The sequence below is a fragment of the Schistocerca piceifrons genome, chromosome 5, assembly GCF_021461385.2.
Source record: "Schistocerca piceifrons isolate TAMUIC-IGC-003096 chromosome 5, iqSchPice1.1, whole genome shotgun sequence".
Classification (NCBI taxonomy): domain Eukaryota; kingdom Metazoa; phylum Arthropoda; class Insecta; order Orthoptera; family Acrididae; genus Schistocerca; species Schistocerca piceifrons.
The window spans coordinates 255751799-255823887 of record NC_060142.1 but is presented as its reverse complement, the minus strand read 5'-3'; the positions used below and the strand labels follow the sequence as shown (position 1 = coordinate 255823887).

At 41.8% G+C, this 72089-nt stretch overlaps 2 protein-coding genes across 2 annotated transcripts; both read right to left on the bottom strand.

The window, feature by feature from the left end:
* Nucleotides 1-1252: 1252 nt before the first annotated feature.
* Nucleotides 1253-11010, bottom strand: LOC124797834 (ejaculatory bulb-specific protein 3-like). Its single transcript, XM_047260877.1, has 3 exons — nucleotides 10924-11010; nucleotides 7013-7148; nucleotides 1253-1491 (listed from the first exon to the last, which is right to left on the bottom strand). Exons 1-3 carry the CDS (start codon nucleotides 10981-10983, stop codon nucleotides 1295-1297), a joined length of 393 nt encoding a protein of 130 aa, XP_047116833.1. The 5' UTR covers nucleotides 10984-11010; the 3' UTR covers nucleotides 1253-1294.
* Nucleotides 11011-35714: 24704 nt separating this feature from the next.
* On the bottom strand, nucleotides 35715-66643 carry LOC124798925 (allergen Tha p 1-like). Its single transcript, XM_047262458.1, has 3 exons — nucleotides 66635-66643; nucleotides 43931-44066; nucleotides 35715-35911 (listed from the first exon to the last, which is right to left on the bottom strand). The coding sequence occupies exons 1-3, from the start codon at nucleotides 66641-66643 to the stop codon at nucleotides 35715-35717; spliced, it is 342 nt and encodes a 113-aa protein (XP_047118414.1).
* Between the last annotated feature and the right edge of the window lie 5446 nt (nucleotides 66644-72089).

Sequence of the window (72089 nt, the reverse complement as noted above, 5' to 3'; positions counted from 1 at the left end):
ATCCCATACACAGCGGCAAAAATTTCTATATAACAACGTGGTGAGTGGATCAAATACTAGCTAAATACTGACTGGAAATGGCAACACTGCAGAATACAACACTCGCATATATAATTAAATGCAAAATAATGCTAGCTCCGAAACATTCCAAAGCGACACGTTTCTCTTGTTGTGATCTAGTTCTTCTTCTGTGAATCCCTTCATGCTTCATAGACAGTTGGCTTGTGCTTGTAAGACGTTGCCAAAGTTTCAGGTATTAAGGCTAAAAAAACCACAAGCCGTTTCTACGAGCGGTAATACCGTACTGCTGGCACTACTGCAATCTACTGCGTGGAACTACCACATGTATTTACTTCAGAATACCCATACAATATTTACCACCGTGACAAATAAATTGCGATAATCCACATTCTGTCTCCCTAAGCTATATGAGGCAGTAGTTACAAGTAGCTAAGCTGTTTCTCTGCTGCTAATACCTTGGAAATCTACGTTGGACACTGATGGTGCTAGGATGTTGGGTTTCAAAGAGAACGATAGGAATATAAGAATTTATATTTACTGTTGGCAAATCACTATAAAAAAGGAAAAAAACTGCAAAATTTTTACAATACCAAAGTTTTTCGCTATATTATTGTCAGTAATTATGCAGATAACGTCTACAAAAAACTTCACTTACGCTAAGCAAGATTCCTTTGAAGACAAAAGTCACTGTTCTTGTTGTTCTGCCGAAGGCCTGATTCATGTCATGAGATAAAGTTGTAACGAATCCTTTAGGTACACATGAACTGTAGGATGATATCATGTCTGGAGACATGGACATCAAGAAACTGGGGCAGTGTGTCAATGAGAAATTGCCGCTCGTTGTTGTGCCAGTTAAGTGAGACTCCCTGTTGTTTGCTTAGGAAATCACTAGTGTCTTCTTCAATTTGTTGAAAAATCTACGGCTGTGGCACTCCATGACCATCTATCCAGTTTCTGTGTATGTCCTCAAAAAGAATGTATGGTACACCTTGTCATAAATAATTAAACAAAACCCTTTCACTTATGGCTAGTCTCTTTCATGCTGAAAGATTGACTTCTGGTTCTTGGGACCCAAAAGTGCAATTGGCGCTGATATTAAAATGAAATGTTGCTTCATCACTGAGGTGAAAGCAGATCGTTTCTGTGTTCACAGAACAAACGAGTTTAGCAGCTGCATGTATTTCCGTGTTTGTGGGTAGATCGAAATGATTTTTTACATTATAGGGTAAATTATAGATTTATTGAATATAAGAGTTACAAGGGATGATGGTGATTAGAGGTGGATGCCGTGCTCAGCCCAGGACTTGGCGTACTTCTTCCTGTATTCTCCAGATGGGTCGTACTTGTCCAGCAACTTCTTCATGAGGTCTGGGTGGCGGCGCGAGACCTCTCCGAAGAAACCTCCGATCTTCTTGAGCTGTGTCTCAGTGCACTTGGCGCAGTCTGTACGCACTATTTCGGGCAGCACCTCTGCAAAAGAAAATACTGTTAAAATCATCGAATTTTGTTGTGCTCCGGGATGGAGGCCGGTTTTGAATTTGTAGATTGGGGTGAGCAGTGCGTAAATTGTTGACATAGTCGCTAGGGTCCTCAGGCGTCAAAACACAACTACTCCTTAATTTTTCTGGAAATACTACTGCGTCGTCTCAACCGTTCTGCCACATAATCACATTCCCAGAATCAAAACTTGTCGTTTGACGTCAGGCCTGCAGTATCAAGGCTGTTTAGAATGTGTAGATTGGGGTGAGCAGTGCGTAATTGTTGACATAGTCGTTAGTGTCCTCAGGCGTCAAACACAACTAAAATGGTTTGTTCAAATAACTCTGAGCACTATGGGACTTAACTTCTGAGGTCATCTGTCCCCAAGAACTCAGAACTACTTAAACCTAAATAACCTAAGGACATCACACACATCCATGCCCGAGGCAGGATTCGAACCTGCGACCGTAGCGGTGGCGCGGTTCCAGACTGTAGCGCTCACAAACGCTCGGCCAAAACACAACTACTCCTTGATTTTTCTGGAAATACTGTCGCGACATCTCAACAGTTCTGCCACAATCACATTCCCAGATTCAAAACTTGTCGTTTGACATCAGGTCTGCAGTATCAAGGCTGTAGCCAACGACAAAAGATGAATGACGGGTCTCAGGCGTTTTAAAACATAGCCATTTGGCTAATTGACTATACTGCAGAAGAAACTACCCCATTAAAGAAAAACTTAGGTACCAACCACGCTACTACGACTTCATATGGGGAAACATTAAGTCACGAACGTAATGGAACATTGGTTTACATGTTAACTTTGTTACGAGGACGTATAAATATTTGACAACAACAGGATTACATACAGAATAATAAGATGTACTAGGTAATAACATATACAGAAAATTTATCATAAACTATATCACGGCAAATATGTGCAGTTCTGCAGCATATGTAACTCCTACAAATTCTGTACGTAGGGATATCGACGACAGTAATAGCTTTTCCAGTTTAGGCTTACAGATAACTACCTCACAATCATACAGCTTGTGGATAAAGATAAAAGAACACTTGTTGTAAAGACATGCAGAGAAGACGATTTTTCACCAGAAATCATCCTTGTTCCAAAAAAGTATTGGTACAAGTTCACAAGCGTTAACATTTCGAAGCAGTTTACATTTTTTCGTATACAGAGACGTTTGCGAATAGACTCGAAAGAAAGGAATCTTATAATTATTGACCAAATAAGACACTCTACAGAGAAACCTATCACTAAAATTTAGGTTCGAGATTTAGCATGTTTTCATTCGATTTGAAATTTTCATAGCTTTTTCCTCTCCCTCACTCCTCAAAGTCGTCAGAAACTCAAGAAGTGGCGTCAACTGTTTACACACGTATCAGTCAGCAACCTTGAGTAGATACGCTTAGGACATGACACTTACTCTTCACGACGGAATGCTAGTTACGAAAACCTTTCCAAACAGGTGGCTGAATAACCTTATACCTTAGTGGCAAAAGGAAGGGTCCTTCTTCGACAATTCTCAACGTCCTGGGAGTTTAAAAATGTGTATAGGGACAGGAGATGAGATTCTCGCGAAACTGAAGCTGTGAGGGCGAGGCATGGGTCACGCTTCGATAGCTTGGTCGGTATAACACTTTAGACGTTCTTGGATAGCTCATTAGGTAGATCAATTGCCTTCGAAAGGCAAAGGTCGGAGTCTGGAGTCCCGGTATCGCAGTTTCATTCTGCCAAGGAGTTTCAGTATCAAAACTGTTCGGTAAGCACATAGAAATCAGAGGCAGTGGGATTTGGTACTAATCTTTTCGTTCGTGTACTGCTGAGGTTTTTAATGAAATATGGGAAGACATTACATCTGTCTCATCCTGAAACTCTTGCACCATAAACATATAAACACCAAGAATAATAAGCCGCCGCTTACGAATGCCAAATTCTATGGTGAGTGTGGCAGTAGATTATTAGATATAGAAGCCTATTGGGTGGGAACTAGTGCATCAATTTTATGTTGAAAAGTAATAACAAGATTTCCAATAAAATGATTTTAGTAAAATAGTTCTAAACATTGAATACATGTGTAAAATCGGATAATTCACGCACATAGACAATGTAATTCAATACGAAACAAGCTATTACGCTAATAGATTTGAGGAAATATTAGGGCTTCAAGTGCCTTTAGAATAAGTTGACTAAAGTCAAAACACAAGCATCGATTGGCTGAAGAAGGGCCAGGAAATGTGGGTCTGACATTAACTAGGCAGTCATCCCACCCTCGTACATCTGTCCTTAGCGAACTGTCATAAGGCGAGTCGTACAGGATAGACGGAATGCCATCTTCCACTGTTGACCTTACAAGATTTGAGGCTAGGAAAGGAACAGATCAATTAGCGGAGAATGATAGTGGTAATTAGGCATTTACTTGTGATTAACTGAGTACGAAAAGTTAGGGCGACGTAATATCTCTTGCTGGAAGCACTGCGAGAGTAAGTTCGCGGTGTAGCCTACGCCATGGAGAAGTCCACTGATATAAGCCACTCTAACGAAGGGCAGATTGTTATGGTTCAACGCCGCGGAAAGAGCATCTATCAAACGCCGAATGTGGTCGGCTTTTCACGTAATTATGCCGTGAACCGGTACGGAAACTGTTTGAAGGTTGTGAAACTACGGGTACACCACAAGCTGATGGACGTCCACGTTTCATCACATAAAGTGGAGCTCGGAGATTTCCCGTTCTCCGGGCACAGGTGTTTCGGAGCACACCAGTGAGCGTCCACCTCCGCAGGACAATGTAATTCAATACGAAACAAGTTATTACGCTAATAGAAATGTGTTTTCACTGTGAAACAGCGACTTCGCCAACTGTGACTGCAATTGACACGCCGTTATCGGTATTGGGCCGTGGATCAAGTGGAAGCGTGTTGCCTGGTATGCTGAGTCACATTTCTTGTTACTCCAGGTCGGTGGTCATGCCCGGATATAGCGTCCTGAAACCGAACGTGCATCTCACCGAGGTTACCGCCTATCGCGCTATGGATGACTTTTACTTGGGCTTCCATAGGATCTGTGGTAACAATCGAAGGCACCATCACAGCTGTGGACCACAATAACATTATTGCAGACCGCCTGTAGCCTATTATGTTTGATGTCTTTCCCGATGGTGAAGGCATCTTCCAGCAGTATAACTGCCCGCGTCACAAGACCAGAATCATCCTACAGCAGTTTTAGGAGCACGACACTGGTATTTTGGTCACCAAATATATATGAAAAGACACAAATGGAACGCATCTGTGACGCTTCAGGGCGCCAACTTCACCCCTACATATCTCCGGCCCGTGATTTACAGAAAACTCGTGGCCAGTGCGTAGATATTTGGTGTCATAAACCTTCACAGACCCAACAAGGACTTTTAAAATTCTTGCCGCGCACACTTACTTATTACGTACTATAAGTGCACCAAAAGGCTACTAATCAGTTGGTCACAAAATTTTGGCTCAGTAGGGTGTGAAATTAAACGCAATTTTGAACGGTAATAACAATGAACAACTGGACGATACCTAGGCCTCTCACTAGCTCAATGGATTGCTACATCACTACAGTCATTAGACGAGCCTGAAGATGTAATAGGATGGAAGGTGAGTTAACACCATGAGTAGTGTTTTAGTGTCATGTGTTATGCTTTGGTGAACCAATTAATATTCTTTCTTTCATTTAGAGACGGTGTGTGTAGTATTTTGAACTGATTTTTGTTCCCAGACAGCTTTGTTGATGGTACACAGGGTGGTGAGGAATAAACTGAAAAGCTTGTAAGGGTGTTGCAGATTAGGTTATGCTAATAAATAATTGTTCAGCTGATAACACGATAAGTTGCGCTGTTCCGGAGTTAATTACCATTGTAGTTAGCTAATCAGGCGTAGATGATGGGGCAGGCTTTGCCTCGAGTTAGATCCTTGCTACCGTCCCATGTTCAACTTTTGTATCGCTGTCTTGTTCGGTTTTAGGAAACCAAACGAGGAACACGTTTGGAGACGCCTTCTCTGGCTCGCGCAACGCCCTGATTGACTAATTTAAATGCTAACTCAGTCAGGAACGGCGCAATGTTTGGAATTTCATTCTTAAAAGTTGTTTCTCAGCACAAGCTACCCTGGAACACTTTTACTAGCTTTTCAGACTGTTTCTGACCGCCCTCTATAATTGAGGACTACAGAGCAATTCAACACATGTCGTAGGGAAGAATTAACGCTTGTGATTGATAAACAATGTACCATTTTAATCGACCAAATTGTTATGTTTTTACTAGTCCACTGGTGATAAAGGGGTATAGTGTGACCACAGTGATTTCTGCAGTGGGTATATCTGTGTGCATCCTGTGGAGTGCAATAGAACATTATTATATGAAAGAGAATCCACAGTCACCCAAGATATGAGGTGATGTATAAAATTGTAACACCTATGTCAACTTTTCGTTGTGCTTTTGCTATAAAGCATTTGCTGCAATTAGTTCAGTTTCTTGTACAAGTTATTTCTTGGCCTCTCTCCTGTCTGTACAGAAAGCAGAAGGTGATATTGATAATCCTTGTACAACTTAGGTTAATATGCTCCAAAGCTGTATTACTTTTGTTCCGTATTAATAATATTCTATGTCCTAACATTGTTTTAAATGATTTTCCTGGAATTTAACGAGTAACACCAAATGAATTTGGATGTTGCTAATACGGCGTTGCTATTGATCGGCATAATGGAACCAGTGTTTACTGAACATTCGTTTTAAGGAGTTCGATCTTTTTAAAAGAAGCATTCTTAACCAACGCAAATACTGGTGTTAATATACGTTTATTTCTTTCCATGGCCACAAATCACTCTGTTGGTGACGGACCAACAGTCATTGATTGTGCCGGTTTTTATCGCCACTCCCGCTAACAAGATAATTCCGCTTTCTCTTCTTGCTAACCACGTAACACAAATAATATTAGATTATTCACTAAGGAAGAAGATATATAGGTGGCCTGGCGTTGCGTTACAGGGTAAGGAGATAAGCTGCACAGCTAATCAAATGTGCGTGCCTTGGAAAAGTTGACTCGTACCGCAGTAAACCGGGATTTCTCTAATTTTACACTGGGGACCAATAAGTACTATGTATTGTGGGAGAAGAATTAATTTCCTGTATGGAATTGGAGTATGGTCTCGGAGGTTGTTCACTGTGCACAACATAGTTCTTGCAGTATCAACCACAGTAGACAGGAATTTCAGACTGACTTATACCTTTATCCCAACCCATATATTTCTTTCTAAGCAAACTTATTTAAATTCGGGGAACAATCATGTTCCAATAGTCATTGCTCCATTGGGGTCCCGTTACTGCAATCTGCAGCTACGTGATTACTGAATACAGACTCACTGCATCCACGGCATGGGCCTCATTTTAAGTGTGTGAGCCTGTGGTGTGGGCTATACCATACTACTGGGTAGCAGACTGTAGACTACGATTGGTCTCACTCTTGAGCGCCTTCGCGGCGGGTCTGCACGCTGCATCTCCTTCTTCCAGCAGGCAGCGCATCGCATCCTGGACTCGAGTTTCATCCGACAGTACCTCCTTCAGGTCTAGGCTGTCAAACGTGGCCGCGTACTTCTCCTGCAACACAGCACACCACTCGCTGTAACCAGAGGACTCATTGCAGGCACAGTAATTCGTATTTCCGAAAGAAACTGTCGATATTGCCCGTACCCTTCAAATTACCATCCTGGCAATCGCTTTAAACTGCAACTCGGGAGCCTGTCGGGGAACTGAAGCCACCTTCTTCCCGAAAATGTCTCTAGCACCTTGCCAATGATCCACCTCACGTAGTACATTTCTGAAGTCTTCCTTAATGAGTTGTTGAAGGCATATATACTAAAATTAGCATTGGTATGTGTGTACGCAATAAATGTTTGCTAAGTGTGTACATAAATTACACGATTAATTTTATATGCACAAAAGGTGAAAATGTCGTTAACGACCACATCCCAAAACTTTGTCACCTAACTCGGGTACAGCACCAGAAGATGAAGAAGTAGAGGAAACTTAAAAAACGACAGCGGAAATTGATCGTTGATACTGTCACTTGTATTTCAAACTAGAACTCCGTTACTTTACATATACACATGTTGTGCAGGCACTTACTGTGACTGTTTGAAATAGAAATATAGACCCATCGCAAAGAGTTACTAAATTTTAAGTTCCTCTTATATTATTATTTACGACGTAATTTGGAGGCTTTGCTCCTTCAACAGCTGCTGGTTCGCAGGTTTAGTTCTAGTTACATTGTTCTTGGAAAATCATTGATGTAGAAGTGTGTAAGTTTTAAATTTATCGCTTTTTGTTCAGAATTCTTTTGGTGGATTCATAAGACGAAATATTCCCTTAATATTTTTTGCTTACCTTTCTCGAGGGCGCTGCATTCGGACTTAACACATTCAGAGTTTACAGACATCACTACAAATGTTACACGCACCTAGCGTTTCCTCGTTAAGAGAGGTATTACATAGTTTTTCTATTGATGAAGATATTAATTTCTTACAGGTTTTTACGTTAAAGTGTATTAAGTATAGTCTGTTTCTCAAATATGTCATCCATTTAATTAAAAACTCTAAAGCGTATCACAGAATTTGAATTCTGAATGATATTGGATAAACTTCCTCGGTTTGTAATTTGATATGTTTGCAAAAATAACATTTTCTACAAAAAGAGGATCTACAGTAAATAAAACTAAGTGGAATCTGTTGCATATGATGTGGTTCGAGAGAAGAGGTAAGTTTCGCTAGGGTCCTTATTACTATTGTGTGTTCGTTGTCAATCGTTTCGTTCAGAATGACAGCTGACTGTCGTTTTTTGTTTCTGTGTACGTCTGAGCTTTCCGTAATCCTTTACTTTATGCCTTTTGATTGTGCATTCGAAATGGTCAGTCAGGTATTCATGTTTGTCGTTTTGTGTTCTCCCTGGTGCAGAAGGATTCCAACAGTTCACTTACTGTAATCATTTCGTGGAAGGCCTCCATACGTTCTAATACGCTTCCCTGTGTCTAATATACAAGTTGTGACAACTATGCTGAAATTTATAGACTGAAGCCTTAATTGGGTTTACGTTATTTGCTAATTGGGTATGACGGATTAATGAGTTACTTTTGAACGACAAACTGATGTTGACCTCACATTTGTTCAGGATCCTAGTTATTCAGTAGCGGATGGGACCAATAAATGTAATACTATCGCGTGGTATGGGACTAATAAATGGGTTACTATCGCGTGGTATGCTGCTATTCAGTTGCAGATGTAGCTATTCTGGCGTGTCGGTGAAACCGCGACCTGCGGTAATGGTGAGCAACAGCCGACTGGACCGCTCTCCCTCCCGACCCACAACGCACGTACGTCTGTGTGTGTGTGTGTGTGTGTGTGTGTGTGTGTGTGTGTGTGTGTGTGTGTATGGGTACCGTTGACCCACACTGACTTATTGTTTTCCAAAGCCAAGTACGGTTACCTGGTTTGCATACAACGTATCTTTGCTGCCAGTCTACTTCTGCTAGCCGGTAATCACTTCTTCGCGTAGAGATATAATTAATCTTCCCTGTAGCGCTATTTGTTTCTCCCGTTTCTCTCCCAAGCAACCATATTTTACTTACTTTTGTGATCGTATACATTATTTTTTAAGTCAACATCCCTTTTCCTCAACACACTCTGATCGGCAGAAACGAATGCGATGTGGTCAGAAAGTTTTTTTAATCAGTTTCTGACATTGTGCAACAATATTGCGCTAAAGTTCACTGTTTGTGGAAAATTTTAACATAAAAGAGATTTTCAACTACCATAGGCAAAAAGGCATCATGAATGCGCAGCTGCAGACCTCTATTTCACAAATGTAACATATTAATAACGAATTAGAGACTCCCTCTTCATTTTGTCTTATCACAAATACATTTTATTTGTTTGAAAGTATTTATTAACTGTATAATATGTATACAGCACAGCCATAAATAATAACCGTGGCCAGTGCGGTAGTCCATTATCTGTCGTACAAGCCGATTTTTCTAAATGAATTTATTTTCCTGGACGACAAACATATTTGTCATTGTCGCCTTGAGTTGTGATTTGCCTATTGGATGTATGGATAAAATCGAAGTTACCTATTGCTACTACGACCTAACGTGCTTACTGTAATTGAAATGTTAGTCGAGTTGCAATTACAGGTTATGTGGCCCTACTGACACTCGCTGATCTCTGCACGTTGTACAAGCCAGAAGAAAAATTCTGAATCCAAAACATAGTTTTAGACACATAGTCATGTGTATACAAGGACGTATCATAAATTCATGATTACTATTTCACGTCGTACGACACGTTTTTAAAGAGTTTTCTCTCATTTCCACAACCACCCTCATCCCAACGAATGCATTCATTTCACATACTGCTATTGTTGAAGACTATAAAAGTAAGAAGGTTAAGCACAGGTCCCTTGGTTGACGTTTATAGTGAATATTTAGCTGTCAGTAGTGGCGACGGGATCATTTCAATACATTTCATAAGTGTTTGGTAGTATCCATAAATTAGACATTCGTTGCCATTCTTAAGGTAAAAGTGAGCTTCATGATAACAATGCCACCCCTTACGTACCACGCACCTAACCATGTGGAACCTATTTATGCTGAAAAAAAATAGTTTCGAATTTGCCCACAAGGTGCAACTCTAGCCCTGTAAAATATCTCGCCGACGTTTCCGGCGCACACACTGAACAATTTGTGTAAATCAACTTTATTCCTATCTCATTGGTTTAACATTTTCTGCCCACGTCCTGTTCCTAATCCATTACATATGGTAACATTTATATACTTCTTGCATTCACAGCGCCAAATTTGCACCTGGTGGCCAAAATTGGAACTAATTCTTTTTCCAGTGTAAATGGGTTCCACTTTAAAGCAATAGGATATGTACAAGTGTCGGTGCCGTATGATTATCACAGCCGACACTGGGCCTCTGTGAGTAGCTGAACTTTAATAATAACAATCTGGTAGGTTATTAAGAAGACAGCTGAAGTTAGGAATGCTTACAAACTTGAAGTCATATATTCCCTATTGAAACTACAGCAGTCTAAGAAGTGTAAAATGACATATCTCAAATATTTGGGGACCCACGAACAGAACATCATTGTAGGAGAATGTCAGCATGGGGCCATAGCCACCAGGCTACTTATAAACTTACTAGAAAACAAGGGTCCTACAGCAGTTCCTTAGTGGTGCGCCTGAAGTAGGTTTGCTACCTGAAAGCATTGTGGGCAACTGTGTATCAAGAATTGTAGGTGCTTATGGAAGATTGTGTCTAATTGAAGACTTTGCACTAGAAACGCGGAGTGGCCCTTGGCGACGAGAGGTGATGCTTACCTCGGCGGCCGCGACGAACGCCAATGAGGCGCAGAGGAGCAGAGCTACGTGACACTTCATGCTGGTGGTGTCGGCGCTGTGAGCTACCTGTTGTCGACTGTGCCGCAGTGACGGCTGGCGCGGCTTATATGCCGGCCTGGCGTGGCCTGGAGTGGCGGCGTATCGCTCTGTGATTGCCGGAGGAGGGAGCGGGGGTCGATCACCTGACACCTCAGCCCCACTATTTCACAGCGGGCCACGGCCGGTTACCACCTCCACCACCACTGCCGGTGTTCCTCATTGATTACAAGCCACGACCTAGTCTCCTCAAACACTCTCCACCGCCTCACACAAATGCCGAAAACACATCAAGGTTCAGGTATCATCGTTGACCAAAGCTTTCTTATTAAATTTTGTGAGTTACAAAGTAACTTTCGTTTTTTCTAGGCGAATTCTCAGTCTGTGTTGTTCCAGTTATTAGTGTTCCACACCTCAGTCGATAGAAGAGAAATCCTTATAGTATCACTTTGTTGCATCTGCCCCTCTGGGTGCCTGTTTGTCACACTTTTCTCAAGGAAAGAATGGTTAAAAATATCAAGGTTAAATTTATATCATATTTTAATCTGTAAGGTCTCTGACGGTGAATGAGCTTAAGCTATTGGGTTAACAAGGTCAAAAAGATAAGGCCACTTATGTCACATATTTCGATACTCGCTAACTAACTCATCAAAACCTATACGGTATTTCATGTGACCTAGAAATATGAAATTTGACAAGAATCAAAATTTCACATTACAACTAAAGAAAAATATCCGAAAATTATTAAAACGGAATTATAACACACGAAAAAAATTCTTTTGGGTTGTTTATTAAATAACTGTCTGTCTATTCATCCATCTTTTAAGACCTCTTTTTATTAGCAACAGGTAGACGTATAAATTTGAAATTTGTGACGTATTCTAAGGTCTGCAGTCCTTGGCGGTGTAATTAACGTAAGCTTCAAACTCAATGGAATCAAAAGGTATTGCTATTTATGTCACAAATTTTCGTGCTCACAAACTAGCTCATCCAAACTATAGAGTATCTGCAAGGAAGCAAGGTCTCACTCTACATGCAAAGGAAAAAAGTCCATAATTGGTCATTTTTAATTAAATCATATCACTTCTTTCTCATTTGTTATCCGAATGCCTGCCTATCCTGTTAAGATCCCCTTTTCTCAGGAATGTGTAGGTGTATATCTTCCCTGCATCGATATCGATAAAAAGCCAGAAATGTCTAGATTCTCAATTCCTGGTATCAATGAAATGTCTGTATAAATAATAAAGTTTGTACCAAACCCTCGGTACGTGAGTCCTACTCGCACTTCTCCGGATGTTTATTTGTTTATTTTTCTTTCGCAATGCACGAAATGACTCTGTTGACTCATAACCAGCACCGATTCAGAAAATGTCGCTCTTGTGAAAGACAATTGGCTGTTTATTCTCAACAAATAATGAGTGCTAACGACAAGTGATCTCAAGAAGATTATTTCCAGATTTCCAAAGGGCGACTGACAATTTTCATCACAGATGGCTTCTATTCAGTGTGACATCATCATAGTTGTCCGACTGGATTCGTGACTTCCTGTTAAAACTATCACAGTGAGTAGTATCATGGGACGTCATCTACTCAAACAGAAATGGTATCTGAGGTTCTCAAATGTAACGTTATAGGCCTTCTGCTGTTCGTAATTATTTAAAGAATTTAACAGACAATCTCAGTCGCCCTATCAGTTTGTCTGGTCTATGTGAACGAATTGCAGAATAATTTCGACAAGATATCTGCACGGTTGGCCCCAAAGAAGAAATAGTGTGAAGGCCTTCTCACGAATACTAATAAATTTCATAAAATTTCGGTTATATGTTAAATAACACAGATTTAATGGTTGTAGATTTAAGAATGGGAAAAGAAATTTCGGAATTACTAGATGACGTTCAGTTCAGCTTTAATAAAGGTGAAAGCACTAGAGAGGCAGTTCTGACGTTGCAATTGATAGTGGAAGCAAGACTTCAAAAACATCATCCACGTTCATAGAATTTGTCGACCGGGAATAAGCGTTCCTGAATGTCGAAATGTGCAAAATGTTCGAAATTCTGAGGCGAATAGGGGTAAGATGTAGGGCAAAACGAGTAATATACAATATGTACAAGCGGCAACAGGGAATAATGAGAGTGGAAGACCATGAGCGAAGTGCTCGGAGTAAAAAGGGTGTAAGAGAGGGAGGTAGTCTTTCGTCCCTACTATTCAATCTAAACATTGAAGGAACCATGACGGAAATAAAAGAAAGGTTCAAGAGTGAGACTGAAATCCAGGTTGAAAGGATATCAATGATGAGATTCGCTGATGATTTGCTGCTCTCAGTGAAAGTGAAAGAGAATTACAGGATCTGTTGAGTGGAATGAACAGTCCAATGAGTACAAAGTATGGACTGAGATTACATCGAAGAAAGACAAAAAGAATGAGCGGTAGGAAAAATGACAAACTTGATATCGAAATCAGGAATCTCGAAATAGCCGAAATTAAGGAATTTTGCCACCTAGGAAATAAAATAACCGAGGACGGACGGAGCAAGGAGCACACAAAAAGCAAACTAGCACTGGAGAAAAGGGCATTCCTAGCCAAGAGAAGTCTGCTTCATTTTAAGGAAGAAATTTTTGAGAATGTACATTTGGAGAACAGCATTGTATGGTAGTGAAACATAAATTGAGGGAAAATCGGAACATATAGTGCAACAGAAGAATTGGGCGGAGTGAAAAGGTCAGGAGTGGGGAGGTTATCCGCAGAATCGGCGATCATAGGAGTGTATGGACAAAACCGGTAAGAAGAAGGGCCAGCATGATAGGACATCTGTTGAGACATGAGGGAACTGTTTCCACGATGGAAGAGAGAACTATAGAGGATAAAAACTGTTTATGAAGAATAAGATTGTAACACATCCAGCAAATAACTGAGACGTACGGTGCTACTCTGAGACGAAAAGACTGATACAGGAGAGGAATTCGTGGTGTCGCATGAAACATCATACCAATCTGAAAAAAATAAAAAGAGAGAGATTGAACTAAATACATTGATTTTACCACTACGCACGAACTGAAATCACTTAGGAAATGTCATAGGAGAGATGAACCAAAGACTAAAGTATTAGAATATGCAACAGAAATACTAAGAAGACTGCACATACTACGCTTTTTCGTCCTTTTTTGTAGTATCGCAGCACATATAGGATCCTTACCGGCTATGAACGGATAACGTGAGAAAAGTTCAAAGAAGGGCAGCTCGTTTTGTATTATCACGAAATAGGGGAGAGTTGTCACGGATATGAAACGCGAGTTGTCTCAATCATTAAAAGCCGGCCAGGGTGGCCGAGCGGTTCTAGGCGCTACAGTCTGGAACCGTGCGACCGTTACGGTCGCAGGTTCGAATCCTGCCTCTGGCATGGATGTGTGTGATGTCCTTAGGTTAGTTAGGTTTAAGTAGTTCTAAGTTCTAGGGGACTAATGACCTCAGAAGTTAAGTCCCATAGCGCTCAGAACCATTTGAACCATTTGAGCCAATCATTAAAAGATAGGCGTTCTTCGAAGTGGATACCGCTTAGAAGGATATCTGCGCTCCCTTAACATTAGGCGTGTTTTTATTTCTGTAGTTTCACTGGATAGATCAGGACGGCGTTTCATTTCTGATGCTTTCTCACACGCAGGAAAAATGTTGATGGCATCTTTACCCTCTGCCATAGATGTGCAGAGTATAACACAGACACAACGTGAAGGTTCCCTTTTCTGACCCAGGAAAACTAAGGATAAAATTGCATGTTTGCTTCCAGAAGTAAATGACTGATTTGTATCCCACGTTAAACGACGAACCCAACTTAGATAAACGACAGATTCCCAGTACTAAAATTTGCCCTGTGTTGTTTCCAATCAATATTGCGCAAAAGTCTTTCTAACGTTTGGTGAAGGAAATGGGGTAAAATATTTTAGTTGAAATCGACAACTTCGGAAATATTCTCAAAGAATTAAAACTTCAAATAAACGTGAAGTTTCCTGGTCTGTAATGTTTTGACACTGTTTAGCATTATTTTATTCTTCTGTTCTGTCGACTAATACCATTATTATGACCTTCAAATGACACTGTTGCTGCGAAAAAAATGGATCCTATTTATTGATCGGTTTTGCAAAATCCCAAAATATATAAATTCGGGAGCAAGAAGTCATTCCTAGCACCGTTTCTGTCACAAGATTTGGTGCAGTCTTCGTAGTATTGCTTCTGGTTGACGAAGAAATCGCAGTCGCTCTCAAACTAAGCACAATAAAGTTCATAAGATTTCGTGCCTGAATTTTTAGTACTGATGGAAACGTTTCTTTCCAAATTGGATAGATAAATAGTTTTTTCCGATATCTGCTATGTAGTCTGTTATGATTATGTTGGGCTCGTTCACATTTGTTATTTAAAAATAATTGCAGGTATTGTAAGGTCTGAGGATGAGACAGAGATAAAGCTGAGATGTGTGTCAGTGCCGTCGGGTTCAAACGAGACTGACTAATTGAGATTTTAGCCTTGCAGTCACCGTGATGAGGTAGAGAAGATGGTGGTGTAAGAACGAAACGGAGGCCTGGTGCTGTTAACCGGGGTTTCGACGTCTTTGTGAGATAGTGTTGCAATGTCCGCTGGCAGACGTGGAGGCAGATTAAGCACTTCTACCGAAGTAGGGAACAGTTACGAGGGTATGCTGAAACGTAATGCCACCAAGTTTTTCATTCTGTTCTAAATATCGGTTGACTTGTTACCTGTCATGCTTATTAGACGGTCGACTTTGTCGCATCACTAACGCATGTTGTAACCCTCTGCCGTCAGAGGGTACAGAATTGAAGCGTCTAACACGGCATTGGTAACGTAACTATGTCAGTGAGTGTGAAACAGCACAGAAACCTGACGGCACGAATTTGAAGACTTCGTCCACACATAAGCTCCCTCTCCTTGAACATGAGAATAAAAGATCACACATGAGCGCAGCTACATCCGCAAAAGTCTGACGCCTTGGGTTCAGTGTCACTCATTTTCCTCCATACAATCCTGATTTCAACCCATCCGATTTTCATGCTTTCAGAACTTAAACAACACCTTCAAGAGTTTAACTTTCATAGTGATGAAGCGGTGCAAGCAGAGGTGAGGTTGGACTCCATCAAAAAAGTCAAACATTCTGCAGTGACGATATGAAAAAACTGGTGTCTCGTAGAGAGAAATGTGTTCATCGCCAGGCTGACTGTTGAGAAATAAATATTTAGGCATGAGGACTGAAGATGTAGAGTATTAATAAAGTCATTTAATTAAAAAAACTGTTTAGAGTCTTTACATGAAAAATTCAGAGGCATTACTTTTTAGAATGCTAGATTTTATTTGGAAACGATGGTATACTAAATATAACTTGAACCTACCTGATACGATCATATACAAACGTATATCTGTAATCAGTGAGTACTTCGAGATGCGGTTCCCAGAAAGTCGCAGCGATCATTGGGATGAATTTTGTGACGTACGCAAGTTATTTTTACGTTCATACCTGCCGCATTATGATACCGAATTGTTTTTAATGGAACTGTCAAGCTTTTTATGTAATTCTGGAGAGACAAGTGGACTTAAATATGAAAACACGTTTGGATATTGATAATATGGTGACAGGATAAACCACTGTCACAAACCATTGTTAGGACAACAGATTCCACAAACTTCTACTCCACTGTACGAAAAGTGACCAAACTCGATTATTATGTTTATTATTGTGACTGCCAAGCGCTAGAAACTTTGATATTGAGCTTTGATAGATGTTCGTTGATGATGCATGTATATTTATGTTTGTGTGTGTGTGTGTGTGTGTGTGTGTGTGTGTGTGTGTGTGTGTGTGTGTGTGTGGTGCGAGAAGAAAGAAATTTTATTGTTGTACAACACGGGTTGCACACTTGGTGATTATTATCATTTACCAATCCACAGATTTGTGGCAGATTAGCTTCTGTCATTATAGCAGATATTTGCAAACACTTTGTTCGCTGGAATACAAAATCGTACGAGAGACAACCACAGAAGTGTCGTGTGTCATCTTCGAATACTTTTTCGTGCAGTATTACTATTGCCTAATCACGGACAGAGCAAGGAGGACATCAAAAGCAGACGAGCACTGGCAAAAAGGGCAATGATGGCCAAGAGAAGTCTACTAGTATCAAACATAGGCCTAAACTGGAGGAAGAAATTTCTTGGAATATACGTTTGGAGCACAGCATTGTATGGTAGTGAAAGATGGGCTGTGGGAAAACCGGAACAAAAGAGAATGGAAGCATTTTATTTGTGTTGCTACAAGAAAATGTTGAAAATTAGGTGGACTGGTGAGGTAAGGAATGAGGTGCTGCGCAGAATCGGAGAGGAAATCACTGACAAGGAGAAGGGACAGGATGAGAGGACATCTATTATGTTATTAGGGACTGACTTCCATGGTACTAGAGGGGGCTGTAGAGGGAAAAAACTGTAGAGGAAGACTGCTCTTGGAATACATGCGGCTGATAATTGAGAACGTAGGTTGTAAGCTCTACTCTGAGAAAATTCGTGCTGGGCTGCATCAAACCATTCAGATGACTGTTGACTCAAAAAAAAAAAAATAAATAAATAAATAAAATAAACGTAGTCAAAGGATTTTCTCGGTAATGTAGTGTGGATCGATGGCCGTCCACTAATGACTCTCCCATACCACCTCTGATGCGCATCTCATGCCTCTGACTGCGATGGAGAGAGTAACCCAGAAACATTTTGTACCATATAGACCAGCGTGAAACATGTCCTGTTTGAGACTCTTTGGTCGTAGCAGCTGCATATGGCATATGCTGTCATAGAATTTGTGCAACATTCCAACAAGGCTGCTGCTCGTCATCTATATGTTCGACTGACTCATTGAATTGCTGTCCAGTTTTTATGACACAATTCGACACAATGCTAATAATATTTTAAGCAACACGAAAACTGTCTGCACAAGGATTCACGATGTTGATGTGGACGTCCACTTAATAGTCTCGCTAATGCATAGCTTCTCATCATTAAACACTGAATTAGTGCAGTTATACCATTCCACGGATCTGCACATCATATACGGATTTGTGACTAATGCTGCTGCCTGGTATTGCCCAGTTGTTTCCACTCACACTAAAAATCAAATGGCTCTGAGCACAATGGGACTTAACATCTGAGGTCATCAGTCGACTAGAACTTAGAACTACTTAAACCTAACTAACCTAAGGACATCACACGCATCCATGCCCGAGGCAGGATTCGAATCTGCCACTGTAGCGGTCTCGCGGCTCCAGACTGAAGCGCCTAAAACCGCTCGGCAACACTGGCCCGACCACACACACTGATCGGATATATACCGCCTCTACCTAGCCGAAAGGGGCTCCATGGCATAATAGCTAATGGTAGCTGATTCATAGCTCCAGTGGCAGCTTTCGTTACGCTACAAACGCAAGCCCGATCAGTATTAAGGTGTGAGAGGATGCCTGGTACGAGGCTGCTTGTTCATAGGCCAAAATGTGTGCAAACGGTTATCGATACTCCTAGCTGACAGCGGCCCCAAGTAACAATGATCTACCTACGCAGCAGCTTCTGACTGTAGATTTCAGCATCCCAGGAATGAAACTAAGTGTCACTAGTGACCGGAACCGGAATGATGGATATTTGAACATCAGTTGAGGAATCGGCACAACCTGTAATACACAGCTGTAAAACGCTTACACAACATGTTGGATTTTCCAGCCTTCTGCAATGAGCTATCTGAGTTTTAGTTACTGGACTCGTGACAGCTATAATGGCGGTCCAAAATTTTTTATAAATGCAGAAAAATACTGGAAACAACAGTCCCCTCTCTTAGCGGATCAAAGACAGACGTTATAGAACACATTTCAGTACAAAAGAACTCCTAAATAACGTAGGAGTCAGTCACAATTTTCTCGCGGTTTTTTTTTTTTCTTTTTGAATCACCAAAGAAATTATGTAACTGAGAGCGTCAATATGCTTCTTCCGGTGGATTGTATACGGTCACGTTCACAAGCGAAAAATACGGATAACGTTCAATAGCTTATTAGAATTCAGTAAATGCGTCCAGCTTCGTGCGCGTTTGTCCCTTTTATCGGCCCTCAGTGCAACATCTGTGATCAGAGGTGCTGACTGTCCACTTGTGTCTGAAGATGGTGGTGGAATAAGGGAAAGCGAGAAAAACCTGGCATACAGGAAAATGCTTGAGTAATTATATACTCGTCTAGCGGTAAGAAATTATCAAGATAAAAGGAAAGAAGACAAGAAACTGCACCGGTGGAAGAAAAGGGAACGTGAAAGAAAGAAGATGGTAGAACTGGAGACAACTGGAAAGACAAATGATACTAGAAAATTTTATCAGTAAATTAATTGAGAAAGAAAAGCATTTAAGACGGCACCAACCTGAGTAAAAGTAAAATGGGACACTACTAACCGATGATCAAGAGGTATTGGAGCGTTGGGTAGAGTATTTCAGTGAACTGTTGAATGCTTCAGAGTCCCTATCGAAGATATCCCAGTCCTTCCAGAAGATGATGACATAGTACTTCACCCCTTCCCAAGGAGAAATGAACAAAGAAATTGTTAGATTCAAGAACAATAAAGCATCAGGGACTGACAATAGAACATCTGAACTATTGAAAGCTGGAAGAGTTGAGCTAAATCGTAGGATCTACAAGACTGTGTGCCTCATCTGGGAAAAGGAAGAGTTTCCAGAAGAATGGAATGTAGGGACAGTGCGTCTGGCGCGTAAGAAAGGAGCTCTATTTGAATGCAGCCACTACAGAGGGATAACAGCCTTTAAATATTGTACGAGTAAAGTACTATAAAATACCCTGTTTAGTGGATTTTCACCTGTAGCAGAAGATATTATTGAAAATTATCAATGCGGGTTCAGAGCAGAAAAATGGTTCAAATGGCTCTGAGCACTATGGGACGCAACTTCTGAGGTCATTAGTCCCCTAGAACTTAGAACTAGTTAAACCTAACTAACCTAAGGACATCACAAACATCCATGCCCGAGGCAGGATTCGAACCTGCGACCGTAGCGGTCTTCCGGTTCCAGACTGCAGCGCCTTTAACCGCACGGCCACTTCGGCCGGCTCAGAGCAGAAAAGTCAACTGTAAATTAGATATTGGTTCTCCGAAAAATAGTAGAAAAGACACATGAATTCAATGTTGGTGTCCACCATCTTTTCATTGCCTTTAAATATGCGTATGACACAATAAACCTGGCCAAACTCTATGAGGCAATGAGAGAATTTCTAGTGCCTGAAAAATTATTATAGGTCACCCTAAAGCATCCCCCGTGTACCTTGCGGGTACTTTTCATCTTGGCACTTGAAAAAGAAGTAAGTGAAACCGGAATTCAGACAAGAGGTAAAATCCACTATAAGTCTGTACAGTTGCTGGGATATGCAGATGACTTGTATTTAATGAGCAAAACACTTAGAGATCTACAAAATACATTTTCAGCTTTGAAATTGAGTGCAGAGAAGATAGGCCTGAGAATTAATGAAGAAAATACGAAGTATATGTGTAATTGCACTAACCATCCCTTACAGCTCACAATAACCCTTGATGGAATGACATTTGAGCGAGTGGAATGTTTTACCAATGTGGGGTTAAAGATAAAAGCAAATGGGACCATCTTTACTGAAATTACCGCTCGCATAAGTACTTCTAACCGTCGCTACTTTGGAATGTTGCGACATTTTAAATCTATCACGAGGGACAAAGTGCCGACTTAGCAAAACGCTGATACACCCAGTACTTACTTATGGCTCAGAAATATGGATAATTACAAAGCAGGGTGAAAAGAAACTGAGATCACGTGAAAGAAGTATACTGAGGAGGAATTTTGGACCTGGGGAAGGCGAAGGAACAACGAATTTTATAAGGTGGATGATGTGGTAAAGTTCATAAAGATGTGTAGACTGAGATGGGCTGGACGTGTAATGCGACTCGATGAGACAGATCCCGCTAGGAAAGCCTGCTGCAGTGAACGTGGAGGAAGGAGAGCAAGAGTAAGTCATAGTTTGAGACGGAGCGACGAGGTTGGAGAGGACGCTGCCCGAGTCGGTTGCCGTAACTGAGGTCGAAGTCCAGAGAAGAATGGCAGAAAATTATTGAGGAGGCCAAGTCCCACCCCGGGATGTAGTGCCAACTGAAGAAGAAGAAGAACAAAGTTACCGTGTCATAACGTTTAAAATTTGTAAATGCCTTTTCGAAGGATTAGAAGCAAAGTGAGGTGGTATGAGGTAATTGAACAGCAAAATTGCTTCTCTGGATCGCCGTGTTATTGGTCTATAAAAAGCAACAGCATTCAAACCTTTTTCAGCTAGGAGTCGATTTTCATCAAATAAACCATCTCTTTGAGGCTCGCAAATTAGTAAAGTGGAAAAGTACAGAATTTGCAATACACTCAATGAACAGAAAGAGGAATGAAACACTGGACAGTAAAAGGGAAAGAATAGGGTTTAGATGTGAGTGGAGTGATTGTGAATGTTCACTGTGGATCACTTAAAACTGAAAGATCCAAATAGTACAAAAAAAATGGCTCTGAGCACTATGGGACTCAACTTCTGAGGTCATCAGTCCCCTAGAACTTAGAACTACTTAAACCTAACTAACCTAGAGACATCACACACATCCATGCCCGAGGCATGATTCGAACCTGTGACCGTAGTGGTCTCGCGGCTCTAGAGTGTAGCGCCTAGATCCGCACGGCAACTCAGGCCGCCTAATAGTTCCGAGTGGACAGCCGATAACAGAATACTCTAATTCGTAGTTAAATACAGGCTATCCTCGCAGAGCCCCAAACGTTACTAACTATAGAAGACATAGATCCTCCTACAGTAGCATTATTTCAGGACTCCTTTAAAAAGGTGGGTTACGTAACTCTTTCAGGGATGAGTTATATTTGAAGAACACAAATACTTGAAGGTTTCTGTTAAATATTGGGTGTTTGATATTGAATTTGGCTAACTTCACAAATAGATTGCGTATGTCAGAGCGTACTCCTTGAACTGTTGATTTGGCGCTAATAATCCGCCATCTTCTCTTGTCATCAATCTGCTGGTATTAATGAACTTAATTTCTTACTCTATAGCGTTTCCACTTACGTGGATGCCATATTGATTCGCAGTTCGCTGGAAATTTCTATTACTAATAATGACTCGAAATTTTCTTAGTAAAAGGGTCTGTTTAATTTAGGACAAGAGGTAGCAGACATTTGTGTCTTACTTGTGAATCCACGTCAAGGGCTCCTGTTTCAATATTTTTCATCTGATGTTTCATAAATCAATTTCCTAAGCACGATCAAAATCCAAGAAGTTACGTTAAACTGTGAAAACTATTACTTGATGACTTGTAGAGTACTGATCTGACTTATACTTGTCGTACCTTTCCCGAATCCCGACTGGTATGAGGTAAGAACGTCGACCTACTTCTGTAATCTCTTCATAAGTATTTTCCTCATGATGCTTCGAATAATAGTTAAATTATACCTCTCTAGTTTCTGTAAGCTAAAAGATCGTTTTTCCTCAAGAACTTTGACGCGATATTCTAGATGAATCTTTATCATAACTGTTGCATAACACTACTTTATGAGCATGATACCGATGTAGTGAGTGCTTCCAGACTTCACTTTCTGTACGATATAAAAAAAATTATACCTTAGGTGCCAAACTGCAATTTTGAGCTACAGTACATCGGTGCATCTCAGAGCACACTATTTGTGAGCAGAATTCATTTACAAACGACAGACGATTTTATGCCGTAAGGAGAACGTCCACCACAAGGACAAGGAAGATTATCATATAACATTTCAGACTCAGAAACTCTTTGTAAATATACTCTAAGACAAACAAAAACCGACGCACCACGAGGGAATTATTAGAATGGGACGGAATTCGGTAGACATGATGAACATGTACAGACAAACAATTGGTTACAGTTTCAGAAAAATTGAATGGTTTATTCTAGATAAAGAGCTTCACAAACTCAGCATCTCTGACCCTTATGCAGCCAGTTATTCGACTGGGCATCGATTGATGGAGCCGTTGCCTGCCCCTTAGGGACATTCTGCCAAATTCTGTTCAACGGGTGCGGTAGACCAGGAAAATCAGAGCTAGTTGTACGGGCCTGCCCGTAGAGCTCCAAATGTTCTCATTTCGGAAGATAACCGACAATCTTGCTGGCCTAAGCAGGTGTTGCCAAGCACGAAAACAAGCAGTAGAAAGTGTTGCTGTGTGCGGGCAGACATTACCATGCTGAAATGTCAGCACAGGATGGCTTGCCATGAAATGCAACGAAACGGTGCGTGGAATATCGTCGACGTACCACTGTGCTGTAATGTTGCTGCAGATGACAACTAAAGAAATATTGTGTGAAAGAAACGCACCCAGACATCACTCCTGGTTGTCAGACCTTACGGTGGGAGACGGCTAGGTTAGTATCCCACCGCTGACCAGGACGTCTCCCGACACTTCGTCAGCCTAGAATCTCACTGATTCTTCAGTCATCAGTGACGAGTCCCGTTTCGCACTGAGCCCCGATGACGAGAGTAGACGTGTCTGGTCAAGCCCCAGACCTCACTGGAGTGTTCGACAACCAGGAGTGATGGTCCGGGATGCCACGCTATTTCATACCAGGTTCTCTTTGGTAGTCATCCGCGGCAACCTTCCAACACAGAGGTATGTCGATGATTTTCTACTACCCTGTGGCGAGCTATCATGGACTTACATTTCAACCAGGTTATGCCTGTCCACACACATCGAGAGCTTCTATTGTTGTCTCCGTGCTTGCCTAACCCTACCTTTCCTCAATCTGCAATCTTTGGAACATTATGGGCGGGTCCCTTCTACCATGTACGGATTTTGACGATCTAACGCCACAGTTTGACAATAGAAGGACGTATAACAACTCTGTCAATTAGTGCCAAGAAGAATAACTGTCTGCATAAAGCGGACTAACGCGATTTTGGCTTGCCCAATTTGTGAAGCTCTTTCTCTTGACCAAATCATTGGTTTCTTCTGAAATTATAAATATTTGCTTTTCTGTGCATATAAATCACATCTACCGATTTCCGTTCCATTCGAGTAATTCCTTCGTGGTGCACCGGTTTTTCTTTCTTTTAGATGTATTATCGGTGATATTTACTACGCTTTGCGGTCCGAATTTGTTGAATAAAAGCCTGCATAAAAGTGTCCTGCACATGCGTCAGTCCTTATAGTCTTGGATGAAAGGATATTCTTATAGCCGGCCATGGTGGCCAAGCGATTGTTAGGCGCTACAGTCTGGAACCGCGGCACCGTTACTGTCGCAGGTTCGAATCCTGCCTCGGGGATCGATGTGTGTGATGTCCTTACGTTAGTTACGTTTACGTAGTTCTAAGTTACAGGGGACTGATGACCTCAGAAGTTAAGTCCCATAGCGCTCAGTGCCATTTGAACCGTTCAGCACATTTTGATAGTGACTGTGGGAAAACCGGAACATAAGAGAATCGCAGCATTTGAACTATTTGATATTCTTATATTCACCTTTCATTCCCCTTGAATTCACAATGGTTTTACTGTTCCGTCGATGGTTTAGAAGTATCTTTCCTTCCATTTGACTGTCATTAGTATCACTTCACTTGTGAAAATTACAGCTATCGGAAGATCTTTTTCATGATCCGTTTGATTACCATGTATTTCAGACGGAATGCTTGAGTAATAAAGGTTCCCTTAGAGTTCATCTCTCAGTTTATCTATTTAAATAACCTGATGTAGATAACAGAAAAGCCTTAAGCTGATCCTTATCTTATACCAAAAAAATTGTTGAACAAGTTAATGAAATTTGCTACTGTGGTGGATATCTAACAGAGCCTTTGCCGAGCCCTTATTCGCTTTCCCTCAGTGGCATTCCGCAGTTACGGTAGAACGCCCGGGTATGCCGTTCCCGTTACCATGGCGGCAGTAATGTCGGTTTTATTTACGACATGGTGTGTATTCATCTGGCTTGTATAGCTGGCGATGTTTCCATCTATGTGTGTACTGTTTGCGCTGTTGCCAATTACTTACAAAACACGCCATTTTCTTAGCAGCCCTCGTAACATTCGCTATTTTGAAGACACTTAACCTGAGATAACTAGTCTGAATCCTAATGACAGAAGACATTTTGAGCATTCCAGAAAGAAATTTTCACTCTTGAGCGGTGTGTGCGCTGATATGAAACTTCCTGACAGATTAAAACTGTGTGTCGGACCCATACTCGAAGTCGGGACCTTCGCCTTTCGCGTGCAAATGCTCTATCGACTGAGCTCCCCAAGCATGACTCACAACCCGTCGTCACAGCTTTACTTCCGCCAGTACCTCGTCTACTTCCCCCACCTCCTGCCAGGCGAGCTTCTGTGAAGTTGAGAAGAAACGAGACGAACAGGAATGACTCATTAATTCAACGTACGATGAGTAATCACCACGGACGGCAATACTCCCATGCTGGCCACATTCCTTCCGTACCTCCACCTGCTCGGGTTGACAACTGTTGGGACCGTTGGTGCATGTGGACGTGCTGCTGTACGTCTTCGCAACACATCCAACACTTGATCGATGGGACTCAAGTCGAGCGAGAATTGGCAGACCAGTCCATTCGCTGAGTAATATCCTCTCGTTCCAAGAGTTACTCACCTGCGCTGTTAGATGCGGTCGCACTTTTTCATCCATAAAAATGAGATCAAGGCGGAGTGTACGCTCATGGGGGAGACGTACAGTGCAGTAAAAACTTTGACTGGTGACTGGTCAGCACACACACGCAACATTACGCCTCCACTTACCATGTCACCTGGGCTGCTAAAACGATCATGTTCGTGGGTGCAATACATTTTCCCACCTTTCGCCTTAAGAGTACGTCTGCGCCGATGACCTCTCATTGAATCCTAGCAGTGGGTCGCAGTACCCGTACATTAAAATCTTCTCTGCTGCTGTGTTTCAGCCCGTGGAGCACCTCTTGCTGTTGCGTTACCCAATGCTCTCACCGCCAAAGTAAATGTGCTCAGTGAAGAGAGAGCACAGACGCCCTTCCTATTCAGGCGTCCGAATTAAATTAAAAGGAGGCATCACGCATGATTCCTGAAATCTTACTGTGCTACAAGGGATGGACGGAAAAGTACCCTGACAATATAATATAAAGCCTGCACCCAGAGAGCAAAGACACGGAAAGCTGGAAACTGGTGAGGTGATGGAATGAAGAAACTGAGATACTTGAAGACGCAGACAAAGGCACTTGCAACCGTCGAAAGCGTCCTAGTTATCTATTTTAGTCCATTGATCCTGTCTGTAACCAAGCATATCATACCTAAAGTTACGATCGGTTAGCTAACATTCCCGGGACAAATATATTAATTTCAAGGAGAAAAACTAAAAGCTGGGTTTTATTAAAACTGATAACATCACAAAAATACGAAGTCATATTTCAAATTAATTATGAGGTGCGTACAGGTTTCCAATAAAAAATTCGGTCATGATTTAACACTGAATCACATAATAAGTGCCATTTTTGATATCCAACAACAGAATTTTCATTTATCATCCATTTAGAGTAATAACTGGACGTCTTCAGTTGCGATTTAAAAGTTGTATCGGATGATGTCTCTAACCCAAATTATGAGGCCGTTATTAATGGTAGTATTCACGCAAGCAATGGCATGCGCTTGCTATAATTTTCCACTCCACGAAGATAGAGTTGCCCACCATTTACTCTGTCTTAACAAACAACAGAAAACAGCAGTTAGGATACAACTATCATTGAAACGACTGAGCTGTAGAAAGCAGAACGGTAGTGGCAGCTCGAGCAACGGGTATCACAGACTGCCTGTGTGGCAGAGATAGGCGTGTGCTGTGCCACGCCCCAAACTCTTTTGCATTCCCTAAAACTGCCGATAGCGCGCGATACTTCGTTACACGTAGAACTGGGCACCGTTTGCTGACTGTCACTGAACGTTTCACAGGGGAGATTTTGCATATAGCTGCGTGATTTATGAGCTGTCCAGACATTTGCAAAGGACAGATTAGAAGTAAAATATTTTCAGGAGGTATTTAATAGGGCAATTACCAGTTCCTGTTTGACGCAAAGCTGCTACTCACGTCATCACCGCTTGTTTCTGCCCTACTTGCCGCTACCTTTGTTCCTGGAAAACGAATAGACGACTTTACGGTGAAAGTGAAGCACATATAGGATTTAGCTTTAAAGTGGCAAAATATTCTTGTCCAATTTTGTCGTAAATAATAGGGCCGAATTTCAAAAAGCGCTGAAATGAGACTCCTGCATCATATTAAATTTACACCCGCGTCCATTTATGCAGATATTAAGCAAGTTGATATAGAACAGTTGGACAGATCATGAAATCTTGAGGCATCACAAGGAATTTATTTGCTTGGTTGGAGTTTACCGCGACATGTTATGATGTAACGTTCCTTTGAGGCTAGTGGAAACAAACACTCTTCATGTAACTTTGTTCTTGAGTACACTGCAGTAAAATTATAATCGGCTATGTTTCTCTGCCATATAATCTGTAACTGTATGCCTTAAACATAACAGTTGAACCCTACCAAACATCTCTAAATAATTTATCGCTAAGGCGTGGAACTACGTCAGAGAAGTGTGTGCATTGAATGAGGTGTGGTTATAAAATAACGGGTTTATTGCTGTTAAACATTTTACTTCAAGAACGTACGTACTTAGTCCCTCCTCTATGACTACAACGCTCCATACAAAATTTCCATTGATCATAGTAGCGCTGCAAAGGTTCCACTGTGGGGACCTGATAGCACGTACTGCCTTTTCTTTCGATGCTTCAGCGCGCTGATGTCTTGTTTCTTTTAATGCAGATTTGAACTTGGGGAATACATAATACACATGCCGCTAGATCCAAGAGTAAAGTGGATCGTCCAAACCCAGGATGGTGTTCACCTTAACAGGCACTGCGGTGTTGGCCAGTGCGTTCTCTTTATGCAGAACCCATGAACTGCTTCTCCGTAACCTCAAGATACTAATACTGATTAATAGTTAGACATTCAGGAACCCAGTGAAGATAATAGTTCTATTATTATCGAAAACAACAATCGTCATCGCTTTAATCCTGATATGTCCATTCGAGTTTCTTTCGCTACCTAAAGTTAGGAGCTTCCGGTGTATGGATTGGCGCTTACTGTATAATTCATAAATAAAACATAAAGATTCGTCAAATTTTGTTCTCCTTTTCAAGATATTAGGATCATTTTTAGTGGTATTCCAAATGTGAGTACAAACATTTTCACGAACTTCTTGTTGACAGATCGTGAGAATTTGCGATAACTTTTTTCATGTTAAATTGGTTCTTTGTAAATTCCTAGAGTTTCCCCGATCGGTCTAATACTCAGCCGATTGTTATATCGAATCAGCTTACCTACTTTTCGATATTTTCATGTGTTGTTGATGTTGAAGGGCATCTCGTGCGTGAGTCGTCTTCAGCGTCTTCTAGGTGACTTCGGAGATGCTTGAACCACTCAAAGCCTCGTGTACTAGATTTACAGTCTCCACCATACAGTTGTTTCAGCAGGAGACAGGTTATAACAGCAGTTTCTCCAAGTTGCGTGCGAAACATCACTACAGTTCGTGGCTCTATTATTACATTACCATTATTCCTGCAAAAAAGTAACGGGCCTTACACAAACGAAGGCCACGGTCGCACTGACTTGTCTACATACACCAGAGATGCAGAAATCGACTGAAAAGTCCTCAAGATTCACAGATATTGATCGTTCATCTTTGTCACATACCTACTTACTCTGTGAGAATAGCAACAATGTTATTTTATAGCCACTCATACAACGTAATTTGTTGATTCTTGATGAACAAATTATTCTTGCCGAAGTTCGTGAGAATAAAGCGTACAAGACGATATAACAAAAAGAAGGAAGTTCAACTCCCATGTTCGGGCTTATGCACGAGATAAGCCTGCTCTCCCGCAGATACTGCAGTGCGCTGTAGAAAGCAAAGAGGGTCAATGAGGCGGGGAAATCATGAAGCCAGTTATTGCTACATCGAGGTATCCGTGTAAGTGTATCTACGCTGTGAACCAACACCACATAGCTCACGAAAAAGAACTGCCAATAAAATGAAGCTAAAAGAAACCAATAAAATTCAGTAGCGATTACTTTTATTAAGAGAAATGTAACACTAAGGTGTAGTGAAATTTCTGCTGTAAGTGGTAACGAAAAGTCACAGAAGTTCAGGAGGTACCAGGTCAACTTCCTTCTGCTGAGCGAATGTCTAGGATTCGGGTTACAGCCTGTGGAGACAACCAGTGTCAACTAAAACCACTAAAACCATAACGGTAAAATTTTACATGTCTACATCTCCGTCAATATCTGTACTCAGTAAGGCACCGTACTGTTCCTAATGTACTTTGTTGCCACCATTACTTCCCTGTAATCTTGTTTCAGTAGCGAATTGTCTGTGGAATGAACAATTGTTACTGAGCTTCTGTGTGAGCTCGAATCTCTCTCATTTTACTTTAATCGTCTCTTAGTGAGCTATATGTAGGAGGAAACAAAGGAAAAAAGTCCAGGTTGCATGTCCAGCCGTAAACAGGAATAACACTGTTGTACTGTATATGTCGTATTGGGTAGTAAAAAAAAAAATCAATTGAAAAGGAAATCTTCTTCTCACGCACTTTCCGTACAGGGCCAGTTATGTCCTGATACGGTTACCAACAGTTTGTCAGTCTTCCATGATACCTACCTTTTGGTTTAAAGTTCTTTATCTCACCTAGCCTCTCTGGATCCATTCATTGTAGATGTTCGTTGCATTTCATTTTGTTTCGTCCAGCTTTTCATTCACAATCTAGATTTTTACCTTCTGTCGAATATCTTCTTATCGTATTTTGTCTGTTCTTTTACATTCCTTCTCTGGTCTAAGATATCTTATTCAGCTGAGCCAATGACTTGAAGAATTTGTCGTGCCAGACTCAGTGATATTGGGTTTGAGTTGAACTTTGGCCACGCTTCAGGTTTTGCATTTGCCTATGAATATCTGAACTGTCGCAAAGTTGGTACTCATTTGGTACCACGTGAAGTAGCAAACAGAAACCTTTCGGAGATGTGGAATTCCGATTTAAAGGATTTTCAAGACGAAGAAAAATATTTAACAGTCTCCCAGTAAGTGTTGGGACGTGGGTCCATTACTGTGAACCATCGAAATGGACGGATATGCTGTGCAAACCTTCACCTTAGCCCGCAGCAAAAGTTTCAGACGCCAATCTTCCGCAGGAGAGGCTGTCATAACAGTGCCTTCGGATATGGAAGGTCCAGTGCTGGTTCACTGCATTATGTGGTGTCGAACGGTGAACAGTGACAGCTACAGTGAGTTACTGCGAGGCGTAAAACCTGACTCAGACCGAAAAGGAAAGTGGAGCTTTCGAAGTTTCTTCAGGATGATACCCTCTTTTACGCATCTGGTGAAGTACTGCAGAGCATTAAAAATTTTACTTATGAGCTGACTTACACCCATCCTACAGTCGTGACGTCCTACACGTAAATTTCACTTTTTGGATCCGATGAAGGATCAACTCTTTCAGAAAGTTGTGAAGACGTTGAACGAGCAGATATGAAAGATGCTGCAGTGCTTCCTTGAGATTGGAACTACGTTGTCAAGAGATGATACAATTGCATAGGGATTGACAGCGACGATGTAGAGATGATGTTATTGCAGTGTTATTTTCCCGATTAAAAGTTTCTCTATAGACATAATCTTATTTTCTTGCTTTTCCCACTTAAGGTGCACAACAGTTTCGAGACATATACGTAGCGTATGTACCAAAGATTAAAATGAAATTACCTTATATCAAAATATATGTGGGCTGGAGTTTTTTTACAAATTCGACAGTTTAAGTACATAAGCCAGTCTATAAGACACGGCGGTCGGTGTGTTTACCCTGAAGTTGTTTTAATTGCAGTTTCCTGTTTGCTCCGGGAATTCGGAATTCATATTCATGATTTATTGTGTTGGAGTGGTGTAGAACAGTAATTCAAGTCACCGGGCCCAGCGTCAAAGTTGCTTCACTGACATTGTTACCTTGAAAATCAGTGATCAATGTGGGTGTTGTTATTTTACCCTCTCTCAGTACTGACATTTTCTCTGTGTACTGCCGATCTGGATACTGTCTTTGAACCAGATATATAATGCCTATATGGCAGATTTATAATTGGATACTTGGTGAACTAGTTTCATGGCATTTTTGATGTAGTTTTGACCTGAGCATTTCAATAATTAAATTTTTTGTTTAAATGATTTGTCTGTAGCCTCCTATCTGTTTCTAATTTATATTTTGAACACACAATGGAAATTGTGTCAGCGCATAGGGGTTCAATGGGACGTTGTGAGATTAGCCGTGTTAAATTGGTTTGGTGTGCGGGCAGCTGGGGTGTTCATAACTGAATATTTACTAGTAGATGGTTTGTACTGTAGGTATCTGCGCTAAACTTGGCTTCTTAAGGGCCTTGTAATGCTTGAGTTTTCGAGCCTGGTTGGGGCTTGTGATCCTTAATTCCCACCTCCGCAGTCTGTCAGTACACTTCTTGTCCGTACAGCGTCTGGCGAGCCGACGCGATAGCGAGGCTTTAGCTGTGGCTACTGTTGTGTGCGACGGTATCATCGGGATCCTCTCCATGAACGGAGCTTACACAAAAGATTAGTTGAATTCCTTCTGTACCACCTGGAAAAGTCTTTGACATAAGTTGAGAGTGTTTTCTTTAGTAGCTTGTACTCTCCAAGCAGACACCAAATTCTATTTTAGGGAAAAGAGTTCTAATTTTGTATATTAACATAACTTGAAATTCTCTAGTGAGATTGGCATGTTTCTTACTATTGTATTTTTATACGTCTAAAAAAAAATATTCCCATGTTAATGTGTTCCTAAAAATGTTAGTGGACATGAATTTCGCCCTCCAATGGCATTCATTAAGACTATGGGGGGGGGGTCTCTTGCCCCAGTGACAGCGATTAGTGGGTATTGTTCAAATTTACTTTAATGAGTGGGGTTGTAATCACCTCATATCCCTGTATCGAGCTCTTGGTGTTTATTACCATCATCTTGCTTTTTAGGGGCAAGGCATTATTAGCATGGTTGCCAGCCCTTTGGGTTCCTTATGTGTTGTAAATAAATTCTGGGATTTGACATTATTCATTTGGAACTTGGTTTTTAATTGGTTCATCTGAAATTAAGTATTACTTATTGACCTGTTGCTCAATATGAGTTTGTTATTGGAGTGATTCAAACAAATTTTGAAGTTCCTTTAAATTAAATTATTGTTTTTATATCTAAAAGCTTTATATTTCCGAATTGTTGCTTTAAAATTGTAAACTTTGTTTGAGTTTCGGGATCTTTGTATTTCCACGTAAAATACATTGTTTTAATTCTAAATCTTTTCATGAAGAAATTGTTTTGTATGCAATGAATGATGAATGACGAATCAGAGGTCTGTGGTCCAGTCCTTCCATTAACATTGACGTTGGCGATTGTAACCCCATTACACTGTAAGGAGAACACTAACACAGGCAAACAGGCAAAGTATGTGTACTAGCATAAACCGTAGGTCTTAAATTGAAGACGAAATTCCTGAGAAAGTACGTCTGGACCACAGCAGTGTATGAAATTATCGTATGGCATTTATTGGTCGAGATATTCCCTTCGGGGTTCGGCCGCCGTATTTCAAAATCTCTTTAGCTGACGCCGTTTCACCGACTTGCGTGTCGATGAATTCTGTCTCCATAAGCTATATCAAGCAGTAGTTACAACTAGCTAAGCTGTTTCTCTGCTGCTAATACCTTGGATATCTGGTTATCTATGTTAGCTGGATCTTCGTTGGACACTGGTGGTGCTAGGATGTTGGGTTTCAAAAAGAATACAATGAGCATAAGCACTTATATTTACTAGTGGAATATCACTTTAAAATAGGAGAAAACCGCAAAATGTTTACAAAACCAAAGTTTTTCGCTGTGTTATTATCACTGATCATGTAGATGACGTCTACAAAATTCTTCACTTACGCTAAGTAAGATTCCTTTGACGACAAAAGTCACTGCTCTTGTTGTTCTGCCGAAGAGCTATTTCATGTCACGAGAAGAAGTTGTAAGGAATCCTTTAGGTACACATGAACTATAGGATGGTATCATGTCTGGAAACATGGACATCAAGAACATGGAGCAGTGTGTCACTGAGGAATTGCCGCTAGTTGTTGCGCAAGTGAAGTGAGACTCCTTGTTGTTTGCATATGAAATCACTAGTGTCTTCTTGAATTTGTTGAAAAACCTACGGCTGTGGCACTCCATGACTATCTTTCCAGTTTCTGTGTATGTCCTCAAAAAGAATATATGGTACACCTTGTCATAAAAAATTAAACAAAACACTTTCACTTATGGCTAGTCTCTTTTATGCTGAACGATTGACTTCTGGTTCTTCTACATCTACATCTACATTTCTACTCCGCAAGCCACCCAACGGTGTGTGGCGGAGGACACTTTACGTGCCACTGTCATCACCTCCCTTTCCTGTTCCACTCGCGTATGGTTCGCGGGAAGAACGACTGCCGGAAAGCCTCCGTGCGCGCTCTTATCTCTCTAATTTTATATTCGTGATCTCCTCCGGAGGTATAAGTAGGGGGAAGCAACATATTCGATACCTCATCCTGAAACGCACCCTCTCTAAACCTGGACAGCAAGCTACACCGCGATGCAGAGCGCCTCTCTTGAAGAGTCTGCCACTTGAGTTTGCTAAACATTTCCGTAACGCTATCACGGTTACCAAATAACCCTGTGACGAAACGAGCCGATATTCTTTGGATCTTCTCGATCTCCTCTGTCAACCCAACCTGGTACGGATCCCACACTTATGAGCAATACTCAAGTATAGGTCGAACGAGTGTTTAGTAAGCCACCTCCTTTGTTGATGGACTACATTTTGTAAGGACCCTCCCAATGAATCTCAACCTGGTACCCGCCTTTTCAACAATTAATTTTTTATGATCATTCCACTTCAAATCGTTCCGCACGCATACTCCCAGATATTTTACAGAAGTAACTGCTACCAGTGTTTGTTCCGCTATCATATTATCATAGAATAAAGGATCCTTCTTTCTATGTATTCGCAGTACATTACGTTTGTCTATGTTAAGGGTCAGTTGCCACGCCCTGCACCAAGTTCCTATCCGCTGCAGATCTTCCTGCATTTCGCTGCAATTTTCTAATGCTGCAACTTCTCTGTATACTATAGAATCATTGGCGAAAAGCCGCACGGAACTTCCGACACTATCTAGTAGGTCATTTATATATATTGTGAAAAGCAATGGTCCCATAACACACCCCTGTGGTCCGCCAGAAGTTACTTTAATGTCTGTAGACGTCTCTCCATTGAGAACAACATGCTGTGTTCTGTTTGCTAAAAACTCTTCAATCCAACCACACAGCTGGTCTCATATTCCGTAGGTTCTTACTTTGTTTGTCAGGCGACAGTGTGAAACTGTATCGAACGCCTTCAGGAAGTCAAGGAAAGTGGCATTTATCTGGGAGTCTGTATCTAATATTTTCTGTGTCTCATGAACAAATAAAGCGAGTTGGGTCTCACACGATCGTTTTCTCGGAATCCATGTCGATTCCTACAGAGTAGATTCTGGGTTTCCGGAAATGACATGATACGCGAGCAAAACACATGTTCTAAAATTCTACAACATATCGATGTCAGAGATATGGGCCTATAGTTTTGCGCATCTGCTCGGCGACCCTTCTTGAAAACTGGGACTTCCTGTGCTCTTTTCCAATCATTTGGAACCTTCCGTTCCTCTAGAGACTTGCGGTACACGCCTGTTAGAATGGGGGCAAGTTCTTTCCGTACTCTGTGTAGATTCGAATTGATATCCAGTCAGGTTCAGTGGATGTTCCTCTGTTGAGTGATTTCAGTAGCTTTTCTATTCCTTGGACACTTATTTCGATGTCAGCCATTTTTTCGTTCGTGCGAGCATTTAGAGAAGGAACTGCAGTGCGGTCTTCCACTGTGTAACAGCTTTGGGAAAAGGTGTTTAGTATTTCAGCTTTACGCGTGTCATCGTCTGTTTCAATGCCATCATCATCCCAGAGTGTCTCGATATACTGTTTCGATCCACTTATTTAACGTAATACCAGAATTTCCTAGGAGTTTCTGTCAAGTCGGTACATAGAATTTTACTTTTGAATTCACTGACCGCTTCACGCATAGCCCTCCTTACGCTAACTTTGACATCGTTTATCTTCTGTTTGTCTGAGAGGTTTTGGCTGCGTTTAAACTTGCAGTGAAGCTCTCTTTGCTTTCGCAGTAGTGTCCTAACTTTGTTGTTGAACCACGGTGGATTTCTCCCGTGCCTCACAGTTGTACTCGGTACGTACCTGTCTAAAACGTATTTTACGATTGGCTTGAACTTTTTCCATAGACATTCAACATTGTCAGTTTTGATTCTTGAGACCCATAAGTGCAAATGACGCTGATCAAATGTTGCTTCATCACTGATGTGAAAGCAGATCGTTCCTGTGTTCACAGAACAAACGAGTTTAGCAGCTGCATGTATTTCCGTGTTTGTGGGTAGATCGAAATGATTTTTTTACATTATAGGGTAAATCATAGATTTATTGAATATAAGAGTTACAAGGGATGATGGTGATTAGAGGCGGATGCCGTGCTCGGCCCAGGACTTGGCGTACTTCTTCCTGTATTCTCCTGATGGGTCGTACTTTTCCAGCAGCTTCTTCATGAGGTCTGGGTGGCGGCGCGAAATCTCTCCGAAGAAACCTCCGATCTTCTTGTGCTGTGTCTCAGTGCACTTGGCGCAGTCAGTACGCACTATTTCGGGCAGCACCTCTGCAAAAGAAAATACTGTTAAAATCATTGAATTTTGTTGTGCTTCGGGATGGAGGCCGGTTTTGAATGTGTAGATTGGTGTGAGCAGTGCGTAAATTGTTGACATAGTCGCTAGGGTCCTCAGGCGTCAAACACAGCTACTCCTTAATTTTTCTGGAAATACTACTACGTCATCTCAACAGTTCTGCCACATCATCACATTCCCAGATTCAAAACTTGGCGTTTGACATCAGGTCTGAAGTATCAAAGCTGTAGCCAACGACAAAAGATGAATGACAAATCCCAGGCGTTTTAAAAAATAGCCATTTGGCTAATTGAGTATACTGCAGAAGAAACTACGCCATTAAACAAAAACTTAGGTACCAATCAAGCTGCTACGTCTTCTTATGGGAAAACATCAAGTCAAGAACTTAATGGAACATTGGTGAAGTAAATAGTGGGCCATGTTTTACACGTTAACTTTGTTACGGGGACGTTTAAATGTCTGACAAAAACAGAATTACGGAGAGAATTATAAGATGTACTACATTAACAATTAAGTGAAGAATTTAGGTTGTTTTAATTACACATATATTTAGTAGTACCGTATGTACTAGGAGAATTAAAAGTTTTAATTTCTATCTTTTATTTCCTTTCAAAACGAGTAAAGTACGTATCGCACATACACGATCTTAGGCCTAATTTTTCGGGTATACAAGTTTTGATTTTTAACGTTAGTTTAACTGTATTACTTTACTATATTAATATTATACATGTATATTAGTGTTCCACATAACTTTAGTGGCTTTTGTGATCTGTAGTTAATAGAATATTATTGTTATTGCCTAAATAAATTGTGTTAAAAATATTTAAACAACCATGAGCAAGAAGTGTTTGAGCTGCCGTACGAAAGTCAGTTCTGGGGTTCTGTGCAGCTGTTGTGGCAGATGTTTACATTGGGGTGACGATAGTGCCATTGGAATCGGAGAAGCGAATGGGTTTCTTTCATGGTATTGAAGATTATTTTCAAGGCATAGGAAAATAGCGGAACGGGAAGGGAACATAAGAGCCCATCAGGCTGAACTGGATAGTGCTAGGGAGGAACTGATGAGGTTAAGGGCGGAGGAGGGTGAAGACAGGTGGGAAGTGGTAGCAAGGAACAGGGGCCACTGAAAGAGAACAGTATCAGACAGTTTCATCATTGGCACAAACAACAGATTTGCCTTGTTACCTCAGTCAGCTAAGGAAGAGTCTGAACTAGGTGAAAGTGTATTCAGCACTCAACAGACTTTCACTAGGAAACCAACTGTGGCAAAAAACCTAGAAAGTAGGTGGAAAGTTCTGTTGTCAGGTAGTAGCCATGAAAGAGGTGTAGGCCAGAATTTGCAGAAAAAATTGGGTGACAGGTACAAAGTCACAAGTATTTTCAAGCCCAGTGCATGTCTTAGCCAAGTGATAGAGGATGTAGGATGATTGTGCAAAGGTTTTACAAAGCAGGATCATGTTGTGGTAGTGGGTGGAGCGGGAAACAGTATTGATGGGGACCAGGGCTACAATATTAAGTGTGACCTAGTGAAAATAGCATCTGCAACGAACCATACAAATGTTGGCTTGGTTCCTGCTCTCATGCGGTATGACTGGCCCCAATGGATCAGCTCTGTCAGGAAGGTCAATATGAAGCTAGATCAGCTGCTTTGGTCTGCTACTTTTTCAAGCATAGGTTTGGTTCCTACTGATGGTATTGGTAGGTGGGACTGGAACTCATGGGATTACTTTTTTAGGCTAAGATCAGTATCCAATCATCTTACATTGGTTGGAATCAAACTTCATGAAAAGTTCAGACAGGCAGGTACTAGGGATGTGAAAATATCACAAGATTCTCATGACGGTGCAGTGAAAATAATGTTAGTATGTCAGAAGATTCACATAAAAGTACAGTAAAAATAATGTTAATATATTGCATCAGAATATCAGGGGATTAAAAAACAAAGTAGATAAGCTTCTTGTTTGTACAGAAGATTTAGAAACTGAGGATGGAATAGATTTACTATGCCCGTCTGAACATCATGTAGTCACAGGTATGGAAATGGTAAATAAAGGTGGATATAAGCTTTCAGCACATGTAAGTAGAGTCACTATGGAAAGAGGATGTATGTTAAAGTCAGTCATAGTGTGAAAAATTTGGAAACTAAAATATTTTGCGCAGACCAACGCATAGAATCATGTGCATATGAGCTGAAACTAAATAAAGGCACTTTTATAATTGTAGCTGTTTCGCCATTGGGAAATTTTCAACTATTGTAGAAAAACGTGGATTATTTGTTGTGAATCCTGTCAGAAAAAGGAAACAAATTATTGTTTGTGGGGATTTCAACGTAGATTTTCTGAAAGAGTCCGATAGAAAGCTTGACCTAGAAGTATTACTTGGTTCTTTCAATTTGACATCAGTTATTGATTTTCCTACTCGGGTGGTACAGGATATCAGCACACTGATAGATAACGTTTTCATAGACGAAACTAAGTTTAATTATATAAAAAAATTTCCAGTTAAGCGTGGTCTGTCTGATCATGATGCAAAGCTAGTTACAGTATATGATATAGCTCTGTACAGGAATGCAAATCAGCCCTCCAAAATAGTGTGTCCCATTAACGATTTAACACTTCAAAATTTTAGGGGAACCTTGCAACAGACTGGGATGAGGTGTACAGGGAACATGATGCTAATTTAAAAGCTGACTTATTTCATTATACCTTTGAGAGTATATTTGAAAACAGTTTCCTAAGAAAACAGTGAAATATAATTGTAAAAGCCATGGCATACTAAAGGGATAAAAATATCTTACAAACAGAAAAGGGAAATGTATCTTATAGCTAGGAGGAGTCATGACCTCAAAACAATGAAACATTATAAAAACTACTGCACTGTATTAAGAAAAGTTTTTAAAAAGTTCAGAAGTATGTCCTTATGTCTGAGATTAGCACATTTGATAATAAAATTAAAACAACTTGGAATACTGTGTAAAGGGAAACAGGGCAACTGAGAGCACAGGAAGACACGTTCCACATCATTACGAAATGTCGTATTCATGATCTATGAAAAAAGGATTAATTTATGTATGTACAGAAAATTTATCATAAGCTATATCACGACAAATATGCGCACTTCCGCAGCATATGTAACTCCTAAAAAGGCTGTACGCAGGGATGTCTAAATATATAGCAATTGCTTTTCCAGTTTAGGCCTCACCATCGTACAGCTTGTGGATAAAGTTACAGGTAAAAGAACACTTGTTGGAAAGACAGGCAGAGAAGACGATTTTTCGCCAAAACCCATCCTCGTTCCAAAAAAGTTAACATTTCGAAGCTGTTTACATTTTTTGGTATATACAGACGTTTAAGAATAGACTCGAAGAAAGGAATCTTATAATTATTGACCAAATAAGACACTCTGCAGTGAAAACAGTCACTAAAACATAGGGTCGAGATTTAGCTTGTTTTCATACGAGTTGAAATTTTCATAACGTTGTCCCACTCCCTTAGTTCTCAATGTCATCAGAAAAGAAATGGGGTCAACTGTTTACGCACGCATCTACCAGCAACCTTTAGTAGATACGGTTAGGACATGACACTGACACTTCAGGACGGAATGATAGTTACGAAAACTTTTCCAAACAGGTGGCTCAATAACCTTATACCTTAGTGGCAAAAGGAGCGGGCGGTCTTCCACTCGACAATTCTCAACTTCCTGGGAGAATAAAAGTATGTGTAGGGCCGGGAGAAGAATTTCTCGCGAAACTAAAGCTGTGAGATCGAGTCGTGGGTCACTCTTCGATAGCTTGGTCGGTGTAACACTTTAGACGTTCTTGGATATTTCAGTCGGTAGATCACTTGCCCGCGAAAGGCAAAAGTTGGAGTCTGGAGTTCCGGTATCGCAGTTTCATCCTGCCAAGGAGTTTCAGTATCAAAACTGTTCGGGAAGCACATAGAATTCAGAGGCAGTGGGATTTGGTACTAATATTTTCGTTCGTGTACTGCTCAGGTTTTAATGAAATACGGGAAGACATTACATCTGTCTCATCCTGAAACTTTCGCTCCATAAAAATATAAACACCAAGAGTAATAAGCCACCGCTTACGAACGCCAAATTCTATGGGGAGTATGCCAGTAGATTATTAGATATAGAGGCCTACTGGGTGGAAACTAGTGCATTAATTTTATGTTGAAAGGTAATAACAAGATTTCCAATAAAATCATTTAAGTAAAATAATTCCAAACATTGAATACATGAGTAAAATTGGATAAATCACGCTCGTAGACAATGTAATTCAATACGAAACAAGCTATTGCGCTAATAGAATTGAAGAAATATTAGGGTTCAAGTGCCTTTAGAATAAGTTAACTAACGTCAAAACACAAGCATCGACTGGCTGAAGAAGGGCCAGGAAGTGTGGTTCTGACATTAACTAGGGAGTCATCCCGCCCTCGTACATATGTCCGTAGCGAACTGTCATAAGGTGAGTCGAATAGCGTAGACAGAATGCCATCTTCCACTGTACAAGACTTGAGGCTAGGAAAGGAACAGATCAATTAGCGGAGCATGATAGTGGTAATTAGGCATTTACTTGTGATTAACTGAGTACGAGGAGTTAGAGCGACGTAATGTCTCCTGCTGGAAGCATTGCGAAAGTAAGTTCGCGGCGTATCCTACGACATGGAGAAGTCCAATTATATAAGCCACTCTGTCGAAGGCAGATTGTTATGGTTCGACGCCGCGGAAAGAGCATCTATGAAACGGTGAATATGGTCCGCTTTTCACGTGATTAGGTCGTGAACCGGTACGGGAACTGTTTCAAGGTTGCGAAAAAAAATAGTTCAAATGGCTCTTAGAATTATGCGACTTAACTTCTGAGATCATCAGTCGCCTAGAACTTAGAACTAATTAAACCTAACTAATCTAAGGACAGCACACGCATCCATGCCCGAGGCAGGATTCCAACCTGCGACCGTAGCGGTCGCCCGGTTCCAGACTGTAGCGCCTAGAGCCGCACGGCCACTCCGGCTGGCGAAGGTTGTGAAACTACGGGTACACCACAAGCTGATGGACGTCCACGTTCCACCACATAACATGGAGCTCGGAGATATCTCGCTCTCCGGGTAAGAGTGTTTCGGAGCACGGACACGCCGTTACCGGTATTGGACCGTGGATCAAGTGGAAGCTTGTCGCCTGGTCTGCTGAATCACATTTCTTGTTACTCCAGGTCGATGGTCATTTCTGGATATACCGTCATCAATCCGAAGGTTCATCGCACCAAGATTACCGCTTAGCGCGCTATGGAGGACTTTCACTTGGATTTCCATAGGATCTGTGGTAACAATTGACGGCACCATCACAGCTGTGGACCACAGTAACATTATTGCGGACCGCCTGTATACCTTTACGTTTGATATCTTTCCCGATAGTAAAGGCATCTTTTAGCAGTATAACTGCCCGCATCACAAGACCAAAATCATGCTACATCAGTTTTAGCAGCAAGACAGTGAACTCAAATTGGTATTTTGGTCACCAAATACGTATGAAAAGACACCAAATAAACGCATCTGTGACTCTTCAGGGTGCCAGCTCCGCCACTACATATCTGCAGCCCGTGATTTACAGAAAACTCGCGGACAGTGCGTAGAGATTTGGTGTCATAAACCTTCACAGACACAACTAGGACTTTGAAAAATCTTTTCAAGCACACTTCCTTATTACGTACCAACAGTGTACGAAAAGAATACTAATCAGCTGGTGACAAAATTTTGGCTCGTTAGGGTGTCTACTTGTGAGATTTGCAATTTTTAACGGTAATAACAATGAATAACTGGACGATAGAGTAGGTCTCTGACTAGCTGAATGGACTGTTATACCGCCATCACTACAGTCATTAGGCGAGCTTGAAGATGTAATAGAATTGAAGCTGAGTTACCACCATGAGTAGTGTTTTAGTGTCATGTGTTATGCTTTGGTCAAGCAATTAATATTCCTTCTTTCATTTAGAGACAGTGTGTGTAGTATTTTAAGCCGATTTTTGTTCCCAGACAGCTTTGTTGATGGTACACAGGGTGGTGAGGAATAAACTGAAAAGCTTGCAAGGGAGTTGCAGATTAGGTTACGCTAATAAATAATTGTTCAGCTGATAACTCGATAAGTTGCGCTGTTCCGGAGTTAATCAACATTTTAGTTAGCTAATCAGGTGCAGATTATAGCGCAGGCTTATCCTCGAGTTCGATACTTACTACCGTCCCATGTTCAACTTTTGTATCGCTCTCTTCCCCGATTTTAGGAAATCAAACTATGAACACGTTTGGCGACACCTTCTCTGGCTCGCGCAACGCCCTGATTGACTAATTTAAATGCTAACTAAGTCAGGAACGGCGCAACGTTTGGAATTTCATTCTTAAAAGTTGTTTCTCAGCACAAGCTACCCTGGAACACTTTTACTAGCTTGTCAGACTGTTTCTGACCGCCCTCTTTAATTGAGAACTACAGAGCAATTCATGAAATGCCTTAAGGAAGAATTAATGCTTGTGATCGGTAAACAATGTTCCATTTTAATCGATCTAATTGTTCTGTTTTTACTGGTCCACTGATGATAAAAGTGTATAGTGTGACAACGGTGGTTTCTTCAGTGAGTATATATGTGTGCATCCTGTGGAGTGTAATAGAACAGGCCGGCCGAAGTGGCCGTGCGGTTAAAGGCGCTGCAGTCTGGAACCGCAAGACCGCTCCGGTCGCAGGTTCGAATCCTGCCTCGGGCATGGATGTTTGTGATGTCCTTAGGTTAGTTAGGTTTAACTAGTTCTAAGTTCTAGGGGACTAATGACCTCAGCAGTTGAGTCCCATAGTGCTCAGAGCCATTTGAACCATTTTTTTGTAATAGAACATTATTATATGAAAGAGAATCCACAGCCTCCCAAGATATGAGGTGATGTATAAAATCGTAACCCCTATGTCAACTTTTCGTTGTGCTTTTGCTATAAAGCATTTGCTGCAATTAGTTCAGTTTCTTGTACAACTTATTTCTTGGCCTCTCTACTGTCAATACAGAAAGCAGAAGGTCATATTTATAATCCTCCTAAATCTTAGGTTAATATGCTCCAAAGCTGTACTACTTTTGTTCGGTATTACTAATATTCTCTGTTTTAAATGGTCTTCCTGGAATTTAACGAGTAACTCCAAATGGTTTTGGGTGTTGCTAATAAGGCGTAGCTATCGATCGGCATGCATATGCTGCAGCCTTAAATAGATGATGCATGATCTATAATGGAATCGGTGTCTACTGAACATTCGTTTTAAGGAGTTCGATCTTTTTGAAAGAAGTATTTCTTACCAACGCAAATACTGGTGTTGATACGCGTTTATTTCTTTCCATGGCCACACATCACTTTGTTAGTGACGGAAAAACAGTCATCGACTGTGTCGGTTTTTATCGCCACTCCCGCTATCAAGATAATTCCGTTTTCTCTTCTTGCTAACCACGTAAAACAAATAATATTAGATTATTCACAAAGGAAGAACATATATAGGTGGCCTGGCGTTGCGTTACAGGGTAAGGAGATAAGCTGCACAGCTAATCAAATGTGCGTGCCTTGGAAAAGTTGACTGGTACCGCAGTAAACCAGGATTTCTCTAATTTTACCCTGGGGACCAATAAGTACTATGTATTCTGGGAGAAGAATTAATTTCCCGTGTGGAACTAGAGTATGGTCTCGGAGGCTGTTCACTGCGGACAACACAGTAGAAAGAAATTTCAGACTGACTTATACCTTTATCCCAACCCACATTTTTATTTGTAATCAAACTTATTTAAATTTGGGGAACACTCATATTCTAATCACCATTACTCCAGTGGGGTTCCGTTACTGCAATCTGCAGCTACGTGGTTAATGGATAAAGACTCACTGCATCCACGGCACGGGCCTCATTTTAAGTGTGTGAGCTTGTGGTGTGGGCTATACCATCCTACTGGGTAGCGGAGTGTAGACTACGATGGGGCTCACCCTTGAGCGCCTTCCCGGCGGGTCTGCACGCTGAGTCTCCTTCTTCCAGCAGGCAGCGCATCGCATCCTGGACTCGAGTTTCATCCGACAGCAGCTCCTTCAGGTCCAGGCTGTCGAACGTGGCCGCGTACTTCTCCTGCAACACAGCACACCACTCGCTGTAACCAGAGGACTCATTGCATGCACACTAATTCGTTGAAGGAATATATACTAAAAGTAGCATTGGTATGTGTGTATGCAATAAATGTTTTCTAAGTGTGTACATAAATTACACGATTAATTTTATATGTACAAAGGTGAAATTGTCGTTAACAACCACATCCCAAAACCTTGTCACCTAACTCGGGTACAGCACCAGAAGATGAAGAAGAAGAAGTAGAGGAAATTTAAAAAACGACAGCGGAAATTGATCGTTGATTCACTTATATTTCGAACTAGAACTCTGCTGCCTTACATATACACATGCCGTGCAGGCACTTACTGTGACTCTGTTTCAAATATAAATATAGACCCATCGTAAACAGTAACTAAATTTTAAGTTCCTCTACTTTTTTTTATTATTGACTACACATTTTTGAGGCTTTGCTCCTTCATCACCTGCTGGTTCCCAGGTTTAGGTCTAGTTGCATTTTACTTGGAAAAACATCGATGTATAAATACGTAGGTTTTAAATTTATCGTTTTTTGTTCAGATTTCTTTTTGTGGATTCCAGAGACGAAATATTCGCTGAATATTAGTTGCCTACCTTTCTGGAGGGCCATGCATTTGGACGTAACACTTCAGTCTTTACAGACATCACTAGAGATGTTACACGCACCTAGCGTTTCCTCCTTAAGAGAGGTATTACATAGTTTATCTATTTATGAAGATGTTAATTTTTTACGGTTTCTTACGTTAAAAAGTAATGTGTTTAGTCTGTCTTTCAAATATGCCATCCATTTAATTAAAAACACTAAAGCGTATGACAGAATTTGAATTCCGAATGCTACTGGATAAACTTACTCTGTTTGTAATTTGATATGTTTGCAAAAATAACATTTCCTACAAAAAGAGGATCTATAATAAATAAAACTAAGTGCAATCTGTTGCATATCATGGGGTTTGAGAGAAAGAGTATGTTTCGCTTAGGTCCTTATTACTTTTGTGTGTTCGTTGTCAATCGTTTCGTTCAGAATGACAGCGCACTGTCGTTTTTCGTTTCTGTGTACTGCTGAGCTTTCCACACTCTTTTACTTTATGCCTTTTGATTGTGCATTCGAAATGGTCAGTCAGGTATTGACGTCTGTCGTTTTGTGTCCAGCCTGGTGCAGAAGGATTCCAACAGTTCACTTACTGTAATTATTTCGTGGAAGGCCTCCATACGTTCTAATACGCTTCCCTGTGTCTAATATGCAAGTTGTGACAACTATGCTGAAATTTATACACTGAAGCCTTAATTGGGTTTACGTTATTTGCTAATTGGGTATGATGGATTAATGAGTTACTTTTGAACGACACACTGATGTTGACCTCACATTTGTTCAGGATCCTAGGTATCCGGTAGCAGATGAGACCAATAAATGTAATACTATCTCGTGGTATGGGACTAATAAATGGAATACTATTGCGTGGTATGCTGCTATTAACGTTTTACTCTGTCGTCAGTTGCAGATGCAGCTATTACGGCGTGACGCCTGTGTTCCAGTCGGCGAAACCGCGACCTGCGCCACTGGTGGCGCAACAGCCGACTGGACCGCTCTCCCTCCCAACCCACAACACGCGTACGTCTGTGTGTGTGTATATGTATGGGTACCTGGCGCCTCGCCGCTGACCCACACTGACTTGCTGTTTTCCAAAGCCAAGTACGGCTATCTGGTTTGCATACAGCGTATCTTTGCAGCCAGTGTACTTCTGCTAGCCGGTAATCACTACTTCGCATGGAGATATAACAAGTGCTTTTTTTTTCTAAAAAAACGTTTGAGGGTACTCCGACATTGGATATAATCCAGCGAAAATTACTTATAACTGAAGCATGGTATACCACCAGTCTGCTTTCAGCCTAGACGTCATCAACATGTAGAACTAAAAAAAAAAAAGAAAAAAAATGGTTTCGGACTTTTCAGTTGACTTTACAGCTCAAATGAAGCAGGCGATACCGACGAACACCCAAACATGCAAGAGAATGGGCTATCGAACACATCAGTTTACATCGCCTCAAAGGAAGTAAGCGATTCCCATCAACACCTGAACAATAAAAGAAAATGGTATCGTACCCTTCAATTGACCTATAATACACCTCAAATGAAACAGAAAACGGAACGGCAAACGCAAACGCATAAAGAATAACAAAACAAAGATGGCAATGAATCACGAAGGATCACGGTAGCGGTACTGTAGACATCTATCAGTAGCTCGTCTTTGAGCGTATGCATATCAGTTTAGCACTACCATCGCTCACTATTAGCGGGAGAGGGCACTACATGCTTGTCGACCTGGCTGCCAGCGATTAATTTGTCGAGAACGGTTGCCGCAGCTTCGAAATACTGGAAACAGTCAATAACATAGCTTTCCCCACCAAAAACTGTACTGGTGTCGTTCGTACTGCAATTACCAACCAGAAAAAATGAAATAAAAAATTTACGTCCGTGAAATAAATCTTTGGCACTCTTCCAAGTTCTCAACATCGTAAAAAAAATACTTTGCCGATCAAAAAGTTTAGGGATACGCATCCGCCAGCGTTCCCCCAGAAAAATAGAACTGGATATAACTAATCTTCACTATAACGATATTTGATTCTCCCATTTCTCTCCCAAGCAACTATATTTTACTTTTTTTGTGGTCATATATATTATTTTTTAAGTTAACATCCCTTTTTCTCAACACACTCTGATCGTACAGAAACGAATGCGATGTGGTCAGAAAGGTTTTTTAACCTGTTTCTGACATTGTCCAAAAATTGTGTGCTAAAGTTCACTATTTGTGGAAAGTTTTAACATAAAAGAGTTTTTTATCTACACTACTGGCCATTAAAATTGCTACACCAAGAAGAAATGCAGGTGTTAAACGGGTGTTCATTGGACAAATACATTACACTAGAACTGACATGTGATTACATTTTCACCCAATTTGGGTGCATAGATCCTGAGAAATCAGTACCCAGAACAACCACCTCTGGTCGTAATAACGGCCTTGATACGCCTGGGCATTGAGTCAAACAGAGCGTGGATGGCGTGTACAGGTACAGCTGCCCATGCAGCTTCAACACGATACCACAGTTCATAAAGAGTAGTGATTGGCGTATTGTGACGAACCAGTTGCTCTGCCACCATTGGCCAGTCGTTTTCAATTGGTGAGAGATCTGGAGAACGTGCTGGCTAGGGCAGCAGTCGAACAATTTCTGTACCCAGAAAGGCCAGTACAGGATCTGCAACATGCGGTCGTGCATTACCCTGGTGAAATGTAGGGTTTCACCGGGATCGAATGAAGGATAGAGCCACGGGTTGTAACACATCTGAAATGTAACGTCCACTGTTCAAAGTGCCGTCAACACGAACAAGAGGTGACCGAGACGTGTAACCAATGGCACCCCATACCATCTCGCCGGGTGATACGCCAGTATGGCGATGACGAATATATGCTTCAAATGTGCGTTCACCGCGATGTCGCCAAACACGGATGCGACCATCATGATGCTGTAAACAGAACCTGGATTCATCCGAAAAAATGACGTTTTGCCATTCGTGCACCCAGGTTCGCGTCAAGGGTAACCGCAGCCATGGTCGCCGAGCTCAGAGTCCATGCTGCTGCAAACGTTGTCGAACTGTTAGTGCAGATGGTTGTTGTCTTGCAAACGTCCCCATCTGTTAACTCATGGATCGAGACGTCGCTGCACGATCCGTTACAGCCATGCGGATAAGATGCCTGACATCTCGACTGCTAGTGATACGAGGCCGTTGGGATCCAGCACGGCGTTCCGTATTACCATACTGAACCCACCGATTTCATATTCTGCTAACACTCATTGGATCTCGATAAACGCGAGCTGCAATGTAGCGATACGATAAACCGGAATAGCAACAGGTTAGAATCCGACCTTTATCAAAGCCGGAAACGTGATGGTACGCATTTCTCCTCCTTGCACGAGCCATCACAACATTTCACCAGGCAACGCCGATCAACTGCTGTTTGTGTATGAGAAATCGGTAGGAAACGTTCCTCATGTCAGCACGTTGTAGGTGTCGCCACCGGCGCCAGCCTTGTGTGAATGCTCTGAAAAGATAATCATTTGCATATCACAGTATCTTGTTCCTGTCGGTTAAATTTCACGTCTGTAGCACGTCATCATCGTGATGTAGCAATTTTAATGCCCAGTAGTGAATCATAGGCAAAAAGGCATCATCGATGCCCAGCTGCAGACCTATATTTTACGAATGTAACTTATTAATTGCGAATTAGAGACTCCCTTCTCGTATTGTCTTATTACAAATACATTTCCTTTGTTTGAAAGTGTTTATTAACTGCATAATATGTATAAAGGATTGCCATAGGTAATGACTGTGGCCATTGTCGTACAAGTTGATTTTTCTAAATGAATATACTTTCCTAGACGATAAACATATTTGTCATTGTCGCCTTGAGTTGTGATTTATCCATCGCTACTACGACCTAACGTGCTTGCTGTAGTTGAAAATGTTAGTCGACCTGCAATTATAGGTTGCGTGGCCCTGCTGACACTCCCTGATCTCTGAGGTTGTACAACCCGGACAAAATTTCTGAATGCAAAACATAGTTTTAGACACATGGTGCTGTGTATACAAGGACGTATCATAAATTCATGATTATTATTTCACATCGTTCGATACATTTTTAAAGATTTTTCTCTTCATTGCCAGAACTACCCTCATCCCAACGAGTACATTCATTTCAAATACTGCCATTATTGAAGACTATAAATGTAACAAAGTTATGCACAGGTCCCTTGGTTGACGTTTAAAGTGAATAATTAGCTCTCAGTAGTGGCGACGGGAATTCAATACGTTTCATAAGTGTTTGGTAGGTATCCATACATCAGACTTTCGCTGCCATTCTTAACGTAACAGTGGGCTTCATGATTACAATGCCACTATTTACGTACCACGCACCTAACCATTAAAGGGGCGAGGGGTGGAGTGGATAGTCGTGTTTGTGTTCCTCTACGATTCAGCCACCGTACGGTTCGTGCAACCACAACGTATAGGTAGAGAGGCCAGACTAGCAGATGGTTCCGGAAGTAGTACAGAATTGTTTCCATGTAGTTGCAGGAGCAACAGTCTGAATGACTTATGCTGCCATCTGACATAAGCCAACAAGGAGTTGCTGTGTTGGTACTGTGATTGGTTGAAAAGGACGGGAGTCTACAGCCATTACATTTTCCAAGCACATGCCGCTTTAATGTAACGTTTATTGGTCATGGTAGCCCCTTAGATAAAATAATGTGGAGGTTAAATAGTTCCCCACTAGGAATTCCACATGAGGACTACTGAGCTGGTCGTTGTCATTAAGAAAAACAAAACCGTCGCTCTGCAAGTCGAAATAGGGAGTGTCACACACCTTAAACGTAGAGGTGTCCGCAGATTGACGACTGGAACAGCTACATAAGTCTTCGCACTGAATACCATAGCAACAAATTATGTCTCAGCTTACATCACTATTGTCGCTAATTACTCCTTACGGCGGAAGGGCGAGAATACATAACAGGACAGCAAAACAAGTGCGTTTACAGGAATCTCAAAACTAGGAACTACAGCACGTTCTCAAATCAGAATGCCTAAATGCCTACCAGCGATTGTGAATGAACTACGGCCTGAAATATGGAAGCAAAAATCGAAGAAAAATCAAAGGACAAGTCTTTAATGAAGGTGTAAAATTCAGATCAACATAGAAATATATCTGAATATGGAAGCAATTTTCGATACCATGATGGAAACGACACTGCCAGTTTCACAGACTGAATAAAAATAAGTTGTCGTACGACATATTCAACTGATGGGTGGTTGTAATTAAACTGCAGCTACTCACGGTTCAGTGTGGCCTGTAATTATTGTATGGTAGTCAGACCCGGTAATCATGCTAGTGCGTTTTTTTTTTTTTTTCATTTATTGAATTTCAATTCCCCCCGAAGGGGGCGGGCTGGCAGCAGCTTAGTATGCCGCTCTTCAGCCGACAAATTTTGTGACAAAGATCAAGAGAACAAATAATAAAAAACAGGCGATAAAATCGGAGACTTAGAGAGTAACAAGGCGAAAAGAAATCGTGGAACTTAAAACAACAACACAGGGATGATGACGCCAATAAAAATACATACGAAGCAGACAGGGAAAACATTAGACAATTAAAAAAACACGGCGACAGTCTGGATTCTGTTCGCAAAGGACATAAAATTCACCCCTAGCGACAGCATGGTTTCTGTTCGCAACACGAGAAAGACAAACAACACTGAATAGTCACTGGAACACTGCACTAAAAAGTTGGCAAATGTGACACCACAGTCGAGAGCAGGTGGGGGGAAGCTGGACAGAAGATGGGAAAAAAAGGGGGGGGGAAAGGAGAGTAAAAGCGAAGGGGGGAGCCGGGAAAGGAGCTGAAGGAGGATGAGGACCCATAAGAGGGGTGGGGGGCAGACGCGACAGGGAGTGGGGTAGGCAGAGGAGGGGAATACAAAAGGACTGGGGGGGAGAAGGGAGGGAGAGGTGTAGTGGGGAGAAAACAGGACGGAAGGGGGGGGGGGAAGAGGGAGCCCAGGGAGAGGACAGAGGAAAGGAGGGGGATTGAGGATCAGAGTTGATAGGAAGGATAAATGGAGGGAGAGAGGACATCATCCGGGAGGGGGAGTTGACGGAAGCCACCTTGGGAAAGGAGATGGAGGGTGTAGAGATGGAGGGTAGGGGGGACACAACGGTGAAGAAGTGGCAGGGGGCGGGGATGGGAGAGGAGAGGAGCAACCAGGGGGTGAGGGGGTTCCAGACGGCGGGAGGTGTAGAGGATGCAGATATGTTCGAGGAATAGGAGCAGATGGGGGAAAGGAATGAGATCATAGAGGATCCGCGTGGGGGACGGGAGGCGGATACGGAAGACGAGGCGGAGTGCATGACGCTCAAGGATCTGGAGGGACTGATAGAGTTTGGAGGGGGCAGATATCCAGGCAGGACTGGCATAACAGAGGATGGGACGGATGAAGGATTTGTAGGTGTGGAAGATGGTAGAGGGGTGCAACCCCCATGTCTGGACAGAGAGGAGTTTGAGGAGTCGGAGGCGGTTGTGGGCTTTGGATTGGATGGAGCAGAGATGAGGTATCCAGGTGAGGTGCCGGTCAATGGTGAGGCCAAGGTAGGTGAGGGTGGGGGTGAGGCGGACAGGATGTGCGCAGACAGTAAGGGAGAAATCCAGGAGCCAGAAGGAGCGAGTGGTACGACCTACGATGATTGCCTGGGTCTTGGAAGGATTGAGTTTCAGGAGCCATTGGTTACACCATGCAGCAAAAAGGTCAAGGTGATTCTGGAGAAGGCGTTGGGACCTTTGGAGGGTAGGAGCGAGGGCGAGGAATGCGGTGTCATCAGCATATTGCAAGAGGTGTACTGGAGGGGGGGTTGGGGCATATCTGCCGTGTACAGAAGGCAGAGGAGAGGGGAGAGGACAGAGCCCTGGGGCACACCGGCAGAGGGGTAGAAGGTGTGGGAAGTGGCATGATGGATGGTAACATAGGAGGGGCGGTGGGAGAGGAAGGAGGCCACCAGATGGATGTAGTTGATAGGAAGGGCGTAGGTTTGGAGTTTAAACAGGAGACCAGGATGCCAGACACGGTCGTAGGCCTTTTCGAGGTCAAGTGAGACAAAAATGGCGGAGCGACGGGAGTTAAGCTGGAGGGAGAGGAGATGAGTGAGGCGGAGGAGTTGGTCATCAGCAGAGAAGGAAGGTCGAAAGCCACATTGGGTGTTTGGGAGGAGGTGGTTTTGGTGGAGGTGGAGATGGATGCGCTGGGAAAGGATGGATTCCAAGAGCTTGCTGAACACCGATGTGAGACAGATAGGACGATAAGAAGAGGCATCAGATGGAGGCTTATTGGGTTTGGAGAAGATCAGGATACGGGAGGTTTTCCACAGGTCAGGATAGAAGCCAGTGGCAAGGATGACATTGTAGAGGGTGGCAAGGAGGGAAAGGAAGGAGGGAGGGCAGTGTTTGAGGTGGCGGTAGGTAACGCAGTCGTGGCCGGGAGCAGTGTTGCGTTTAGTGCGGAGTGTGAGGCTGATGTCCTGTGTAGTGATGGGAGTGTTAAGGGCAGAAGGCGGGGTGTGGCCCAAGCACTGGAAGCTAGGAGTAAGGGGAGGAACAGAGGTATTCGTACGGTCCATGACATCAGGGAAGAGGGAATAATCAAAGTGGGGATCATCTGGGATGGAAAAAACAACAGAGAGGTGGGAGGCAAAGTGGTTGGCCTTACTGAGGTTGTCAGGAAAGGGACGGTCATTAAGAAGGAGAGGGTACTGGGGGGTGGGGCTGCTAGTGCGTTAATGTGGAAGCTATTTAAGCTGGAAAAAAGTAGTTCCCAATTTGGCCACAAGGTGCAACCCTAGCCCTGTAAAATATCTCACCAACGTTTCCGGCGCTCACATTGATCGAATTATGTAAGCAGGGTTAATAATAAAGTCAGCATTATTCCTTTCTCTCTTGTTTAACATTTTCTGCCCACGTCCTGTTCCTAATCCAATACATATGGTAACATTTCTATGCTTCTTGCATTCACAGCGCCAGATTTGCACCTGGTGGCCAGAATTGGAACTAATTCTTTTGCCAGCGTAAATCGGTTCCACTTTAAAGCAGTAGGATATGTACAAAGTGTCGGTGTCGTATGATAATCACAGCTGACAGTGGGCCTCTGCACTTTAATTGTAACCACATGGTAGGCTTTGAAGAATACAGCTGAAATTAGGAATGCTTAGAAACCTGAAGTCATATATTCCGTATTGAAACTACGGCAGTCTAAGAAAGTGTGAAATGAGAAATATGAAATATTTGGGACCCACGTACAGTACATTATTGTACGAGAATGGCAGCATGGAGCTTCCGACCTTACCCACCAGGCTACTTGTAAACATACTTGAAAAGAAAGAACCTACAGCAGTTCCTATGTCGGTGCTGTGAGCTACCTGTTGTCGACTGTGTCGCAGTGACGGGTGGCGCGGCTTATATGCCGGCCTGGCGTGGCCTGGAGTGGCGGCGTATCGCTCTGTGATTGCCGGAGGAGGGAGCGGGGGTCGATCACCCGACACCTCAGCCCCACTGGTTCACAGCGGGCCACGGCCGGTTACCACCTCCACCACCACGGCCGGTGTTCCACATTGATTACAAGCCTCATTTACCAGTCGTTTTTATTGGTGCGTTCAGGATCTTCCAAACCTTTGTTATTAAATTTTGTGAGTTTAAAAGTAGCTTTCGTTTTTTCTAGGCGAATTCTCCGTCTATGTTGTTCCGGCTTTTAGTATTCCGCACCTCAGTCGGTGGGAGAGGAATTCTTATAGCATCACTTTGTTGCGTCTGTCTGTCTCGGTGCCTGTCAGTCAAACTGTTAAAACCCCTTTTCTTAGAAATGAGTAGATACATAAAGCTACCGAGCGAGGTGGCGCAGTGGTTAGACACTGGACTCGCATTCGGAAGGACGACGGTTCAATCCCGCATCTGGCCATCCTGATTTAGGTTTTCCGTGATTTCCCTAAATCAGTCCAGGCAAATGCCGGGATGGTTCCTCTGAAAGTGCACGGCCGACTTCCTTCCCCATCCTTCCCTAATCCGATGAGACCGATGACCACGCTGTCTGGTCTCCTTCCCCAAAAACCAATCAACCAACCAACATAAAGCTAAAATTTATATTACGTATTATGGTCTATGGTTCCTGACGGGGAAAAAAATTGAAGCTTCTAAGTCAATAAGATCAAAAGATAAGGCCGTGTATGTCTGATATTTGGATGTTCGCAAACGCACTCATCAAAACCTATAGGGTACTTCATGTTGACCTAGAAATATGAAATTTGACAAGAAGCAGAATTTCACATTATAACTAAAGAAAAAAATCAGAAAATTATGAAATCGGAATTATAACACAGGAAAAAAATTCTTTTGGGTTGTTTATTACCTCACTGTCTGTCTATTCGTCCAACTTTTAAGACCTCTTTTTATCAGGAACAGGCAAACGTATCACTTTGAAATTTGTATGTTATTCTAAGGTCTGTAGTCCTTGGTGGTGTAATTAACGTAAGCTTCAAAGTCAATGCAATCAAAAGGTACGCCATTTTATGTCACAAATTTTCGTGCTCACAAACTACCTCATGAAAAGCTATAGGTTATTTGGAAGGAAGCAAGGCCTCACTGTAAATGCAAAGGAAAAAGCCCATAATTCTTCATTTTTAATTAAATCATATCATTCGTTTTTCTCATTTCCTATCCGAATGCCTGCATGTCCTGTTAAGATCCCATTATCTCAGGAATGAGTAGGTGCATATCTTGCCTGCATCGTTATCGTTAACCATCCAGAAATGTCAAGATCCTCAATTCCTGGTATGAATGAAATGTCTGGATAAATAATAAAGTTTGTACGGAACCCTCTGTACGTGAGTCCCACTCACGCTTATGCGGGTTTACTTATTTGTTTATTTTTCTTTTCATTCGCAATGCACGGAATGACTCTGTTGACTCATAACCAGCACCGATTCAGAAAATGTCGCTCTTGTGAAAGACAACTGGCTCTTTATTCTCAACAAATAATGAGTACTATCATCTCAAGGTGGTACTAATTTTCAGACTTCCAAAGGGCGACTGACAATTTTCATCACAGATGGCTTCTATTCAGTCGGACATCCTCTCAGTTATCCGACTGAATTCATGACTTCCTGTTATAACTATCACAGTGGGTAGTATCATGGGAGGTCATCTATTGAAACAGAAATGGTATCTGAGGTTCCCAAATGTAACGTTATAGGCCTTCTGCTGTTCGTAATTATTTAAAGAAATTAACAGACAGTCTCAGTCGCCCTATCAGTTTGTCTGGTCTATGTGGACGAATTGCAGAATAATTTCAACAAGATATCTGCACGGTTGGCCTCAAAGAAGAAATAGTGTGAAGTTGTTCTCACGACTACTAATACATTTCATAAAATTTCGGTTATATGTTAAATAACACAGATTAATAGTTGTAGATTTAAGAATGAGAAAAGAAATTTCGGAATTGTTAGATGACGATCAGTTCAGCTTTAAGAAAAGTGAAGGCACTAGAGAGGCGGTTCTGACGTTGCGATTGATACTGGAAGCAAGACTGAAAGAACATCATCCACAATCATAGAATTTTTTGACCGGGAACTGAATGTCAAAATGTGCAAAATGTTCGAAATTCTGAGGCGAACAGGGGTAAGATGTAGGGGCCGACGAGTAATATACAACACGTACAAGCGCCAACAGGAAATAATGATAGTGGAAGACCATGAACGAAGTGCTCGGACTAAATAGGGTGTAAGTCAGGGAGATAGTCTTTCGTCCCTACTATTCAATCTAAACATCGAAGAAACAATGACGGAAATAAGAGAAAGGTTCAAGAGTGAGACTGAAATCCAGGTTGAAAGGATATCAATGATAAGATTCGCTGATGATTTGCTGTTCTCAGTGAAAGTGAAAGAGAATTACAGGATCTGTTGAGTGGAATTAACAGTCCAATGAGTACAAAGTATGGACTGAGATTAAATCGAAGAAAGACAAAAAGAATGAGCAGTAGGAAAAATGACAAACATAATATAAATATCAGGAACCTCGAAACAGCCGAAATTAAGGAATTTTGCCACCTTGCAAATAAAATAACCCAGAACGGACGGAGCAAGGAGCACACAAAAAGCAAACTAGCACTGGAAAATAGCACTGGAGAGGAGGGGATTCCTAGCCAAGAGACGTCTGCTTCAATTTAAGGAAGAAATTATTGAGAATGTACATTTGGAGAACGGCATTGTATGGTAATGAAACATGAATTGAGGGAAAATCGGAACGGAAGTGGACCGAAGTATTTGACATGTAGTAATACAGAAGAATTAGGTGAACAGAAAAGGTAAGGAGTGGGGAGGTTCTCCGCGGAATCGGTGATCATAAGAACTGGTAATAAGGAGGGCCAGTATGATAGAACATCTGTTGAGACATGAGGTTACTGCTTCCAGGATAAAAGAGAGAACTATAGAGGATAAAAACTGTAGATGAAGAGAGAGATTGGAATACATCCAGCAAATACCTGAAACGTACGCTGCTTTACATGGTGTCGCATGAAACATCATACCTATTTGGAAAAAATAAAAAGAGAGAGATTGAACCAAACACTTTGATATCATCAATACAGACGAACTGAAATCACATAGGAAACATAATGGTAGAGGTAAACCAACTACTATTTATTTTAGAATATGCAACAGAATTACTAAGTAGACTGCACATACTACACCTTTTCTGTATTATTCCTGCACATACTGGATCCTTACCGGGTATGAACGGATAACGTAAGAAAATTTCAAAGAAGGGCAGCTCGTTTTGTATTATCACGAAATAGGGGAGATTTGTCACGCGAATTGTTGTGTCAATCATTAAAAGATAGGCGTTCATCGAAGTGGATACCGCTTAGAAGGATATCTGCGGTCCCATAACATTAGGCGTGTATTTATTTCTCTAGTTTCACTGGATAGATCAGGACAGCGTTCCACTTCTGACGCTTTTGCAGGTACATGCTTTACGCATCTACGTTTCTCAGACGCAGGAAAAATATTGGTGGCATCTTTACCCTCTGATATAGCTGTGCAGAGTACAACACATACACAACGTGAAGGTTCCCCTTTCTGACCCAGGAAAACTAAGGACAAAACTGCATGTTTGCTTCCAGAAGAAAATGACTGATTTGTATCCCTTGTTAAACGTCGAACCAAACTTAGATAAACGACAGATTCCCCCTTGTAAGATTTGCCCTATGTTGTTTCCAATCAATATTGCGTAAAAGCCTTTCAAATGTTTGGTGAAAGGAACGGAGTGAGATATTTTAGCTTAAATCGACAACTTCGGAAATATTCTCGAACAACTAAAATTATTTCACTTGGTTGAACTTCAAATAAACGTGAACTTTCCTGATCTGTAATGATTAGACACTGTTCAGCATTATTTAATTCTTCTGTTCTGTCGACTAATACAATTAATATGACCTTCAAATAACACGATAGCTGTGAACAAAAATGGAACCTGTTTATTGATTTGTTCCGGAAAATTCCAAAATTTATGAATTCGGGAGCAGGAAGTTATTTCTAGCATCGTTTCTGACACAAGATTTGGTGCGGTCTTGGTAGTATTGCTTCTGGTTGACGAAGAAATCGCTGTCGCTCACAAACGAAGCACAATAAAATTCATAAGATTTCGTGCCTGAATTTTTAGTACTGGTGGAAACGTTTCTTTGTAAATTGACTAGATGAATACTTTCTTCCGATATCTGCTATGTAGTCTGTTATGATTATGTTGGACACTTTCACATCTGTTATAGAAAAATAATTGCAGGTATAGTAAGTTCTGAGGATGAGGGACAGATTTAGCTCATATATGTATCAGTGCCGCCGGGCTCACACGAGACTAATTGAGATTTTAGCCTTGCAGTCACCGTGATGAGGTAGAGAAGATAGTGATGCTGTTTACCGGGGCTTCCAGGTCTTTGTGAGATAAAGTGTTACAATGTCCTTTGGCAGATGTTGAGACAGATTAAACACTTCTACCGATGTAGGGAACAGATAGGAGGGTGTGCTGAAACTTAATCCCACCGAGTTTTTCATTCTGTTCTAAATATCGATTCACTTGTTACGTGTGATGCCTACTAGGCGGTCGACTTTGACGTCTCACTGGCGCAAGTTGTAACCCTCTGCTGTCAGAAGGTTCAGAATTGAAGCGTCTAACACGGCGGGGAGTAACGTAACTATGTCGGTGAGTGTGAAACAGCACAGAAAACTGACGGCACGACTTCGTAGACTTCGTCCAAACTGGAGCTCCCTCTCCTTCAACATGAGAATAACAGATCACACGCGAGCGCAGCTACATCAGCAAAAGTCTGACGCCTTGGGTTCACTGTCACTCACGTTCCTCCATACAATCCCGACTTCAGCCCATCCGATTTTCCTGTTTCCAGAACTTAAAGGACACCATCAAGAGTTTAACTTTCATAGTGTTGAAGCGGTGCTAGCAGAGGTGAGGTTGGACTCCATCAACAAAGTCAAACATTCTGCAGTGACGATATGAACAAACTGGTGTGTCGTAGGGAGAAATGTGTTCGCCACCAGGCTAACTGTTGAGAAATAAATATGTAGACATGAAGAATAAAATGTAGAGTATTAATTAAATTATTTAATTAAACTGCTTAGACATTTTATATGAAAAATTAGGAGACATTACTTTTTAGCATGTCCTCGTGTATTTGGAAACGATGGTATACTAAATAAAACTTGACCCTACCGCGTACGATCACATGCAAACGTATATCGATAATCAGTGAGTACTTCGAGATGCGGTTCTCAGAAAGTCGCAGTGATCATTGTAATGAAGTTTGTGACGTGCGCAGGCCATTTTTACGTTCCCAGCTGCCGCCTTGTGATATCGAATTGGTTTTAATGGAACTTTCGAGCTTTTTATGTAATTCTGAAGAGACAACTGGACCTAAACATGAAATCACGTTTGAATATTGATAATATGGTGACAGGATAACAACGTCACAAACCGCTGTTAGGACATGAAATTCCGCAAACGTCTACGCCACTATACGAAACGTGACCAAACACGTTTATTATGTTTATTATTGTGACTGCCAAGTGGTAGAAATTTTGGTATTGAGCTCTGATACATATTCGCTGATGATGCATGTATATTTACGTTTGTGTGTGTGTGTGTGTGTGTGTGTGTGTGTGTGTGTGTGTGTGTGTGTGCGCGCGCGAGCGAGAAGAATGAAATTTTATTGTTTTACAACACGGGTTGCATACTTGGTGATTATCATCATTTACCAATCCACAGACTTTTGTCGCAGATTAGCTTCAGCCACTATAGCACAGATTTGCGTAGACTTTGTTCGCTGAAATTCAGAAATCGTACGAAAGACAACCACAGAAGTGTCGTGTGTCATCTTCGAAGTCTTTTTCGTGCAGTATTACTATTGCCTAATGACGGACAGAGCAAGGAGAACATCAAAAGCAGACGAGAACTGGCAAAAAGGGGCAGTGATGGCCAAGAGAAGTCTACTAGTATCAAACATAGGCCTAAACTGGAGAAAGAAATTTCTTGGAATGTACGTTTGGAGCACAGCATTGTATTGTAGTGAAAGATGGGCTGTAGTAAAACCGGAACAAAAGAGAATGGAAGCATTTGATTTGTGTTGCACAGGAAAATGTTGAAAATTAGGTGGCCTGGTGAGGTAAGGAATGAGGTGCTGCGCAGAATCGGAGAGGAAATCACTGGCAAGGAGAAGGGACAGGATGACAAGACATCTATTAAGTTATCAGGGACTGACTTCCATGGCACTAGAGGGAGCGGTAGAGGGCAAAAACTGTAAAGGAAGACTGCTCTTGGAATACATCCGGCTGATAATTGAGAACACAGGTTGCAACCTCTACTCTGTGAGAAATTCGTGCTGGGCCGCATCAAACCGGTCAGAAGACTGATGACTCAAAAAAAAAAAAAAAAATAGTAGTCTAAGGATTTTCTCGGTAATGTAGTGTGGATCGATCGCCGTCCATTAATGACTCTCCCATACCACCTCTGATGCGCATCTCATGCCGCTGACTGCGATGGAGAGAGTAATCCAGAAACATTTTGTACCATGTAGACCAGCGTGAAAAATGTCCTGTTTGAGGCTTTGTTCGTAGCAGCTGCATATGGCAGATGCTCTCATAAAATTGCTCAACATTCCAACAAGGCTGCTGATCGCCATCTATAAGTTCGACTGCCTCATTGAATTGTTGTGACAGTTTTTATGACAAAATTCGACACAATGCCCAATAATCTTTTAAGCAACATGAAAAGTGTCTGCACAAGGATTCACGATGTTGATGTGGACGACTACTTAATAGTCTCGCTAATGCATAGCATCTCATCACAAAACACTGAAAAAGTGCAGTTTTACCATCGCACAGATCTGCCCATCTTATAGGTATTTGTGACTAATGCTGCTGCCTGATCGGATACATACCGACTCTACCTGGCTCAAAGGGGATCCATGGCACAATAGCTAATAGTAGCTTATTCATAATTCCAGTAGCAGCTTTCGTTACGCTACAAACAGGAGCCCGCTCAGTATTAAGGTGTGAGAGGATGCCTGGTACGAGGCTGCTTGTTCATAGGCCAAAATGTGTACAAACGGTTATCGACACTCCGAGCTGACAGCAGCCCCAAGTAGCAATGATTTATCTACGCAGCAGCTTCTGACTGTACATTTCAGCATCCCAGGAATGAAACTGTCACTGCTGGTCGGAACCGGAATGATGAATATTTGAACATCAGTTGAGGTATCGGCACAACCTGTAATACACAGCTGCAAAACACTTGCACAAGCCGGCCGTTGTAGACGAGCGGTTCTACGCGCTGCAGTCCGGAACCACGCTGCTGCTACGGTCGCAGGTTCGAATCCTGCCTCGGGCATGGATGTGTGTGATGTCCTTAGGTTATTTCGGTTTAAGTAGTTCTAAGTCTAGGGGACTGATGACCTCAGATGTTAAGTCCCATAGTGCTCAGAACCATTTGACCCATTTTTTTTAACACTTGCACAACATGTTGGATTTCCTAGCCTTCTGCAATGAGATAGCTGAGATTTTGTTACTGGGCTTGTGACACCTATAATGGCGGTCCATGGTTTTTTATAAATGTAGAAAAATACTGGAAACAACAGTTCCCTCTCTTATAACAGAGGATGTCATTATTCTACTTCCGGTGGATTGTACACGATCACGTTCACAAGCGAAAAATTCGGATAACGTTCAATAGCTTCTTACAATTCAATAAATGCGTTCAGCTTCTGTATGTTTGTCCCTTCTATCAGTACTCGGTGCAACATCTGTGATCAAAGGTGTTGATTGTCCACCTGTGTCTGAAGCTGGTAGTGTGGTAAGGGAAAGCGATTGCTTATGTTCATTACTTCTATTGCTTATTGCTCTCTCCTTGGAGAATTGTGAAGGGACTGGATAATAGTCGTAGATTACACACCGAAACATTCAGCATAGAGCGAAGCAAAACATTTTTGCCACCTTTGTGCACATTCATGGTTAAAAATAAGCCATGATTAGCGTACCTTTAACCAAATTGATCATGTACTTACTGATGGCAGGCATTCCTCAAACTTTCTAGATGTATGTACTTACAGAGGATTCAGCTATCTTGTAATTGCAAAACTAAGAAATGGAATATCCAATGCAAGAAAAGTCAAAGGGACGCCGAATGTATGTGGTATCGAAGCTAAAAAACGAATACATCTCTGAAACGTGCTCTGAGAAGGTTGCTGAGAATCTTGAATTACACACCCCCAATGTAAATCACAATCTGCATCAGGAATGGAACGCTTACAGGGATTCAGTCATTAAGGCAGCTGAGAAACGCAAGAGAATAAGTCAGGAGAAAAATCTGGCATACATGAAAATGCTGGATAAATCATATACTCGTCTAGCGGTAAGAAATTATCAACACAAAACGAAAGAAGAAAGAAACTGCATCAGAGGAAGAAAAGGGAACGGGAAAACAAGCAGATGGTAGAACTGGAGACAATTGGAAAAACAAACGATGTTAGAAAATTTTATCAGTAAATTAATAGTGAAAGAAGAGCATTTAAGACGGGCACCAACCTGAGTAAAAGTAAAAATTGGACACTACTAACCAATGATCAAGAAGTATTGGAGCGTTGGGTAGAGTATTTCAGTGAACTGTTGGATGCTTCAGAGTCCCCTATCGAAGATATCCCAGTCGTTCCAGAAGACGATGACATAGTACCTCCGCCCTTCCCAAGGAGAAGTGAACAAAGCAACTGTTCGATTGAAGAACAATAAAGCATCAGGGACTGACAATAGAACATCTGAACTATTGAAAGCTGGAAGAGTTGAGCTAAATCGTAGGATCTACAAGACTGTGTGCCTCATCTGGGAAAAGGAAGAGTTTCCAGAAGAATGGAATGTAAGGACAGTGCGTCTGGTGCGTAAGAAAGGAGCTCTATTTGAATGCTGCCACTATAGAGGGATAACAGCCTTTAAATATTGTACGAGTAAAGTACTATAAAATACCCTGTTTAGTGGATTTTCACCTATAGCAGAAGACATTATTGAAAACTATCAATGCGGGTTCAGAGCAGAAAAGTCAACTGTAAATCTGGTATTGGTTCTCCGACAATTAGTAGAAAAGACACATGAATTCAATGTTGGTGTCCACCATCTTTTCATTGACTTTAAATCTCGTATTATACAATAAACCGGGCCAAACTTTATGAGGCAATGAGAGAATTTCTAGTGCCTGGAAAATTAGTGCATTTAATGTAGGTCACCCTAAAGTATCCCCAGTGTACCGCCGGCCGCTGTGGTCTAGCGGTTCTAGGCGCGCAGTCCGGAACCGCGCGACTGCTACGGTCGCAGGTTCGAATCCTACCTCGGGCATGGATGTGTGTGTGATGTCCTTAGGTTAGTTAGGTTTAAGTAGTTCTAAATTCTAGGGGACTGATGACCACAGATGTTAAGTCCCATAGTGCTCAGAGCCATTTGAACCATTTGAACCCAGTGTACCGTGCGAATGCCGTCCAGGCTATCACCTCAGTTTTCCACTCTAACTGGGCTAAGAGAAGGAGATGGGCTTCGCTGCCAAGTTTTCAACCTGGCACTTGAGATAGTGGTACATGAATCGGGTATTCAGACAAGAGCTGCTATCTACTGTAACTCAGTACAATTACTGGGATATGTAGATGACTTGAATGTAATGAGCAGAATACTTAGAGATCTACAAAATACATTTTCAGCTCTTAAATTGAGTGCAGAGAAGATGGACCTGAGAATTAATGAAGTAAATACGAACTGCGCATATAATGGCACTAACCAAACCTTACAGCTCACCATAACCCTTGATGGAATGATATTTGAGCGAGTGGAGTGTTTTACCTGGGCTCAAAAATATGAAAGCAAATGGGACCACCTTTACTGAAATTATCGCTCGAATAACTGCTTCTAACCGACGCTACTTTGGAATGTTGCGACATTTTAAATCTATCACGAGGGACTAAGTGCCGACTTTGCAAAACGCTGATACGCCCAGTACTCACTTATGGCTCGGAAAAATGGACAATTACAAAGCAGGGTGAAAAGAAACAGAGATCAAGTGAAAGAAGTATACTGAGGAGGATTTTTGAACCTGTGTATGAAAATGGGACCTGGAGAAAGCGAAGGAATGATGAACGTCATGATTGCTATAAGGAGGATGATGTAAAGCTCATAAAAATGTTTGACTGAGATGGGATTGACATGTGATGCAACTAGATGAGACAGATTTCGCAAGGAAGGCCTGCTGCAGTGAACCTGGAGGGAGAAGAGAAAGCGGACGACCTAGGTTGAGACGGAGCGATGAGGTTGATGCTGCCCGAGTCGGTTGCCGTAACTGATGGCGGAGTCCAGAGAAGAATGGCAGAAAACTATTGAGGAGGCCAAGTCCTATTCCGGGATGTAGTGCCAGTTGAAGAAGAGGAAGAAAAAGAAGAAAGTTACCTTGTCATAACGTTTAAATGCTTTCTCGAAGGATTAGAAGCAAAGTGAGGTGGTATGAGGTAATTGAACAGCAAAATTAGTTCTCTGGATCGCCGTGTTATTGGGTTATAAAAAGCAACAACATTCAAATCTTTTTCAGCTATGAGTCGATTTTCATAAAATAAACTGTGGTGTCACCGCCAGACACCACACTTGCTAGGTGGTAGCCTTTAATTCGGCCGCAGTCCGTTAGTATACGTCGGACCCGCATGTCGCTACTATCAGTGATTGCAGACCGAGCGCCGCCACACGGCAGGTCTAGAGAGACTTCCTAGCACTAGCCCCAGTTGTACAGCCGACTTTGCTAGCGATGGTTCACTGACAAAATACGCTCTCATTTGCCGAGACGATAGTTAGCATAGCCTTCAGCTACGTCATTTGCTACGACCTAGCAAGGCGCTATTACCAGTTACTATTGATGCTGTAAAACATGTACCGTCAAGAGCGATGTTCACCAAATATGGATTAAAGTATTCAAGCAGCTACGTACGTTTTTTGTTAGTCTCATATCCTTGACCTGTTCCAGACCTCACGCCAGCCTGCGTGAGCTAAAACGCGTACCTTTCGGCTTCCTCTCATAGTGGGTTGGTTGTCTTGCCAATCCACAACATAAACCATCTCTTTCAGGCTCTCAAATTAGTAAAATGGAAAAGTACCGAATTTGCAATACACTCAATGAACAGAAAGAGGAATGAAACACCGGACAGTCAAAGGGAAAGAATCAGGTTAAGATGTGAGTGGAGTGATTGTGAATGTTCGCTGTGGATCACCTAAAACACTTCACCTCGTTACTAATACTCAATATGTAGTAAAAATTGTAAATTTTGTAAATTTTGCTAGTGTCAGAATATACGGTATGAGGGAAAGCATGAGTACCATTCTAGGTATGAGATGCATACAGACGTGTATGTCATTAAGGATATGATGAATGCAGTTGTCCCCTTACTTAGACAGTTTGGTAGAGGTGCGTGGCAATGGGTGAGGGTGGCTGGCAAGATCCGCGAAATATAGAGCAACAGATACTCTTAAGTAAAGCTAAATAAACACAACATACGAACTTTATCGTAAATGTGTAAATGTTTTTAACGTTTCGTTCACGACGCAATGTAAAACGTAATGGAGATAAGAGTCTAAAACGTGTTTTATCGATACTGTGGTTGGTGGAAGTGGGTGATTGTGTTGGCAGATATCTCAATACAATGCCTGATACGAAACACTTAGTTCTCTTAGAAGAAGCTATATTCTCTTTGACTATTCAACATTACCGCACTAGCGAGTATACTCACTTACACAATCCTCAATCTGTTCCATCCGTATTAACATTAAGGTATGCAGACACATTTAATCTTTTAATCATTTTATATTTAACAGTTTTCTTTGAACCGTATTCACATGATAATGTGTGAACACAGTTTTACGCTTCGGTATCTTATCTGGAAACGGAATTATGAGTGAGTAATATTAAATAATCTGCATTAACTAATAAAAGTATGATAATGCTTATACTAACGAAGATTAATGCAAAAGAAGAATAAGCGAAGTGAATGACGAAAACTTGATAAATTATGAAAAGGATTATACTACCTAAGAATAAGTGAAACGTTTGTCCGAATGCACTGTAGTATACTGTTCAATTATTCAAAAAAATGGCTCTGAGCACTATGGGACTTAACATCTATGGTCATCAGTCCCCTAGAACTTAGAACTACTTAAACCTAACTAACCTAAGGACAGCACACAACACCCAGCCATCACGAGGCAGAGGAAATCCCTGACCCCGCCGGGAATCGAACCCGGGAACCCGGGCGTGGGAAGCGAGAACGCTACCGCACGACCACGAGATGCGGGCTCAATTATTCATTTGGTATAGCTCTCAATAAGAGTATTTATTGCTTCATATTTCGCGAAATTTGCTCGCCACGGTCACCCACCGCCTAGCACGGAGACCAAATTCCCTTACTAAGAGCATGAGATCAAGGGTTATGGACCACCACAACCACGTGTGGGTGGAAGTGGGTGGTCATGGAAAAAAGTTTGTCAGTTCGTTCACGGACAAGCCTTTTATAGGTAGACATACATGAGTCAGCATACCTATTGAGCAGCAATGCATCGGCAATGCATGATGGCATGGATTCGACAAGTCTTTAATAGTATTTTGAGTGTTTGTAGTACCAGATGTCTATGCACAAGTCACGCAATTCCTGTAAATTTTTGGCTGGTGGGTTATATGCACGGAGCACATACACAATGGAGTCCCAGACATATTCCATCGGTTCAGCTCTGGCAGATTTGTTGGCCAAGGCATCAATGTGAGTTTACTTACTAGCGTGCTGCACGACTGTAACCATTCCAGTACAATACTGGGCTTGCAGCATGGACAATTATCCAACAGGAAGATGGCACTGACGTTGGGGAAGGCATTAAGCATTTAGGGATGCAGCTGGTCCGCAGGAGTTTTAATGTACTCTACTTCTGCCATGGTGCCTTGGAACAGCTCTACGTGGAGGACAAGGTAAATGACCGAGTGGGCATCCATTTGTTAGTATAACAGCGTATCCGAACAAGACCAACGACCAGCAGTAACAATAAACAAGATTCATCCGACCAGACGACATGTTTCCTTTGATGTACGGCGCAATTTAGATTCAACGGCCGATCAGCTTATTGTTGCCGAGGAGCCCTTTACCTGGTGTCGGGCGATAATAACAATCTGACACACGTCAGAGTAATGTTAGCTGATTTCCCCATTTGCTGCCCGTATCCTCTCTAGAGTGATTCCCTAACACAACGTCTTAGAGAACATTATTGGCTTATTTTTCCTAATATGTTATGGTGGGCTAACTTCTCGGGTGTCCTTCTGTCTTCGAGTCATCCGTCATTTCACTTTACTTACGGCTGCCATTATGGATATCTTAGGGTAATCTACCATTCCTCTGTGCACCGCTTTCAGCGTCTCGTGCCTTACATGCCACCAGGCAAACATTCAGTCTCGCGGTGGTCGTCTCGTCATTGTTTACGAAATTAATTTAATACAATGAAATGAAATGAGTAGATCAATGATGATTAAACTGTTGGAGAATAAGTTACATGAAATGATATCAGTGCAAACTGAACTTTCAGTGTAATGAATAAGTCGTGACTAATGAAAGTCATAGCCAGACTTACTCTAAGCAACGACTTGCTTCACACATACATCATAGCTTTAGTGATGCTCTCGAACAAGTGTCATAGATCAGGAATCCTTTGTTACGCATTCTTTGTGTGCATGGACTGGCACTAAGCCTTTACCTGCTGTTTATTTCACATATTTGTACTGTTTTCCTAACTTCATAGTCCTGTGACAGCTAATTCATTGTACTCAATCTATAACTTTTGCAGAAAATACATCTTTTCCCCGCAATAGTTAAAAAATAATCATTCAGTATTTTCCAATATCATTCGTAATGCAGACCATTATATATTAAGTAAGCAAGTCGTGTTGTTCGAAGGATGACTGCGTTGGAGTAGTACTCCATCTACGTCACAGTTTGGTGTTCCTTACATTCCACTAGCAACGGCCTTGTCGCAGTGTATACACGTCAGATCACTGAAGTGCTGTTGGGCGTGGCCGCCACTTGGCTGGGTAACTGTTCTGGCAGCCATCCGCTGTTGCCATTTTTCGGGGTGCACTCAGCCTCGTGATGCCAATTGAGCAGCTACTCGACCGAACAGTTGCGGCTCCGATCAAAGAAAACCGTCATAACGACCTGGAGGGCGGTATGGCATTTATTGGCAGGGGTATCCCCTTCGGGGTTCGGCCGACGTATTGCAAATATTTTTAGTTAACCCCACTTCAGCGACTAGCGTGTCAACGATGATGAAAATGATGATGAAGGACAGACAACACCCAAGTCCCCTGCCGGGAATCGAACCCAGCCCCGCTTGCATGGTAGGCGGTAACGCTACCGCTGAGCTACGGAGGCGGAGGGCAGTATGCTGACCAAACGCCCCTCCTATCCCCATCCTAAGCTGAGAATGACGCAACGGTAGGATGGTCCCGATGGGCCACTTGTGGTCTGAAGATGGAGTGATTTACATGCCAATAGTTGGAAATGGAATTGAAGTCCCATGCTTCTTGAGAAAGCGTAAGAGAACGATGCGGGAGACCCACACTGCTGTACTAGGTAAGGTCCTAATGGAGGTCGTTTGCCGTTGCCCTCCTCCGACCGCAAAGGAGATGAAATATGATGGCAGATGTAAATCCCTGACGCCCCCTGGAATCGAACCCGGCAGTCCGTGCTCGGGAAGCGAGAACGCTGCCGCGAGACCACGAGCTGCAGACATACCACTAGTTAGAAATGTTAAACATTCAGAGGTTGTTTAACAACAAAAAACTTCTTCCTTCCGACTGAACTAGTATGACACTATAAACATTGCATAAGGAAGACTAATAAATTCTCAAATCAACCAACGCTCTCTCAATCATAAAAATTTTGACCTGACATATGTAAGGGGCAGTCAAGTGAAAACGAGACAGAGGGGGAAAAAAGTAAACTGATTGTTGTTTCTAAAGTAATCGCCGTAACTGTTAATACATTTATCCCACTGTGAGACGAGACGGTCAATTCCTTCATGGAAAATGTTTCCGGTTGCCTACGGAACCACAATTGCTCCCAGACGTGGATCTCTTCGCACGAAGCAAATAGACGGCCACGAATGTCTTCCTTCAAGACACTAAAATTATGGAAATCGCGTGGAGAGAGATCAGGGCTGGTTGGCGGATGTGTACGAGCTTCCCAGCAGCGTGGTGTAAAGTATTTTAGCAACATGTGGAAACGCTCACATTTGTTTCGACTCCGCTGCAGCTGTTTTTCTGCGAAGCCCTCGCATATTCTCCATAAAGTCCTGATGACTCCCCTTGCGATTTCCATAGCTTTTGGAGCCCTGAATTAAGACACCGTGGCCGTCAATTTCCTTCGTACAGAGACGTGCACACAAGGGAACAATCGTTTCGCACGCAACCGCAAACATTTTTCCGTGAAGGTAATGGGCACCTTATTTCAAAGTAGAATAAATATATATTAACAGTTACGGCGATTACATTTGAAATAATAAACCTTTTACTTATTTTTCTTCATCTGTCTCGTTTTACATTTGGCTGCCCCTTATAAATCATGCTTGCATTCCTTCCGGTTACGAATTCATCAAGAAAAAAGAATTCATTTTAAAATTTAAAGATTCAGAGAAATGCGACTGGTCAGTCGATAATCGAATACTTCAATTCCTAGTTAAATACAGGCTATCCCCTCAGAGCCCCAAAGGCCTTCTAGAGTCGTATCTTTTGCGTCTGGCGAAGTATCGTCTACTGCCACCAGTAGTCTACCCGGCTCGCAGATCTCCTTCACGTAATCCGAGGTCGTCCTAGTTTCCTCCAGCTTGTGTGACCCCATCAGTCGTGGGTTACCCTGAGTCAAGGCGAAGGATTTTCGACGAGCCTCCACATTCTCTTCTTAATCCGCTCTTCTGTTGGTCTCTAGGTGCGTATTTCTCAAACGCTACCAACTACAAAATACCTAGATCCCCCAACATTATTATTATTTCAGGACTCTTTTAAAAAGTTGGGTTACGTAACTCTTTTACGGATGAGTTATATTTGAGGAACACAAATAGGAAGGTGTCTGTTAAATATTGAGTTGTAAGGTGTCAGGCAAATCCAACACCTTCCATGAAAACCCCAACATGATAAGCAAATCCAGTAGTATGTCACATAGCTCCGAATAAATCGTGACATTAAATTAACCAAAGTAATACGAGTAACGAGTGAGCAAATGGAATACCACAGACTAACACAAGAATGCCTAAATGCATGTCACACCTTCCCACCGTGAGACAGACGCAGTTTCGAGGGGAGAAACGAGAACACAAGCCGAGAGCAGAACCGCGTTAAGCTGGAAGGTCCTACGATAAGGGACGGACGGACACCCACGTTGCCAGCTGACTGCTAGGACCACACCACCCGCAAGTTTTAGCGTGAGACTTTTTCGCGTCTCTGTTACGTCAAGACCACCCCCCCCCCCCCACCACCCCCCAGCCCATGTTAAAAGCTAGATCCCTCCAGAAGATCAGTATAGATGTTACGATAACACAAAAAGGGCTACACAACCCGCAAGTTTTAGCGTGAGACTTTTTCGCGTCTCTGTTATGTTAGGACCACCCCGCAGCCCATGTTAAAACATAGAACCCTCCAGAAGAACAGTATAGATCTTACGATAACGCTCAAAGGACCACACCAGCTGCAAGTTTTAGCGGGGGACTTTTTGGCGTCTCTGTTATGTTGCAAACTTTAAAAAACATTGCCCCACCACGAAAAGTATAACATTTCTCATTGGATAGACAGAATTTTTGTAGACGGAGGTTAAGGTTAACATTGAGACCCTAATTGGTCAGATGAAAACACAGCCAGATAGTTTTTTTAAACCAACTTCGGTAAATTGTAGTAAGGAGAAGTTAGGGGAGAGTTGTTTCAGAGACAGCGAGGTGAGCGGAACTGTGCTGTCCGCCGCCCCCTGACGAACACCAACAAGGTAATGAACGCACGCGATGCCGCATTTTTGAGCGCATAAGGCTTCACTCAGATCTGTAGAAGTCTCATCTGTTACATCCCCTTTTTGCGTAATACTAGTGTCGATCGTCAATTAAAGCTTATGGTGTTCAAATTTACCACTTGAAGTAAAAATCTGAAATGTGATGATTTTTCTGTTATATAGTTATTGAGAAGCCACATCAGCCACTGTAATTTACGACAAGTTAGATAAGTAATTAAAGAAAGTTGAGGGTCACTGTAGACCATTTTGATAGTTTTCTCTTTTGTGAAACTTAAATTAAACCTAGATTATAGATGTGATATGGCATAGGTCATCCTTCGATCCATTGTAGAACTTGGAAACCCATTCAGGGAATATTCGTTCACATGTTTGTTGAACGCAGTTGGTTTTTACCATCCTGTATAAAAAACATTTCCTTTTATCAATAGTGCAATTTATAAACAATGTTTTGTGAGTAGAATAAAATTTCCAGTGGTAAACTTAACTGCTTTTTCGACGTTATTTTACCAGCTAACTAGAAATAGGAAAGCCTTGAACCCCTTCCACTAAATTTAGTTAGTATTAAGATTCTTTTACAGGGAGTGCAGTGGAGCTGACGCTGAAATCATTAAGTATTTGGTTATATCATCGCTAGTCTCACTGAACTCTTCTGAATTCTACATGTCATGTGTGGTCTGGCGTCTCCTTACCAGCAACAGGTCCCACGTTCAAACTAGTCAGTTCCCTAAAAAACACGCTCAGAGCGTCGTTGCGCGAAAGTGGTAGGGAGACACGATATAGAACAGACAGACACCACGCTGAATGTTTAGAGAGTGTTTGATACTGAAGTTGGCTAGCTTAAGAAATAGATTGCATACGTCAGAGCGTGTTCGTTGAACTGTTGATTCTGCGCTAATAATCCGCCATCTTCTCCTGTAATCGATCTGCTGGTATTACTGAACTTAATTTCCTGCTTTTTAGCATTTCCACTTATGTAGTTGCCATATTGATTCGCAGTTCCCTGAAAATTTTTATTACTAATAATGACTCTAAATTTTCTTAGTAAAAGAGTCTGTTTAATTTAGGACAAGAGGTAGCAGACATTCGTTTTTTACTTGTGAATCCATGTCAAGGGCTCCTGTTTCAAGATTTTTCATCTGATGTTTCATAAACCAATTTCCTAAGCACGATCAAAATCCATGAAGTTACGTTAAACTCTGAAAACTATTCCTTGATGATTCGTGGAGTACTTATCTGGCTTATACTTGACGTATCTTTCCCGAATCCCGATTGGTATGAGGTAAGAACATCGACCTACTTTTGTAACCTTTTCATAATCTTTTCCACACGATTCTGCCAATAATATTTAAATTATACCTCTCTAGTTTCTGTAAGCACAAAGATCGTTTTTCTTCCAGAACTTTGACAGGATCTTCTAGATGAGTGTTCATCAGAACTGTTGCATAGCAATACTTTATGAGCATGATACCGATGTAGTGAGTGCTTCCAGACTTCACTCTCTGCGCGATATAAGAAAATTATGCCTCAGGTGCCAAACTGCAATTTTCAGCTTCAGTACATCGGTGCTGCTGGTTCTTCTCAGAGCACACTACTTGTGAGAAGTTCCATTTACAACCGACAGACGATTTTACGCCGTAAGGAGAACGTCCATCACTAGGACAATGAAGATAATCATATAACATTTCAGACTCAAAAACTGTGTGTAAATGTATTGTAAGACAAACAAAAACCGACGCCCCACGAGGGAATTATACGAATCGGAAG

Bases quoted from the DNA above. Each gene is read 5' to 3' on its own strand.
- LOC124797834 (XM_047260877.1), bottom strand. From the start codon at position 10,983: ATGAAGTGTCACGTAGCTCTGCTCCTCTGCGCCTCATTGGCGTTCGTC. The intron at 7,149-10,923 runs GTAAGCATCACC...GCTGTGTTGCAG, and splicing joins CGTTCGTCGCGGCCGCCGAG to GAGAAGTACGCGGCCACGTT. The intron at 1,492-7,012 runs GTGAGACCAATC...TTTCTTTTGCAG, and splicing joins CGCCGCGAAGGCGCTCAAGA to AGGTGCTGCCCGAAATAGTG.
- LOC124798925 (XM_047262458.1), bottom strand. The intron at 35,912-43,930 runs GTGAGCCCCATC...TTTCTTTTGCAG, and splicing joins CGCCGGGAAGGCGCTCAAGG to AGGTGCTGCCCGAAATAGTG.